We start from the raw sequence: 72089 nt of genomic DNA, 5'->3' as shown, positions 1-72089 counted from the left end.
TCCAGATCCTTCATGGAGAATTATGATAACAGCCACACTTTTATTCCCTATAATGCAGGGACATCATTCTCGATTAAAAAAATATCATCTACATACAAAATAAAAAATACAATCATGAAACCATTAGCCCACTTGTATATACAGAGTTCCTCTTCGTTCTTAATGAAGCCATACGTTCTGATTATCTTATCAAAATATATGTTCCAACTCTGAGATACTTTTTTTAATCCATAAATAGATCTCTAAAGCTTACATATCTTAGATTCATCCATGGATGTGAACCCTTCAGGTTGTATTATATACACCTCTTCATTTAGCTCTCCATTTAGAAAAGCTGTCTTCACATCCATTTGCCAGACTTCATAATCTAGGTATGCCGCTATTGCAAGCATGATCCGAATAGACTTGAGCATTGCCATAAGAAAAAAATATCTCGTCATAGTCAATACCACAATGCTTACGATATCCCTTGACAACCAGACATACTTTATAGATTTTACCCCTTCAGGTGGATCAACTAATGTCTACATATTGTTGACCTTCATAGACTTCATTTCAGACTTCATGGCTTCAAGCTATTTTTCAGAGTCAGACTTTTGCATCGCATCCATATAGGTGACCGGATCATTATTGTTCTCATCGAGCTCAACAGGATCACCATCCTGGATCAAAAAATCATAGTATCTGTCGGCTGATACGGTACTCTACTGGATCACCTTAAGGATGGTTTCACATTTGGCTCTGGGTTTGATCTAATAAAATTCGATTCAGATTTAGTCATTGGTGTCGGTTCTTCTACCTGTCGAACTTCATCAAGCTCGACATTAGAGGCACTTGTTCCTTTACTAAGGAACTCTTTTTTCAAAAAGTGTGCCTTACTGCTGATAAACACTTTTTGTTCAGCAGAGAGATAAAAGTAATATCTTTTTATTTTTTTAAGGTATCCTATAAAATAACACTTATCAGACCTAGGTCCGAGTTTGTTGGTCTGTAATCATTTGACATAAGTCGGACATCCCCAAACCTTAAGGTAAAAGAGGTTCGGCCTACGCCCTGATCATATTTCATATAATGTTTTACTAATTGATTTGCTCAAAATATTATTGAGCACAAAATAGACTATCTCAAGTGTATATCTCCAAAAAGAGATCGACAGACTTACAAATCCCATCATGGACTGAACTATATTCAATAGGATTTGATTTCTCCTTTTCAAGATGATATTATGTTGTGGTGTCCTTAGAGGGGTTCATTGTAAGAGAATTCTATTCTCTCATAGATATATGAAAAATTTATTAAAAAGATATTCACCCCCTCGATTAGATCGAAGAGTTTTAATACTCTTTCCTGTTTGTTTCTCTACTCTATTACGAAATCGTTTGAACATTTCAAATGATTCAGACTTATATTTTATCAAGTAGAATATCTATACCTAGATAGGTCATCTTTGTTGGGTTCCGGTGGCACAGTAGAAGGACTAGGTGTTTAAAATTTTTCATTTGAAACACCCGATGCACTGAAAACCCTAATGCCTAGAAGCCCTTGACTATAATAATCAAAGTATAATAAATGTAAATTTAGATAAGAAGCATACCTGTAGCACTAATCTTGATTTCCATGAGGTATCCAAATGTGCACCCTCCAACGATGATCCACATGAAAATTGAACCAAAGACAGCGCTCCTTCTTCTCCTTACTTCAAGAGTTCTAGTCCCTAGAACTCGACTAGCCCTGTACCGATCAGGTTTCTCCAAGAACCTGACTCGACTCTCTAAGATCCTCCTTTGAACTTCTGATTCTCCTTCTTTAGGACCCTCACAATCCTTGTTAGGACTAGATAAGGCTTTGTCTTAAATTTCAAAGCCTTATCCTAAAACTAAGATAGGTTGCAAGAAAGAAAGGAGAGCAACGGAGATAAAATTGAAAACTCGATCTGAATGCCTGGAACATCTAGCACCTAGGTCTTTTTATAGCCATCAAAGGGATGCCAAAAGGGAGGGACATGCCTTACAAAAAAGTCTTGTCTGATCTGATTATTAGAGATAAGAATTTCTTCAAGCAGAAGGACTCTTATCAATGATACATCGATCAACACCCTTTTCTGCGCATGCGACTAGAGAAGGGATGTTTTCACATCCCTTCTCAAATAAAAAAATTCATAAAAATCTATGTGGATAGGGGATTCAATCTTGATTCCAAAAAACCTAATAAAGTAATAAAATTCTTATGGAAGGATGCTATCCTTGCACCTCTTCACATGAGTTTTGATCACCATGCGTGCGCACATGAGGAAATTTTTAGCATCCATTTGGGCATCTGATAAGTCTGAAAAAATTTCAAAAAAATTACCAAAAATAGATTATCAAATTTAAAATATTATTAAAAAAATAGTTTCAATTTGAAAGTATTTAATCAGGAGAAGGACTCTCCAAAATGCAGAGAGATGCGATGCTTCTACGTGCGTGTGAGAGACCCTTCTCGTTTTCAATTTTTCTCTACCCCAAAAATTTAAGAAAAAATCCATCTCATACTTTAAGATGTGCACTAGAGGATGGAGGGTGATATGGGCTACCACAAGTATCTTAATCCCATGCCAGAAGGATTTTTCTTCTGCTCACACCAATATGCACGCACAAAAGCTGTTTTGCGCCAAGAGTCCACCACGACTTGGACTCTTCATTTTTGGTGTTAACATGGGATGTGGTGCCCCAATTTGGGGTGCTTCTAGGTGGCATGATCTGACTCAATTGCCCACCAAATTGGGATAGCTAATTAGCAAGAGATGAGATCAAACTAATCTCCAAAGGATCTAGGGTTTCCACATATGCTAGCATGCTTATCAGAACCCTGATTGAATCTAAAATTTCAATCAACCTCTTTCAAAAGGGTCCTTGACCAATTTTTATATATGTGTGACCCATTGGATTTCACATCTAGCTAGTAGTAGGTTTGAGTGCAAGTTGATCAAATTTGATTAGATTTTAATCTAACCGATTTAGGTCCAATTGAGCTAACTCGAGTTCAACAATTAGAATCCTTTCTAATTGATGATTGAATTAAACTCTTTAATTTCATCAAATCTACAAGTCAAGATTGACATCTAGCAATGTATCATGACTATCTAAAAGATATAAAATTTGATAAAAATATCAAATATACCCTTCAGTGGTAAGTTACCATGCAATTCAATCATTCGATCATCCCTGCACCCTGAATATGTTCATGAGTATGGAATCATATCAAACTCAAATACATATTCATATCAATTTTTAATTAACCAATGATGACTTCAATGAAGAAACATTAAAAACTCTTTCTAATCTCCTTCTTGCTTTTGGCCAAAAGACTTTTCTCGAGTCATCTAGGATTGAGAATACATAGGATGCGATCTCTTCTAACTAGGAGTGATCGATTTCATGTTGACCTACTCACAACCTTCATATATACTCCACCATATCCAGAACATCCTGTACATATCTTAATGCCATACCTAGGTATGAACCAAAATATGGATTCATGTGTACAAGATTTCATGGTGATCTCAGGTGTAAGGATCACTTGCACAACTCTCACTTAGAGAACCATCTTTGTGTTGGGAATAGTATCCCAAAGCCAATCATCAGCCTGTTGATGGTTGTGCTCTTTCTTGTATTAGTATATGAATTATAAATAAATAAAAATTATTTTGGTATTTTTCATCACAAATTATTTCATCTTCTAATGAACTCCTGTGTTGTGGTGAAGTCCTTATGACTATTTAGACTCGACAAAGGAGGATTTGTCGTTTAGTCCTTAAACCTGTTCGCGACTAAATGATACGTTGTTACTAAGGATGACAATGTTTATCAAGCATAGGTCATTGTGTGTCATATAGGTTGGTTGTTCTCTTAACCAAGGAGTGTGGAGATACTGGTATGGCATACAGGTGAGATGTAAGGGTACATCTGCACTGAACATGACCGACTCTGGAGCTTTTTCTGCTGTCAAGATTTGCTCTGATGGGATATGGGTATAACTGTCCCTCCGACCTGAGACCGCCACGGTGACTTGCAAGCAACTCACTGCACTTAGGCACTGGACTACCTGAATTTTTAATTCAGTGACGGAAGGTTGTTGGGTGTAGTTAAGTACTTGATTTGTCGGTGCGTGTGTCAAGATGGGATTGACCACTCCAGTTCAGGAGCTGTGTACAGTCATGTTTCAATTTAACAAAATCTTAGCCAGGATAGTCCTAGTGAGGAGTCACAGGACTGATTGAGTTGAGCATGATTCGGATGATCTGATCAGGGTTGACAGTTTAATCCTGAGTCGTCCTATACACAGGGGTCAAAAGGGATGAATTATACAGTAACCATATTCGCGTAGGTTCTGAATGTTGCGATTGCGACTATTCGACCTATCCGAACGTCAGATACCATTGTTAGATGGTCACTTCGATTAGTACAGGAATTGATTTCTGTGCTACCGACTTAGGTTTGAACCTGTGGAGTCACACATATTAGAGGTTCCTATCTGATCTGATGGTTGATGAAGAGTCCCACTGGACTGGGACTCTTCGACCAAGAGTCCTAATACTCGGGGACTCTGAGTTCTATATGTTTGAGACTCTGTGATCAAGAATTAAAATTCTCTGATCACGAGTTCCACACATTTTGGGTACCGGGGTCAAGAGTCCCACTGGTTTGGGACTCTTCGATCAGGATTTCATATTAATGGACTCTGATGCCCGATTACCCATCAAATTTGGACTCAGTATTTATGAGAGATTTAATTAGTGATTTGATCATTAATTAACTCAATTTAATTGAGTAATTATTTTTGGATTAAGTCCAATTGAATTGGATTCAGTTGGGTTTGACCCGATTAGGTTAAGAGTTGACCTAATCGCCAAGGTGGTTTGGTCCCTGATCTGATCAAGGGTTGGGCTTAGTTAATTCTTGATTTGATTAGAATTTTATTGAGCCTAATTAAATCTAATTGTGTTAGATTTAATTTAATCTAATTGTACCTAACCTATTTTGATAAATTTGGTTCAATTAGATTGGTTTAAAAATTGAAACCACCTTTGACTTATCTCCCTGCGCCATCTCACTTCACCTGTGCCTATTTGAATTCACGAGAAATGAGTTCTCATGAATTTTCTCTCACACAGAAGCCTTCCACACCCCTTCTTTGTGTGCCATTTTGAATGGATATAGATGGTTGGTTGGCCATTCAAATTCAAATGAAGTTTGAATTTGAATGGGCAACTAATCCCATGCGCCACCTCATCCCATGTGCGCCACTTGCTTTACATGAGAAAAGGTTTCTTGTGTAAACTCTCCACACACAAAGAATCCCACGCCCCTCCCTTCTCACGCCAAGAGTGGATAAAGATTGGTTGGTTGGTATTTGAATTCAAGTGAGCAACCACCTATCTTTATCCTCTCACGCGGTGAAAACACTGAAAAGATGCGTCTTGCACTGTTTTAAAAAGGAAGAGAAGATGGGGCATGCGTACATCTGATCCTAGAGAGTTAGGGTGGTATGAGAAGAGACTTCTTCATGAGAAAAGAAAAGAAAAGAAGAGAAAAGAAAAGAGAGAGTGGGTGCAAGTTTCTTCTATGAGTACCCTAGGGTTTCTGCTTAGGGTTCGGCAAGTGAGAAGGTGAGCTACGAGTGTCGTGAGCCCACCAAACTTCAGGGAGAGCTTCATCAACCTCTCTACTATATCTGTTGATGATTTGGAGTGTCCAAAGAGTCAACAAATCAAGATCGAAAGAGTTCGATCAGCATCGACCGTCGAAAGGGTTCTACAACGAACTAGCATTCGTGAGGAGCCGATCAGACTGAGAGCTTCGTGTGGATGATCCATAGAGGTCAGATATATTATGTGGCTGCATTGCAATGATTAGACCTTTTCGACGGTGATCAGACTGCAGCGATCGACTTCCTGCACGAAGGTGATGTGTTCTGAACACATAACAGTAAAACGTTTACTTTAGAAGTTTAAATTTCAAATTTAAATGCATACTATATATATCATATTTAGATCCTTGTATAGAGTTAATACATGTTAATTAATTAGATTAATTAATAATTTCTACTGTAAAATTATAATTTTGAAAAAATTTTAAAATTACTGTTTTACCCCTGCACTGAAATTCCCACAAATGGTATCAGAGCAAGGTTTGAAAATATGATATACATTTGTATGCATAGATTAAGTAGTAATCTAAATGTTTAAATTTGAAATTTGAATTTAAAATTTGAAATTCAAAATTCAAAATTTGAAATTTAAAATTCAAAATTCAAAATTCAAAAATTTAAAATTTAAAATTTAAAATTTAAAATTTAAAATTTGAAATTTAAAATTTATTTAAAATTTCAAATTTAAAATTCAAAATTTAAAATTCAAAATTTAAAATTCAAAAATTTAAAATTTAAAATTTATTTGAAATTTGAAATTCAAAATTCAAAATTCAAAATTTAAATTTTAAAATTGGTATATTTAGATATACATGATCCAAGTAGCAAGTAGTCTAATTGGGTTGGTTGCCATGATCATCCGATCATAGGAGAAAAGTAGGGTTTAAAGGCCCTCTCCTCCCATTTGATGGGGTTCTCCTATGGCGGTAGGGGTGCCGATGCGATTATATTCCATGCAGATGAAGTAGCGAAAGGACTTAATTGTAAAGGTTCAATTATAAAATTTATCATGAATGTGTTAGATTAGATCTAAAAAAATATTTATAATTTATTTTGATTGAGTTATTTTCTGTTATGTAATTAGCAATAGGATTGCTGTTTATGAAATATGCTGATCCATTTGTGAAATGAGTCAACACATTTGGTGAACAGAAAATAAAATCTTTCAAATTTGAAAATTATTTTCGAAATACCAAACCCTAACCCATCAGCCCAAATACTTAACTAAAAGAATTAAGTGTTGTCCAGTTGGTCTAGAATTGTGAATTAAGACCTAAGACAATTGCATAAATTTGTGGGTCAATGGGTTAGATGGATTAGGTCCATAATTGGGTAAGACCTAAGGTTAATTTAAAGAAATAGACTAAATTAGAGTAATTGTCAAATCTAATCAAAAGTTGAATTAGATTAGGTCAAGGATACTCTAGACTCAACTCCAATAGTTGTAGTTGAATGAGTCCATGTCTTTAACTAGACCAAGATGGACTTAATTCATGGCTACGTGGTGGAACCCTATTTACTAAGTTGATCAAATTAAAACTAATGAACCGGTTGGTGTCTAAGGTAAGTTCAGCAGTCTGACCAGTGGTTTTTAAGTGGGAGCTACTCGCATTGATTCGATCTCTGATGAGTTAATGGCATATCCTCACCACTGATCTCACTTACCTGGCCAACCTAGTGAGTTAGATTTTGATTAGATCACTTGGTGATTAGGGCTCACCCATGTCATTAGGTAAACCAGTGTGACTGATTTAGGTGCTTCTAATGTCAGTTTTAATTAAATCTTTTTTAATCTGACTTGGTGAAGTCAGTGGGAGGATTGAAATTGGCTGGTTAATTTATTCTCTTCTATCCTTTAATAAAATCCTTAAAAATTATTAGGTCCCTAAAAATGATTAAGTTATAGTGATAACTAAGTCATAGCCTCCAATTAAGTGAGTGATAATGAGTCTATTAGTTTAATAATCACTGGAGGCCCAAAGGCCTGGTGCTTATTGACTAATGGAATTATCATTCATAATATGATCATTTGGTTGAGTCTTTCTGATGGTGGTCAGGTTGGCCGGCCAAAGTCGGGCCTGATCATTTATTGGTCCGATTCACCAAATCAAGTCATGTTAATGGTTGGACCTAACTAGATCTTTTCAGTAGAGGCCAAAGCCTAATGATTAGGTTCTGGGGCAAAATAAATTACTAGAAGTTATTTAGAGAAACAACTGGTTATGAACCTACCTATAGATGCACATGGGTTGACCAACCAAAGTTGGGCTCGTGTGTGGTCTGTGTGGATTCTAGTACTTACTAAGGAATTAAAGTAATTCCTCAAATTGGAGATTGAGGCTACCAGTTCGTAAAAATACTGAAAAAAACTTTAGACTAAAGTCCAAATCTTTAGTATTAATAATTTATGTACTAATAAAGTTATGGTTTTCCTTTATGCAGCTATGGCCACTACCCTGTCGCTCCGATCATTATAAGATAATGACAAGCTTATGGGACCTATTTTTGATAGCTAGTATCGAAAATTGAAAATCGTCCTTGAGCATGAGCAGATCCTTTATGTAGTAACGGATCCGGCACCTGAGGAGCCAGCCCCGAACGCTAGAGGGATGGTCTGAGACACTTACTAGAAGTGACTCAATGATCGAACCACCATTCGATGCATAATGCTGGCGGCAATAAATGATGAGTTCAGCCGTAGGTTCGAGAATGCCCAGCCGCAGGAGATGCTTCAAATATTGAACGACTCCTTTGGCATGCCTGACGATGTTGAAAGGCATAAAACAAGTTGTGCCATTTTCAATGCTCGGATGAGGGATGGGGCCTTAGTCACCGATCATGTATTGTACATGATCGAAATGATTGAGCGCCTAAGTAAACTGGGCATTCTCTTGCACGAGCAGCTCGGTAAGGATGCAATCCTTAATTCTTTGCTCAAATCCTTCCTCCCCTTCCTTACTCATTTTTGGATGACAAAGCCTGCAGTGAACTACCACAGCTTGTTGGGGTTGCTGCAGAACTTTGAGAAGGATCACCAGCTCCATGAGGAGTCGGTGAATGTTGTGGGAGGGTCTTCTTCTGGTCGCGACCCTTTAAGAAAGGGAAGAAGAACAAGAAGAAGAAGAATAAGAAAGTGCAGCCGCATGTTGGGACGTCAGCACAGGATCAGACCAAGAAGCACAAGCTTGACCAGAGCCAGGCGGAGTGCTTTTTTTGCAAGAAGCAGAGGCACTAGAAGAGGAACTGTCCTCTATACATTGCCTCCCTGGACCCGGACAGGCCAAAGAAGAAGCAAGGTAATTATATGATAACACCTTGCAACTTTTTCATTTGTGATACTACTGCCTGGGTATTGGATACCGAAAGTCCTTATCATATCTGTAATTCGATGTAGGGTCTGCAGGTCAGTAGGAGATTTGATGAAGGCGAGAGGTTCCTGAATGTTGGAGATGGAAGCAAAGTTCCAGTTCTAGCTTTAGGAATCATGAACCTTGTAATCAACTCTCGTAATGTAATTCTGAGTGAATGTCACTATTGTCCAAATTTTTTTATTAAATATTATTTCTATAGGCCTTTTGGCCATGTATAGTTATGAATTTTTAATAAAAAGAAACGTTTGCAATATCATTTTGAATAGTGTTACAATATTTGTTGGATAACTAAATAATAAAATTTACTTACTATCACAGTCTGTTAATATGGTTCAAACCTCCGGTAAATACCCTAGAATGGATAATATGTCAGAAGTCTACCTTTGGCACTGTAGGCTAGGTCAATCAATAAGAACAAGATAAACAGGTTGGCTCAAGAAGAAATTCTTGAAGTTGGTGATTATGAATCACTTCCAACCTGTGAGTCCTGTCTTCTTGAGAAGATGACCAAATCACCTTTTACTAAAAAAGGTGAGCGAGCCAGTGAACTCTTGGGTCTGATACATTCTAATGTATGTGGACCCATGAGCTCAAGTGTAAGAGATGGATATTTCTACTTCATAACCTTCACAGATGACCTATCGAGGTATGGGTATGTCTACTTAATGAAGCATAAGTCGGAGTCGTTTGAAATGTTCAAACTATTCTAAAATGAGATAGAAAAATAAATTGAAAAGTGTATTAAAACTCTTCGATCTGATCGAGGAGGTGAATACCTTTCCAATGAGTTTCTGACATATCTTGGGGAGAATGAGATTCTCTCTCAGTGGACACCTCTTGGAACACCACAGCATAATGGTGTGTCTGAAAGGAGGAATCGGACCTTGTTGGACATGGTTCGATCCATGATGGGATTTGCTGGTCTGCCGATCTTTCTCTAGAGATATGTGCTCGAATCGGCTTGTTACCTTCTAAATAGGGTTCCGAGTAACACTCTTTGACTGTTATATCAAATCAGATATTCCAGCTCCTCAAAGCCTACTTCAATTCATAAATGGATCTCATTAGCTTACATACTTAATTTGCCCTCCCACTTGAGATAAATCTCTCTGGCTGAGTCATATAGACCTCTTCTCCTAGATTACAATTGAGGAATATGATCTTGATGTCCATCTGCTAGATCTCATAATCGTAGTATGCCGCTATAGCAAGCAAAATCCTAATAGACTTGAGTATAGCCATTGGTGAGAAGGTTTCATCATAGTCAATTCCTTGTCTTTGTCTAAAACCCTTCGCCACCAACCTAGCTTTGTAGGTTTTTACTTGGCCATCTGCTCCGATCTTCTTCTTGAAGATCCACTTGCACCCTATTGGGGTCACACCTTCAGGTGCATCAACCAAATCTACACTCGATTGGTGTACATCGAGTCCATCTCAGATTTTATGGCTTCCAGCCATCTATCTAAGTCTCTACTCATGACAGCTTTTGAATAGGTCAGTGGATCATCATCTTAAATGATGTTGATTGAATTGTCATTCTCAATAATAAACCATATCTTAGAGGTGCCTGACGTACTTTATCTGACCTTCAGAGAGGAGGTGTGTATTGTGGATGTATCTCATTCTTGGGTAATTCTAATTGAGGATCTTCTTGTGGTTCAACCATAGGTATTTCTAGATTGATTTGTAGATCCTGAACTTTCATAAGTTCAATATTTCTCCCACCACCTCCTTCTTGGATGAATTTATTTTTTAAGAAAATGGCGTGCCTACTAACAAATATTTTTTGTTTAGTAGGATGGTAGACATAGTATCCATTAGTTTTCTTAGGATACCCTACAAACCTACATTTATCTGATCTAGCACTAAGCTTACATCCAAAAATATTTTTGACATAAGCAGGACAGTCCCAAATCTTAAGATGTTTAAGATTAGGCCCCCTTTCCTTCCATATCTCATATGGTGTGTTTGCAACAGACTTTGAAGGCACCCTGTTTAATATATATATGGCAGTCTCTAGGGCATATCTCTAGAAAGATATTGGGAGATCGGTGAAGCACATCATGAACCGCATCATATCCATCAAAGTATGATTTCTTCTTTCTACTACATCATTTAACTGAGGTATATAAGGCGGGGTCCATTCAGAGAGAATACTTTTACTTTTAAGATGATCAAGAAATTTACTGGATAAGTATTCTCTTCCTCGATTAGATCGAAGAATCTTGATACTTTTTTCAAATTATTTCTCGACCATACTTTGATACTCCTTGAATTTATCAAAGCTTCGAATTTATGTTTCATAAGATACACATATCTGAACCTTGATGAATCATCTGTAAAGATAATAAAATAGGAAGATCCTTCTCTAACCTGAGTTATCATCGATCCACATATATCTATATGTACCAGGGCTAACAACTCATTTGCCCTCTCTTTATATCCAGAAAATGGAGTCTTGGTCATCTTACCCATGAGACAAGATTCACAAATTCCCAATGATTCATAATTATATAGGTCAAAGAATTCTTCTTTGTATAAATTATTTATCCTTGACTCACTAATATAACCAAGACGTCAATGCCAGAGATATGTGATATGCACATCTTCTTTCTTTCTTTTCATATTTCTTTTAATATGAAAAATATTTTCATTGAGTGTAAAAATTAAAAAGATTGTTATTAATATAACCACTGTCATAAAATTCATTAGAAAAGAAAATGAAACATCTATTTTCTATCAGCCTTATTTCATAACCATGTTTTAATAACAAAAGTATAGAAATAATATTTCTAATGACCTTTGACATATAATAATAGTCTTTCAATTCTAAAGACTTGCCCGAAGGCAAATCAAGCATACAGGTTCCCACAGCTTCTGCACTAATGGATTCTTCACTTGCATTATAAAGCTCAAGATCACCTCTTTTGAGATCTTTGATATTCTGTAGTCGCTGTAACGAACTATAAATATATAATCTACAGGTGATATCTAATTCCTAAGTATTAGATTCTGAGCCACTCAATAAAAAATAGGTCTGTATTATATACACACCTTTTGGTGCTGCACTTGCATCTTGCTTCAATCTTGCAAGATTATTCTAGTAATTATTCTCTCAATGTCCAAATTTATCACAAATAATATCCATGGGGACTTCTTTTGCCTTCTCATTTTTACTGACCAATCTAAGGTCAGAAATATCCAAAACATCAAAGTTCTTCTCTGATATGAACCTAATTTGTAAATTTCTCAACCAATCCACATAGTTGGGATCGATCAACATAAATTTCATATAGTGAAAATAAAAAAAGCCATAATGTAGACTTAAATCTATATAAATAAGAATAATAGTATAAGCAGACCACTTATGTTTGACATGCATAACTAGATAAGGTCTTTTAACTAGTTATGTCTTCCACTATTTTATTGGATACCATAGCCCTCTCCTATGATAAATGAGAAACCCTAATTTGGTTTCTTAATGGGGTTGAGATCCTAATCTTTCAATGAAGCTTTGTGGATATCACAACAAATCTTAATGAGTTTAAAGATAGAAAAATCTATTCAATTGCATATCATGTAACTCTCAACATAAATCATGTCTCTAAAAATACTCATAGCATTGTGGATATTACAACAAACTATAGTATTTTTAGTTAAGTCAGATCCTTCATTTTTATATAGCTATATTTGAAAAATACTGCTCTTGTGGATATCACAACAAAGCAACATATCTAAAATATTCTATAAAGCATCTAATATGTACCAAAACAAACCCACATCAATCTCTATAGCAAGCCTTGTGGATATCACAACAAACCTACTATGATTTTTGATAGGATATTGACTAGGCATGAAGGAAGGCATATGTAGTGTTCAAAATACTGAGCTACCTTCATTCAAGATTTGAACTAATCCAATTGATCAAAAAAATGTTAAATTGGTGGAGGTCCCCCTGTTGCTTTTCTTAGACACCAATAAAATTAGTCAGGCCAGTAACGAAACCAATTAAATAACTACTGTACTTGAAACACTCCTTAGACATCAATTGATTAATTGATTCAAAAAATATGTCAGCTACTGATTCATAATACTATGACTTAATATAATTTTTATAAAGATTTTAATGATCTCAAGCACATCCTAATTCAATCAATCACAATGATGCACTATTATAGTTGTATCTTAGCAATCATAACAACTAATCATAGCATCCAATCATATCTCTAAGATATAAAAATATAATCATATAATATGATTATAACTAAGCATCTCAAGCATATCATATATACATAAAGTTCTAATAATATGCATGAATACAAAAAACTCTTGTTGCGGTTCTTCTTCTTGGAACATCACAGTGGCACCCCAACACGCCATAAGAGTACCCTATGAAATAGGAAGAGAGGGTCTGTGAACCCTGCTTGCTCTTATGATTAGATGGCTTATTGATGAACCCCAATTAGAGTATTAAGCTACTAAAAAAAATTCTACACATGCATCATATATTTTATATTTAAAAAATATCTCTAAGACATACTAGGATTTTGATGTTCAATCGGGTTCAACCTTTGACCCAACTTGAACCAAACCAAAAATTCATGCTTGATCATAATTAAGATAATAATTTAACCTTTAATTATATAGATCAAGATAGGCTCTGATACCACTATTGAGTTTCAGTGGCACAGTGGAAGGACTAGGTGTTTAAAATTTTTCATTTGAAACACCCGATATACCGAAAACCCTAATGCCCAGAAACTCTTGACATAATAATCAAAGTACAATAAATATAAATTTAGATAAGAAGTATACTTGTAGTGCTAATCCCAATTTCTATGAGGCATCCAAATGTGTGCCCTCCAATAGTAATCCACACAAAAATTAAACCAAAGACAGCTCTCCTTCTTCTCCTTGCTTCAAGAGTTCTAGCCCTTAGAACTCGACTAGCCCTGTACCGGTCAGGTTTCTCCAAGAACCTGACTCAACCCTCTAAGATCCTCCTCTGAACTTTTGATTCTCCTTCTTTAGGACCCTCATAACCCTTGTTAGGACTAGATAAGGCTTTGTTTTAAATTTCAAATCCTTGTCCTAAAACTAAGATAGGTTGCAAGAAAGAAAGTGTTGCTCCTAGATTGATTTTGATGATTACAAAGCAGATTGAAGGGATACAAATAATTTTTAAAATGAAAAAGTCCTTATGCTCTTCAAGGGCAAAATCATAATTTCACTAAAATCCTAATTTGATAGTATCATTTGATAGAACAAATGATTTGTAAACTATTGGTGAAAATTTCATTATTTTTGGACTTATATTTTTGAAGTTATGAAAGTTTGAATTGCATGAGTCGACCCGTGAGTCAACTCATGGCACTATGAGCTGATTGGCACGCAAAAAAATTCCCATGGCACGCTGGATTTTTGGCTTGGCACGACCTGTGAGTCGACTCATGAGTCGACCCACAAGGCATGAGTCGACTCATGAGTCGACCTCTGCTGTTTTGGGCCAAAAAATCCAAAAAATCATGTTTCTGGTCTTTGCAACAGAAGTCGACTCATGAGTCGACTCCTGAAGCATGAGTCGACTCATGAGTCGACCCCTGCGACGGAAAATATCAGCAACGGCTATTTTTTTGTCCGTTTTAATTGCCTTTTATGCTTCCTAAAATTGCTCTAACGGCTCTTTTTCTACCTAAATTATTTTCTCTTATTTCTTATTGCTATAAAATGTTTCAAATAGTGAAAGAAATTGCAGATCAAAAAAAGGAGAGATCAAACCTATATACAAAAGGATCCAAAATCCACACGAAAAAGCCTGAGATCAACGAAATACCCAAAAGAAAAAGAGAGAGGATCCACAATATACAAGAGAGATTGTGAAAGAGATTCAAGAGCTTTCAAAGAGAGGATTTGTCACGCCTATTGTTTCAACCTTGATCAAAAGATCTTTCAAAGCCTTCAAGAAGTCTTCAATCAAAGATCATCTTCTTCTCAAGCATTCATTCAAGCGTTCATCCACCTTGAGAAAATCCAAAAAGGGTTTCTTCATTTGAGTAAAGTATTTTTATTGTTATATTTGCTCATTTAAGGAGCTGTTATTGTATTAATTTGTGTTCTAAATTTTTTTTTTACTCTTGTAAGTAATTGTTCTTGTTTTTGGAGGATTTTCAAAACAAGGAAAGGTTGATCCGAACCTGAAATCGGAGTGTTTTGGGTTTACTTGTACCCGAGAAATAAGTAGACTAACTTGGGATAGCTAGTGTCGGAGTTTCTGACATTTTGTATTCGGGTTGAATACAAGTATAGTGGATTGAAATTCCCAAGTAGGAGCTTGGGGAGTGGATGTAGGTGCAAGGTTGGCACCGAACCACTATAAATCCTTGTATTTGTGGTGTGCTTTATTGTTTCTCTTTATTTCTTTATTATATCCTTGCATTCCTGCTTTTGGTAATTAATATTGAATTAAAGTCTTTGTTTTGTTCATCATAAGTAATTAATTAAGCCTAAAATTTTTAGAAACCCAATTCACCCCCCCCTCTTGGGTTGCATAGCTGGGCAACAAGTGGTATCAGAGCTCGGTGCTCTAGCCCTTCTTTGATCTAACAATCAAAAAGCCAAAGATCTATGGCAACCCATGTCGGTACTTCTCTAGCCGAGGGGCAATCTACCAACCGACCTCTACTTTTCAATGGGTCTAATTACACCTATTGGAAAGCTCGGATGAAGATATTCATACAAGCACTCGACTATGATATGTGGAGTATCATAGTGAACGGTCCTCACACACCCACCAAGATTATAGATGGTGAGGAATCAACCAAACCCGAGAAAGAATGGGATGAGGTTGATAAGAAGTGGGCACAATTAAATGCCAAAGCTATGAATGTTCTTTATTGTGCACTAGATGCAAATGAATTTAATCGCATTTCTACTTGTGCATCTGCTAAAGAAATATGGGATAGGTTAGAAGTAACCCATGAGGGAACAAATCAAGTAAAAGAGACTAAAATAAACATGCTAGTGCATAAATATGAATTGTTCAAAATAGAACATGATGAGTCCATAACTGCTATGTTTACTCGTTTTACTGATATAATTAATGGTTTAAAGAGTCTTGGCAAATCTTATACTAACAGTGAACTTGTAAGGAAGATTCTCAGGTCACTGCCAAGAACTTGGGAAGCCAAGGTGACTGCCATCCAAGAAGCAAAGGACTTGAACACTCTACCTCTAGAAGAGCTTCTTGGATCCTTGATGACTCATGAACTTAGCATGAAGCAACATCAAGAGGATGAAGTCAAAAAGAAAAGAACCATTGCCCTCAAATCCACAACTTCACCTGATTATGAAATGGATGACTCTGAAGATGAAGAACAGGATGAAGAGATGGCACTCATCACCCAGAAATTTAAGAAGTTTCTAAGAAAAAGGAAACAAGGGATGAGAAAGAAATTCACAAAAGGGGAACAAAGCAAAGAAAAAGAGAAAGATCAACCCCTTATATGCTACGAGTGCAAGAAGTCGGGACATTTCAGATCCGAATGCCCACAACTGAAGAAAGGTCCCAAAAAGTTCAAAAAGAAAGCAATGATGGCGACTTGGAGTGCGAGTGATGACTCAAGCTCCGATGAGGAAACCTCAACAGAACAAGCCAACCTGTGCCTTATGGCACACGAAAATGAGGTAACTTCTGAATCCACTAGTGAATTTACTTTTGAAGAATTGCATGAAGCATTCTATGATTCAATTGATGAATTAAAGAAACTAGGGAAGAAAAACAAAGAACTGAAATTGGAAAATCAGTCCTTAGTGAAACAAGCTGAAAACCTTTCAATTGAAAAATTCACCTTGATTCAAGAAAATCAAAACTTTAAGGATGAAATTAACAAGCTGAAATCTATAGTAGATAAGTTCACCTTAAGTTCAAACAAACTAAATATGATCCTTGATAATCAGAAAGCTATATATGATAAGGCTGGACTTGGCTATAAACCCCTGAAGAAACAAAAATTTTTGAAGGATATTTATATAAATTATTCAAGTAACAAGTCTACAAATATTACTTGTTTCAAATGTGGAAGAATAGGACATAAATCATACACATGTCTTATTAACAAATATGCAAACACAAAGAAAATATGGGTTCCAAAAGGAACCATTTTGACTAACCTAAAAGGACCCAAGAAAGTTTGGGTACCTAAGACAGAAACTTGACCTTTGCTTGCAGGTGTGTCTAGCATCCCAAGAAGAAAACAGGAAATGGTATCTTGACAGTGGATGCTCGAGACACATGACTGGTGATGAATTACAATTCATCACGCTTGATGCTAAGGATGGAGGGATGGTCACCTTTGGAGATAATGGCAAAGGAAAGATCATCGGGATAGGTAACATTGGTATCACTCCCTCCAAATACATTGAGAATGTTTTATTAGTTAAAGATTTAAAGCATAACTTACTTAGCATTAGTCAATTCTGTGATAAAGGGTATAAAGTAGTTTTTGAATCATCTGTTTGCATTGTGACTAGTCCTATTAACGATGGCATTAAAGTTATAGGACATAGGCATGGCAATGTTTATATGGTAGATTTGAATGACTTAGCCAAATTGACATGCAATGCCTAGTATCCTTGAATGCTAAAATTAATGAGACTAGTTGGCTGTGGCATCGTAGACTTGCACATATTAGCATGCATTCTCTTTCAAAATTAATTAAAAAGGAATTAGTTCTCGGTTTGCCAAAATTGAATTTTGAAAAGGATAGAATTTGTAATGCATGCCAATTAGGTAAACAAACTAGAGTTTCATTTAAATCCAAAAATACTGTTTCAACTTCTAGACCTTTAGAGCTCTTACATATGGACTTATTTGGACCAACTAGAACCACTAGTCTAGGAGGAAAATGATATGGCTTTGTAATTATAGATGATTACTCTCGTTTTACTTGGGTTTTCTTTTTGGCACACAAAAATGAAACTTTTCATATTTTTACTAAATTTCATCGAAAAGTCTCTAATGAAAAAAGATTTTCAATTCAAAATATTAGAAGTGATCATGGAACTGAATTTGAAAATCAAGATTTTGAAAATTTTTGTGATGAAAATGGAATTGGCCATAACTTCTCTGCTCCTAGGACACCCCAACAGAATGGGATAGTTGAAAGGAAAAACAGAACCTTAAAAGAAATGGCCCGTACCATGCTTTGTGAAAGCAACCTTCCAAGATATTTTTGAGCGGAAGCTATTAACACAGCATGTTACATTTTAAATCGTGCTTTAATTAGATAATTTTTAAAGAAAACCCCCTATGAACTTTGGAAAGGAAGAAAACCAAATATTGCATATTTTTATGTTTTTGGTTGCCGATGTTTTGTATTAAATAATGGCAAAGAAAAACTTGGTAAATTTGATGCAAAATCAGATGAAGCAATCTTTCTAGGATACTCCTCCACTAGTAAAGCATTTAGAGTTTTCAACAAAAGAACTTTAATAGTTGAGGAGTCCATACATGTTGTTTTTGATGAATCTAACGATCTTCCTTCAAGGAAGAATGAGGGTGTTGATGATGCAGATCCACTAATAGAAGGTTTGAAGGAGATCACTCTAAAAGATTCAGCAACTCCAGAAGACAAGGATCAAGAAGACGAACAAAATGAGAGAGGTGAAGAAACTCAAGAACAACCTCAAGGTACAAATGACCTACCCTAGGAATGGAGGTATGTTCACAACCACCCTAAGGAGTTAATTATTGGTGATCCTATGCATGGGGTAAAAACCCGTTCTTCACTTAGAGATGTAGTTAATCATTGTGCTTTTGTATCTCAACTTGAACCTAAAACTTTTGAAGAAGCTGAAAATGATCATAACTGGATTAATGCTATGCAAGAGGAACTTAATCAATTTGAAAGAAATAATGTTTGGACCTTAGTATCAAGACCTAAAGATTATTTAATAATTGGCACAAAATGGGTCTTTAGAAACAAATTAGATGAGCATGGAAATGTAATTAGAAATAAAGCAAGACTGGTTGCTAAGGGATATAATCAAGAAGAAGGAATTGATTTTGATGAAACCTTTGCACCTGTTGCTAGATTAGAAGCTATTAGACTTCTACTTGCATATGCTTGCTTTATGAAATTCAAATTATTTCAAATGGATGTTAAAAGTGCATTTTTAAATGGATATATCTCTGAAGAAGTATATGTAGAACAACCCCCTGGTTTTGAAAATCATGCTTTTCCTAATCATGTCTTTAGATTAAATAAAGCTTTATATGGATTAAAACAAGCACCTAGAGCATGGTATGAAAGACTAAGCAAATTTCTACTAAATAATGGTTTTTCAAGAGGTAATGTAGATACAACCCTATTTATTAAAAGAAATCAAAATGATATGCTAGTTATACAAATTTATGTTGATGACATAATTTTTGGGTCTACTAATGAATCCCTTTGTCAAGACTTTGCTAAGCTTATGCAGGGGGAGTTCGAGATGAGCATGATGGGAGAACTCACCTTCTTCCTCGGACTCCAAATCAAACAATCAAAAGAGGGAATCTCCATCACCCAAAGCAAGTACACCAAGGAACTACTCAAAAGATTTGGAATGGAGAACTGCAAACCAATTGGCACACCAATGAGTCCCTCAAGTAAGCTTGACAAGGATGATGAAGGTAAATGTGTAGACTTAAAATACTATAGAGGTATGATTGGCTCATTATTATATTTAACTGCAAGTAGGCCTGATATCATGTTTAGTGTTTGCTTATGTGCTAGATATCAATCTAATCCTAAAGAATCTCATTTGAATGCTGTTAAAAGAATCCTTAGATACTTAAATGGTACACAAACTCTAGGGTTATGGTACTCTAAGGACTCACAAATTAATTTATTAGGATATTCAGATGCTGATTTTGCTGGATGTAAATTAGATAGAAAAAGCACAAGTGGAACTTGCCAATTTCTTGGAGTTAACCTAATCTCATGGTTTAGCAAGAAACAAAATTCGGTGGCACTGTCTACGGCTGAGGCCGAATACATTGCAGCCGGAAGTTGTTGTGCTCAAATCTTATGGATTAAGCAACAACTCGAAGACTTTGGAATCAAACTTAATGAAACACCAATAAGATGTGACAACACAAGTGCCATAAATCTATCTAAAAATCCAATTCAACACTCAAGATCCAAACATATTGAAATAAGACATCATTTTATAAGAGAACATGTTCAAAACAAAAATATAATTCTTGAATATGTTTGCACTGAAAATTAATTAGCTGATATCTTTACAAAGGCCCTTAGTGAGGATAGATTCTATGAAATTAGGAGAAATCTAGGAATTCTAGATCCATATGCCTAAATTTTTCTCAATTTCCAAGAACTGATGTCAAAAATTCTTAGAGCTCAATTTCCAACATCTATCCTGGTCCCAAAAGCTCAAAATTATCATTCTAAAAACTTATCTTTGAGCAAAACTACTTCTCCCAAAATTTCGAATTTTTCTAGAATTTATTCATATTTTTTCTGAATTTCTGAACTTCATGAGTCGACCCCCATGAGTCGACTCAATGGCAAATTTGTAAATCCCACCAACTTCCCACGGGATTCATTGTTTTTATACTGGATCCCTGTTCGTGAGACGACTCATCTTCTCTCGTCCTCCTTCCAAAAGCCGTCTTCTCCAACTCTTTCTGCTCCAAATCCAAGGATTTATTTCGAGGCAATTCTCCCTCCTCCTCTCCACCAAAAATCACCACCTTTGAAAGGAATTTGTTGTGCTTTCTCGCATTGCTTGGCGCGGTTGGAACGTGCCCTAGCACTTCACCGATCTTCCCAAATCTACTTCTTTTCTCCACCAAAATCCTTCTTCACTCTCTTGTGATTCCTCCTCCACTCAATTCAAGTCTCCTTGCCTGCTACTATATTGAATATGGCTCCGAAGATGAAACTTCCCCAAAGAAGAAAGTCAATCCGTGAGTCTGAAGAAATTGTCAGAAAGAAAAGATAAGCTGGTCAGTCCTCCAGTGCTCCCACTCCAGTTTCAGTACCTGCTCAAGGTCCCTCTCAATCCTTTCTAAGCCTCAGTAAGAATCCTCTTTCAGATAGAAAAGTCGAAACCGGGAAGAATATAGATTTTCGGTTCTTTGAGAAAGAGGGCTTTACTTTTGCAAGTAAGATTAAAAACCAAGGATGGGAACTCTACTGCTCCCTTAAGGAAGTCACCTATGTTGACCTAGTTAAAGAATTCTACCAGAATCTACATTATGGAGATGGGTCAGTGACTTCAACAGTCAAGAGAATTGATATCTGCTTGGATTCTAGGATATTGGGAGAAATACTTCAGTTGCCTAGTGAAGGTTACTCTTATATGGAACTCCCAGTAAAAGAAGAGGGGATCAGAATTATTTTAGGAGAAACTTATTCAGGGAGTTTAAACAAATTGGAAGCAAAGATTTTGTCCATTGAGATAAGGGTCCTGCATCAGATGGTAACAAAGCTCTTCTTTCCTAGGAGTGGTAGGCATGACTTACTTTCCAGCAGAGATGTATGTATCATGTTTCATGTCATCACTCAGACCCCCCTGAACCTCCCTGCACTTATGATAGAGGCCATGAGAGAAACTTTGAACAGATCCAAGGCACACTTGCCTTATGGTATGGCCCTTACTAGAGTATTTAGGAGGTTTGGAGTTAGCTGTGAGGGGGAGGCACCTACCAAGCTATCTCATGTGGACACTTTCAACCAACACAGCCTGCACCGAATGGGATTTACAAAAACTGATGGTGGTTGGATCAAGGGATCTGAGGAAAGAGCTGAAGAAAGAGTTGAAGAAAGAGATAGAGCTGAAGACAGAACTGAAGGCAGAGTAGAAGAAGAAGGTCCTTCATCTCCTGTTCATGACTTCAGGGCAGCATCACCAGTTATCCAGTTCATTCCTGATACTGAGGCTGGCCCTTCAGAGTTTACTAGGATGCCCACACCAATGTATCAGCCAGAGAGCAGAGCACCTCATTCAGAGTTCAGACTGGCTGACGATCAGATCGAGCATATTTCACAGCGTGTGGCTTCTTTGCTGTTTAGTCAGTGGGGTAGTACTTCTTTTGCATCAAGAGCCACCTCTTCTGATCAGACCATTACTCCCCACATCTCCACTGTGTTTCAAATGATATCAGATCAGTCCATCAGGATCCAGCAGCTTGAGGACACAGTCTGGAGACTGACAGGCAGAGTTCTTGACTTGCAGGGGCAAGTCCTTGCCTTGGCCCATCCCAAGCCACAGGAGTCAACTATTGAGGTCACAGACCTCACTGCAGAGGCTGGCAGGCTCAGAGGAGCACTAGAAGGTGGATATGAATTGCTGAGGAAAGAAATCCGAGGATCGAGTGAGCATGCTACCACTCAGTTCACTGCTCTACTACAGTCTGTTTTCAGAGCACTGAACGTACTTGATTCCATTAGACTCACCCTTTCTGTTCAGTCCTTAGCATCTCAGCGTACTCAGCCTCCCAGTTCATCTCGCTCTCCTGCTCGTGCCAGAGGCAGACGGGGTAGAGGACACACTTCTGATCCATCAGCTTCTCATACCATATCTGATGACTCCGATCCATGACTTCTCATGATCATTACTAGATCCTAGGTGTCAGTATCTTGTTCTAGGATCTGTACTTTGAGGCCATGTATTGACAATTAGCTGGTTGACTTTTATTTTAAGAACTATGTAATGAAACAATTATGGTTTTTAATGGAATCATCTTTTACTTATATTTCTATCTTTTGTAATGATATCGATCATATTTTGGTTATATATATTCTCCTTGTTGAAATATTGTCTTCTCTTTGTTGTTGTTTGCTGTTGATAATTGCTATATTAAGGGGGAGCAAACATCTGTGATAAACTCTAAAAGGGGAGAAATTAAAGAATGTTTCAGAAAAAGGAAGAGTTAACCATGTTTGATGATGTCAAAAAGGGGGAGAAATTAAACAAAAAATTTGAGAAATTAAACAAAAATTTGAAAAATTAATCAAAAAAGGAGAAAAATTAAACAAAAATTTGAGAAATTAAAATTAAATAAAAATTTGAGAAATTTGGTATCAGACAGAAATTAAACAAAAAGCCATCCATCAAAAGCAAAATCATAAAGAAAAAGCAATCAAAACTATAAATAATGGGAAATTAATGAATGAATTGAAAATTTAAAGCACAATATCAAAAATACAATGCTTTACATATGCTCACCTTGATACATCTTTTGAAATTTTATTTACCTTGATACATCTTAAGAAATTTAACTTACTCTGATACACCCTAAAATTTCTTTTAACTTGCTCTGATACATGATAAAATTTGCTCTGATATAGTGTGAAATTTTCTCTGATATATTATAAAATTTGCTCTGATATAGTGTGAAATTTTCTCTGATATATTATAAAATTTGCTCTGATACAGTGTGAAATTTTCTCTGATACATTGTAAAATCTTTTCTGATAACATTGTAAAAATTATTTTTTTTGCTCTGACACATTGCAAAATTTATTTCTTTTCTCTTGCTCTGATATATCTTAAACTCAAAATGAGCTAATACACTTTCAAAATCAACTCGTAAACATACTTTGGCACACATAATTTTTTTAAGCACATAAGTATTTTTTTTCTCTGATGCTAAAACTAAAATCAATTGAGAATGGAATTTTTCAAAATACAGCTCAATCTGATAACAAAAACAAGTTTTTTGCTCTAACACCAAAATCATATAATCAAATGAGCATATCTTCAAATCCTTAAGCAAATGGACAAATTATTTTTGTATATGACCATTTATATTACATGCCAAAAGAATCATACTCTTTTCAAGCATATACATCTATAATGCATTCTTTTGAAATTAGTGATTCACATAAATATTTTTATTCAAATATTTTGTCATCATCAAAAAGGGGGAGATTGTTGCTCCTAGATTGATTTTGATGATTACAAAGCAGATTGAAGGGATACAAATAATTTTTAAAATGAAAAAGTCCTTATGCTTTTCAAGGGCAAAATCATAATTTCACTAAAATCCTGATTTGATAGTATCATTTGATAGAACAAATGATTTGTAAACTATTGGTGAAAATTTCATTATTTTTGGACTTATATTTTTGAAGTTATGAAGGTTTGAATTGCATGAGTCGACCCGTGAGTCAACTCATGGCACTATGAGCTGATTGGCACGCAAAAAAATTCCCATGGCATACTGAATTTTTGGCTTGGCACGACCTGTGAATCGACTCATGAGTCGACCCACAAGGCATGAGTCGACTCATGAGTCGACCTCTGCTGTTTTGGGCCAAAAAATCCAGAAAATCATGTTTCTGGTCTTTGCAACAGAAGTCGACTCATGAGTCGACTCCTGAAGCATGAGTCGACTCATGAGTCGACCCCTGCGACGGAAAATATCAGCAACGGCTATTTTTTTGCCCGTTTTAATTGCCTTTTATGCTTCCTAAAATTGCTCTAACGGCTCTTTTTCTACCTAAATTATTTTCTCTTGTTTCTTATTGCTATAAAATATTTCAAATGGTGAAAGAAATTGCAGATCAAAAAAAGGAGAGATCAAACCTATATACAAAAGGATCCAAAATCCACACGAGAAAGCCTGAGATCAACGAAATACCCAAAAGAAAAAGAGAGAGGATCCACAATATACAAGAGAGATTGTGAAAGAGATTCAAGAGCTTTCAAAGAGAGGATTTGTCACGCCTATTGTTTCAACCTTGATCAAAAGATCTTTCAAAGCCTTCAAGAAGTCTTCAATCAAAGATCATCTTCTTCTCAAGCATTCATTCAAGCGTTCATCCACCTTGAGAAAATCCAAAAAGGGTTTCTTCATTTGAGTAAAGTATTTTTATTATTATATTTGCTCATTTAAGGAGCTGTTATTGTATTAATTTGTGCTCTAAATTTTTTTTTTACTCTTGTAAGTAATTGTTCTTATTTTTGGAGGATTTCCAAAACAAGGAAAGGTTGATCCGAACCTGAAATTGGAGTGTTTTGGGTTTACTTGTACCCGAAAAACAAGTAGACTAGCTTGGGATAGCTAGTGTCGGAGTTTCCGACGTTTTGTATTCGGGTTGAATACAAGTATAGTGGATTGAAATTCCCAAGTAGGAGCTTGGGGAGTGGATGTAGGTGCAAGGTTGGCACCGAACCACTATAAATCCTTGTGTTTGTGGTATGCTTTATTGTTTCTCTTTATTTCTTTATTATATCCTTGCATTCCTGCTTTTGGTAATTAATATTGAATTAAAGTCTTTGTTTTGTTCATCATAAGTAATTAATTAAGCCTAAAATTTTTAGAAACCCAATTCACCCCCCCCTCTTGGGTTGCATAGCTGGGCAACAGAAAGCAGAGCAACGGAGATAAAATTGAAAACTCAATCTGAATACCTCGGACACCCAGTGCTCAGACCTTTTTATAGTCATCAGAGGGATGCCAAAAGGGAGGGACACACCCCACAAAAAAGTTTTATCAGATCTGATTATCAGAGATAAGAGTTCCTTCAAGTAGGACTCTTATCAATGATACATCGATCAGCACCTTCTTCTGCATGTGCGACCAGAGAAGGGATGTTTTTACATCCTTTCTCAAATTAAAAAAATCCATAAAAATCTATGTGGATAGGAGATTCAATTTTGATTCCAAGAAAACTAATAAGGTGATAAAATTCTCATGGAAGGATGCTATCCTTGCACCTCTTCATGCGAGTTCTGATCACCATAGTTGCGTGCATGCGAGGATGTTTCCAGCATCCATTTGGCCATTTGATAAGCTTGAAAAAATTCTAAAAAAAGCACCAAAAATAGCTTATCAAATTTAAAACATTATTAAAAAAAATTTCTAATTTGAAAATATTTTATTAGGAGAACTCTCCAAAATGCAGAGAGACGCGATGCTTCTGCACATGCATGCGAGAGACCCTTCTTGTTTCTAATTTTTCTCTACCCCAAAAATTTAAAAAAAAATCCATCTCATGCTTTGAGATATGCATCAAAGTATAGAGGGTGATATGGGCTGCCACACATATCTTAGTCCCATGTCAGAAGAATTTTTCTTCTGCTCACACCAACATGCATGCGCAAAACTTGTTTTGCGCCAAGAGTCCACCACAACTTGGACTCTTCATTTTTGACATTAACATGGGATGTGGCACTCCAATTTGGGCTGCTTCTAGGTGGCACAATCTAACCCAATTTTTCATCAAATTGGGCTAGCTAATTAGCAAGGGATGAGATCAAATTGATCTCCAAAGGAACTAGGATTTTCACACGTGCTAGCATGCTTATCGAAACCTTGATTGAATCCAAAATTCTAATCAACCTTTTTCAAAAGGATCCTTGATCAATTTTTATATGTGTGTGATTTGATTTCACATCTAGCCAGCAGTAGGTCCCGGTGCAAGTTGACCAAATTTGATTAGATTTCAATCTAATCAATTTAGATCCAATCGAGCTAACCCGAGTTCAATAATTAGAATCCTTTCTAATTGATGATCGAATTAAACTCTTTATTTTGATCAATCCTATAAGTCAAGATTGATGTCTGACAATGCATTATGACTATCCAGAAGATATAAAATTTGATAAAAATATCAAATATACTCTTCAGTGGTAAGTTACCATGCAATTCAATCCTTCGATCATCTCTGCACCCTGAATATATTTATGAGTATGGAATCATGTCAAACTCAAACATATATTCATATCGATTCTCAGTTAACCAATGATGACTCTAATAAAGAAGCATTAGAAACTCTTTCTAATGTCCTTTCTGCTTTTAGCCAAAATATTTTTTTCGAGTCTTCTAGGATTGAGAATATATAGGATGCGATCTCCTCTTACTCGGAGTGATCGATTCCATGTTGACCTACTCACAACCTTCATACACACTCCACCATATCCAGAATACCCCGTACATGTCTTAATGCCATTCCTGAGTATGAATCAAAATATGGGTTCTTGTGCATAAGATTCCATGATGATCTCAGGTCTAAGGATCACTTGCACAACTCCCACTTAGAGAACTATCTTTAACATGTAAGTAAGGATTTCATAAGATGTTCTCTTTCATCAAGTCAATTCAGTGGACTCATTTCTAAAATAAGCACCCACATCCTTGTATTAGTGTCCAATACATAAGTGGCTAATGAGATCTACCACCTCTCTATCGAGCATACATAGGATGTGTCAGTCTATCCGAAATATTGATCCCCAACTTAATACTCCTACAATCAAAAATATTTAAGATTAAGATTTTAGGATTTTAGATCTCACTAGCATGACCCATTCATATCTCCTAAAATTGTTATCCTAATCTTTGAGATTCATCATTATCTTAATCATAATAAGATGCAGCTAAAATAATGAATTAATGCCTTAATATCATTACATGAGTTAGAAAATTATAAAGAAAAGTTCCATCATAACACACTTGTGATTGGCATATAGAGCACTATTCTTTTAGTCTATGAACATAATGAAATAGTTATACCCTCCTTTGGTATTAACATTCATAGGTCTATATATATCACTATATATTAGACCTAGAACTTCACTAGTTTGTTGATCTTTTTTAGTAAAAGGTGACTTAGTCATCTTTTTAAGAAGAAAAGACTCATAGGTTAGCAATGATTCATAATTATTAATGTTGGTGCAAAAATCCGCCTGCGTTAGAGAAGCTGGAGTCGAGGGAGTCGCGATCGCCATTGGGACCTGCAAAAGAAGTCTAAATCAGAGGTGGGGTTGCTCCGGCAAGACCCTCCGATGCTCAAGTCAGTTCTCTGCCTCAACAAGAATGGAGTGCTCGAACGAAAATTTTAGCAGAGTTTTTAGGTAAGAAATGAGAGATTAGAGAATAATGTATCTGGGGTCCCCCTTTTATAGGTGGAGGGGGCAACAGACTGATAGCGATGTTTGTAACTGTCTGGCAGTGGGCTGCCCAGGGTCAGGAGGAGTTTGTTGCAAAGAGTAGTGGAGTGGAATTGTGGCTATCACCGGGACATGCCACGTGGAGTGGAGCGGCGTCCGTTGTCGCGACTTGCCAGAGGATGGGAGAATCACGCGGTATTCATCGCAGGAAGTGGAGCAAGATCGTGGCCATTATTGTGGTCTGTCAGGGAGTAATGGAGCCACGCGGAATCCGTCGCAGGGAGTGGAGCAGAGTCGTGGCCGTTACTGCGGCCCGCCAGGGAGTGATGGAGCCACGTGGAATCCATCGCAGAAAATGGAGCAGAGTCGTGGCTATCGCTGTGGCCTGCCAGAGAGTGATGGAGCCACACGAAATTCGTCGCAAGAAATGGAGCAGAGTTGTGGCCGTCGCTGCGGCCTGCCAAAGGGTCCAGGCTCGTCGGCCGAAGTTCGGTTGGAGTCTGGTCTCCGTAAAAGCCCAGACAGGGATCATTTGTCAAGGAGTCTCGGCCAGGGCCGCTCGTGATAGGAACTTGAAGTAGATCATTTGCAGCGGTAACTCGGAGTAGGTTACTTGCAACAGGAGCTCGGAGTCTGACTCCCGTAGGAGTCCAGACGAAGTCTTCCGACAGTCGAAGCCGGGGATGAAGTCCGGCTCCTGTAGGAGTCCGGGCGAAGTCTACCTGCAATTGGAGTTGGGGACGAAGTCCGACTCCCGTAAGAGTCTGGACGAAGTCTGCCTGCAGCCGGAGTCAGGGATGAGGTCCGGCTCCCGTAGGAGTCCGGACGAAGTCTACCTGCAATTGAAGTCGTGGGCGGAGTCTGGCTCCTGTAGGAGTCCGGGCGAAGTCTACCTGCAATTGAAGTTGGGGGTGAAGTCTGGCTCCCGTAGGAGTCCGGATGAAGTCTGCCTGCAGCCGGAGTTGTGGGCGGAGTCTGGATCCCGTAGGAGTCCGGACGAAGTCTGCCTACAAGTGAAGTGGTGGGCGGAGTCCGACTCCCGTAGGAGTCCAGACGAAGTCTGCCTGCAGCTAGAGTAGGGGATGAGGTCCGGCTCCCGTAGGAGTCCGGACGAAGTCCAGAAGATGGTCGATCATCGTGGAAATTCGGGTGGAGTTCGTCCATCACGAAGAATCCGATTGACACTGGTGGGGGCTTATCCGTCCGCAAAACTTGGGAGTGTTGCGGAGGCTCGGCCACCTGGGAGGTTTGAAGAGATGTCGTTGGAGGTCGGAAGTCGGTTGGATCCCCGGAGGGTCACTCCTGTCACAAACTTCAGCTGGGGGGTACTTTATACCCAACACCAGTCCCCCTACTTCCACGTTTGAATTTCGAATGATGGAAGTATAGAGAAATTTTCGCAGCCGAAGTTGTCCCCTTGAATCCTATGCACGATCGCCCCCAGATATTTTGGCATTAAATGCGCACGTGCTGGAGACTTTTCAAATCGGGGCGATTCGAAGGGACCTTTCGAAATTCCCGCTGGTACGCTGGCACAGGTACGGTACAGTAATGGCTCTGTCAGCTGTCAGCCACTTTTAGCCGCTTGCCGTGGTGAGTGGGACACGTGGCGAGCGTGGGTCGATTTGGGGAGATCCGCGATCATTATAGCGTCGGATCCCAGGGTCTATTTAAACCTGTCTTTTCGCCTTTAGAGGCCTCATTCCGCCTGAAAGTTTCGTTGGTGTCTGCCTTCTCTCCGAGAGTTCTGACCCTTTTTGGCGTCCGCCTTGGCCCCAAGCGTTCTTCGAGTCGTCCCTATCCTCGCCCCTCTACATCCTTCAGAGCGATCTAGGTTAGTCCCGAAACTTTCGTTTTTCTTCTTGCCATTTAGGGGCATTTTCTCCTCCATTTTCTTCTGTCGCATTCCTCTGGTTTGGTCTTCCGGAACCCTTTCGCCCCTTGTCCCGCCTGATTTCCCCGGGATCTTTAGGGTCTTCGTTTAAAATATCTTCCGGCACCTCCGCCTCTAGTGGTTCCAGGAGTTCATCCGCGTCAGCCTCCCAGGACCCCCACACTATAGACAAACCCACATCTGGGGCTGGGCCTCGCCCGATTTTTGCGTCGGGTGCCATTCCCTGCTCTCTGACTCTGGATGAACTCCTACTGATAAGGGTTCAGTATGGAGTTCCTCCGGAGTATGATCTGGAGCTCCCCGATCCCGTCGACTGGGCTAGCACCCCCCCGCCTGGCCACTTCTGCCTATATCAGGAGGCCTTCCATGCCGGACTCCAGCTTTCGCTTCCGCCTTTCGTTGTCGCCCTCTTCCATTTCTTGGATATTTCTTTAGCTTCAGTAGCACCGAATTCCTTTAGGTTTTTGATAGGGTTCCTCTCCCTTTGCCATGTAGTCAAAGTTCAGCCATCTCTTTCTTTGTTTAGACACTTTTACACCTTCAAGCGTCACCCCTCGACAAAGGACTGGTGGTATTTCTCCCCCCAGTTTGGCAAGAAGGGGTTACTGAAAGGTGCTCCCTCTTCAATCCATAACTGGAAGGGGAAGTACCTCTTCGTCCATTGCCCGACCTTGAGGCTGGGATTGCCCCCTTAGGGCTCCCTAAGGGACTCTGTCCGTCAGGCTCCTAGCCTGGGGGAGGACGACCTTCAGGCTGCTCGGAGGCTTCTTGGTTATTCGGCTTCTTCCCTTCCCAACCTTCTGAAGGAGCAGTTTTTGTTCAACATCGGCCTGAGTCCCCTAGATCCTGCGAGTATCCCATCTTTCTTTTTCCCTTTTTTTTTTTTTGCATGCCACTTCTTCCTTTTTTACCCCGTCACTAATTTTTCTTCTTCTCTCATTTTTTTTTTTTAGGGATGGACGCTGAGGCAGCACGGATGCTCGCCAGGGGTCTCAAGGCCCACAAAAGAAAAGGCGCCGCAGCCTCCAGATCGACGAAGAAGGCTAGAACGGAGGAGACGAGCTCAGCCGCGCCTGCCCAGGCGGCCTTCGCAGTCAAAGTTCCTTCAGATGCCAAACCTCCGGCTCCCCGGGCTTCTTCCAGGAGTCCCCCCATTGAGGATCCCATTTCGGGAGTCTGTTCCGTGGAGGCGCCCGGGGTTGAGAGGGGGAAGAGAAGAAAGTCGGTGGCCCGCAGGGCGAGTGGCCGTTGGGCCGCCATCGAAGAGTCCCACAGTTTCGAAGAAGAGTCGGGGGAGAATCCCTTCAATGATAGGGACTTAATAAAGCGGCTGATTGATGGCTGCATCCTGCCTGAGGTCGTCCAGAGGATTGACCGCGCCGATCCCGAACAGCGGGTTTGGGACTTCCTTGGGTCCTTTCTCGAGGTAAACAGATTCACCTCCCTCCTTCCTTTCGCGTCTTTGTTTAATTAGTTCTCCAACTCTTCTTCTGACCTCCTGGCCGCCCTTGCAGATTGGGCACCAGCTCCTCACCAACATCAAGGCGACGAATCGGGCGAGAAGGGATGCCATCCAGGTGGAGGAGCATTGTCGGACCGAAGTCGCCTGCCTCCAAGAAAAGGTTGCTGAGGTAGCCAACCTCCGTGAGGCCCTGGAGAAAGAAAAGCAGGCCCTGGAGCAAGAGAAGCAGACCTCAGAGGAGACGGCGAGGAAGGCGGAGGCCGAGGTCGCCAATTTGGCAGAGCAAATCCCGGTCCTGGTTTCGGAGGCCAGGGTTCTGGCGGTGGAGGAGTTCAAGGCCTCTGCAGAGATGAGAGACCTGAATGTCAAGTTCGGCCAAGAGGCCTTCATTAAAGGATTTGAGCTCTACCAGGAGAAGGTGGTCCAGATATTTTTCGAGCTCGACCTCAGCTTCTTGGACGAGGTGTCTGAAGATGAAGCCGGTCCCTCTCCCACTGCTACTGCCACTGCAGCCCCTCTTCCGGGGACACCGACTCCCCAGCCCCTACTTAAGAGGTCTGAGACCTCTGACCTTGTATTTTTCCTTTATTGTAATTTTTTTCTTTTCCCTCTTGTCCTTAAGAAATATTTATTCAATAAAATCGAGTTTCTCCTTTTGGAGGGCTTCTCCACTCTGCTCCCCCTCTCTTTTTTTTCTTGCAATGAGATGCACCTTGACGCTTTTGCCTCCCGATGGCAGTGTCCTGCCGAAGTGCTTCCCCTGCCACAGGAAATTCTGTTGAAGTCCATTATCCAACGTCTGAAGAAGGAAGTTCATCATTTGACAAAGAGGTCGAAGAAGATGGAGGGCGAGCTTCACAGGTTGAGGGAGAGCCACTCTGAAGCCACCGCGGAGGCCACCCGCTTTCGAAACCTCCACGTGAAGGGGATCATGGAGTACAGCCGGAGGAAGGCGAACTTTGAGAAGGAGCTTGAGGAACACAAGAAGCACGCCAGTGATCGAATTTGGGCTCAAGCTGTCAAGATCAGTTCCCTCAGAGTGGAGCTGTCGGCTGCACAGGAGAGGATTAGCCAGTTGGAAGGAAGCTCGTCCCGACTTCCCACTCGGGCCGACAGCGACCGGGAGTGGTCGAAGAAAGTCTCCGACCTCCAACAGCAGCTCCAAGATGCCGAGGCAAGCTATGATGCGTACCGGGCTAGCTGGCGCAAGCAGGTGGATGAATACAAGGGGAGGCTCAGGATGGCGACCGACGAGGTTGCCCACCTGCAAGGGCAGCTAGCTGGAGGGGCTCAGCTTGCTTCCGCTCGAGATTCCAGTGAACTCCAATCCCTGAGAAGAACCACAGAAGAGCTATCTATCACCCTTGGGGAGGGGAAGGCCGAGCTACAGCAATTGAAGATCCAGCTGGTATGCGAGCAGCAGGCCGTTAAGGATGTGGAGGCAGAATCCGAGGTCCTGAAAAAAAAATGTCAAGAGGCGGAGAACGAAAGCCTACGATTTCACCGAAGATATATGGAGATATTAATGAGAGAGAGAGAATTGGAAGCAGAGGTCGAAAGTTTAAGGTGTTCCCTAGCGAGGGTCGAAGCCGAAGGTTTGAGGTCGGAGGAAGCCGGGCCCCCTTAGGGCTCTTTTGTCCTTTGTTCCTCTAAGTGTTTTCTTTTGTCGCTTGTTTGTTTGTCGTCGTCATTGTCGCTGTCGTTGTTGTTTTTGTTATTTTTTTTCTTCGGGCTTCCAGGCTCTGTAACGCATGTTTTGCTAATGAAATGAAAAGGTCTTTGCCATCTTACCCATATGTCGTGTTGAACTGTCGTGTGCCGGACTTCTTTCATTTTTGTCCCACGTGATGTCGATGCTGTTCGAGGATTTCTTGTTCATCTGTGTATTAGGTCATCATTGCCGAGTTTTCGATTCGGCATCGATGCCGCTTGGAGGTTCCTGGTCATCGCCGTGTCGGTTTGCCTTTCATTTGTGACCGTAGATCTTGCTCTCTCTTCCTCCCTCTTCATAGAGATGAGGTCTTTTGTGCTTTTAATGTAGTTCGGCCTTCATTTTTCGTTGGGGTAGAGGGTCGCGGTGGCGTAGAGGGGTCGTTGCGAAAGTTTTCTTTTTCTTGTCGGGTCTCGAACGGTCGGACCTTAGTCGGCGTCGCGATGAGGTTCTTCCCCTATTTCTGATGTGGTCGATTTCAGCTCAGGTTAGGACGAGGTTCTCCTTTTGTTCCTAACGGGGCTGTTGGGGGCACATATGGGCGCTGTATGGCCTCTCCTTCCACCCGATCTGAGTGTAACCGGGCCTTCGACTTTGCTCATGTTAGAGCAAGGTTCTCCTCCTATCCCTAACATGACTGTGGGGGTACATGTGGGTGCTGTTTGGCCTCTCCCCCCATCCGGTCTAAGAGGAATCGGGCCTTCGACTTTGCTCATGTTAGGATGAGGTTCTCCTCCTATCCCTAACATGGCTGTGGGGGCGCATATGGGCATTGTTTGGCCTCTTCCCCCATCCGGTCTAAGAGGAATCGGGCCTTCAACTTTGCTCATGTTAGGGCGAGGTTCTCCTCCTGTCCCTAACATGGCTGTGGGGGTGCATATGGGCGCTGTTTGGCCTCTCCCCCCATCCAGTCTAAGAGGAACCGGGCCTTCGACTTTGCTCATGTTAGGGCGAGGTTCTCCTCCTGTCCCTAACATGGCTGTGGGGGTGCATGTGGGCGTTGCAGGGCCTCTCCCCCCATCCGATCTAAGGAGAACCGGGCCTTCGACTTTGCCCACATTAGGGTTTATTTTTGTTGCCCGAAGGGGTCGTCCCCTGTCGTTACAAGTCCATGCCAAAAAGAAAAAGATGCGTAGATCTGAAAGGAATCCCGATTTAAAATAGAGTCGTTCGTTATACATTTACAAGTTTTCAAATCCTAGCGCTGTGGAAGGTCTGCTCCCTGTCGGGGTCCTCCAGAGATGGAGTTGATGATTCCGATTGGAGGCCGATCTCCGGGCTGCTCTTCCCTCCTTAGCGGCTCAGGCTGCGGCAGGGCCCTTGGCCGATCTTCTCTACCCTCAGGCCGACGTCGAATGAATCTATCGAGCCGACCTCGTCAGATGAGCTCCTCGATCTCATCTCGAAGCTGGATGCATTCCTCCGTGTCGTGGCCGTGGTCACGATGGTAGAGGCAGAACTTGTTTGGATTGCGCTTCTTGGGGTGCATGCGCATCCTCTCTGGCCTAGGGAGCTGCTCTCTGACCTCCATCAGCACCTGGGTTTTTGATGCGTTGAGGGGGGCATAGTTGCGAAATCTTCCTGGGGGAGAACCCCACCGAGCCCGATGATCCGGGCTTCCCTGCCTGCGTGCTTGAGGAGGAGTCTAGATGCGCTTGTGCCTGGGAGGAGTTCGAGAACGTGGTTGAGCTTCTCTCGGTCCTTTTTTGACTGCGGGCTTACTCGAGTCTCCCGCTTGCCACTCTCTCACGGTTTCCTCATCCTTCATTTTAAAGGCTTCTTTCGCTTGGACGTACCCTTTGGCCCAAGCCAACAGGTCAGCAAAATCCCTGGGGTACTTCTTCTCTAGGGAGAACAAAAGGTCGTTCTTCTGAAGGCCGCCCTTCAGAGCGGCCATCGCTACTGACTGGTCCAAGTTTCGGACCTCCAGTGCGGCGACATTAAAACGGTTGATGTAGGCCCGAATGGACTCCCCCTCCCTCTGCTTGATGTTGATGAGGGACTCCGAGCTCTTCCGGGGATGCCGGCTGCTGACAAAATGGGCCACAAATTGGTGGCTCATCTGATCAAAGGAAAAGATGGTACCCGGCTTTAGCGTCGAGTACCAGTTTCTCACCACGCCCTTCAAGATTGATGGGAAGGCTCGGCACAGGATGGCATCAGACGTGCCATGAAGCAGCATCATTGTCCGAAAGGCCTCCAGGTGGTCAACCGGATCCGAAGTTTCGTCGTAGCTTTCGAATTGAGGGAGTTTGAAGTTCGGCGGGATCGGTTCCTGCATGATCATTTGAGAAAAGGGAGGGTCAGTACAAATATCCTCACCATAAGCGGGGGGAGCGTGGCGGAGTTCTTCGATCCATCGGTTCATCTCCTGGAGTCTTCGGTCCAGAAAATCCTCTTGACTACGGGTCTCGAGGGTCCTCTGGTAGAATGGAGGTAGAGATCTTCCAGGGGTGGAATCATGATCCGACTGAGGGCTCTCCACCCTCGAATTCATCTTTCTGGGAAAGATGAGGTGGCTGGCCCAAGTGGCCCATCCTACCATCGGATTCTGGTGTTCCGATGATGCTCTTTCCGATCGCACTGATGCCTGTGGCTGCTGCTGCTGTTGCATGGCCTGCACAGCTTCAGTGAGGCCTCTGACCTGCTGCACCAGTAGGTCGAATTGGTCCGTGCCAACCACCATTGCCGGAGGAGGAGGAGGAGGCTGGGAAACTGGAGGTGAGGCCAGAGCCTGAGATCTGGCCGCGAAGGCTGTGGATCGTCGCATGGATGCTTTGCGGGGAGGCATCGGGCAAAGACCTAGTGGGGGAAGGAGGAGTGGATGTCGGAAAAGATGATCGGAGGTGGTCCTGTTGAGCGCTCCTTTAAGAACAAGGGTATTGCGAAGACATACCCCTTCCTCTAGCGCCAATCCTGTTGGTGCAAAAATCCTCCTGCATCGGAGAAGCTGGAGTCGAGGGAGTCGCGGTCGCCGTCGGGACCTGCAAAAGAAGTCTAAATCAGAGGTGGGGTTGCTCCGGCAAGACCCTCCGACGCTCAAGTCAGTTCTCTGCCTCAACAAGAATGGAGTGCTCGAACGAAAATTTTAGCAGAGTTTTTAGGTAAGAAATGAGAGCTTAGAGAATAACGTATCTGGGGTCCCCCTTTTATAGGTGGGGGGGGCAACAGATTGATAGCGATGTTTGTAACCATCTAGCAGTGGGCTGCCCAAGGTCAGGAGGAGTTTGTTGCGAAGAGTAGTGGAGTGGAATCATGGTTATCACCGGGACATGCCACGTGGAGTCTGTTGCGGGGAGTGGAGCGGCGTCCGTTGTCGCGACTTGCCAGAGGATGGGAGAATAGTGCGGTATCTGTCGCAGAAAGTGGAGCAGAATCATGGCCATTATTGTGGTCTGCCAGAGAGTGATGGAGCCGCACGAAATCCATCGCAGGGAGTGGAGCAGAGTCGTGGCCATTACTGCGGCCTGCCAGGGAGTGATGGAGCCGCATGGAATCCATCGCAGGAAATGGAGCAGAGTCGTGGCCGTCGCTGCGGCCTACCAGAGAGTGATGGAGCCATGCAAAATCCATCGTAGGAAATGGAGCAGAGTCGTGGCCGTCGCTGCGGCCTGCCAGAGGGTCCAGGCTCGTCGGCTGAAGTTCGGTTGGAGTCCGGTCTCCGTAGAAGCTCGGATGGGGATCATTTGTCAAGGAGTCTCAGTCAGGGCCGCTCGTGATAGGAACTTGAAGTAGATCGTTTGCAGCGGTAACTCAGAGTAGGTCGCTTGCAACAGGAGCTCAGAGTCCGACTCCCGTAGGAGTCCGGATGAAGTCTTTCGGCAGTCGAAGCCAGGGATGAAGTCCGGCTCCCGTAGGAGTCCGGGCGAAGTCTACTTGCAATTGGAGTTGGGGATGAAGTCCGGCTCCCGTAAGAGTCTGGATGAAGTCTGCCTACAGCTGGAGTCGGGGATGAGGTCCGGCTCCCGTAGGAGTCCAGACGAGGTCTACCTGCAATTGAAGTTGGGGGCGAAGTCCGGCTCCCGTAGGAGTTCGGGCGAAGTCTACCTGTAATTGAAGTCATGGGCGGAGTCCGGCTCCCGTAGGAGTCCGGATGAAGTCTGCCTGCAGCCGGAGTCGGGGATGAGGTCCGGCTCTCGTAGGAATCCGGGCGAAGTCTACCTGCAATTGAAGTTGGGGGTGAAGTCCGGCTCCCGTAGGAGTCCAGGCGAAGTCTACCTACAATTGAAGTCATGGGTGGAGTCTGGCTCCCGTAGGAGCCGGACGAAGTCTGCCTGCAGCCGGAGTTGGGGACGAGGTCCGGCTCCCGTAGGAGTCCGGACGAGGCCTTCCTGCAGCTGGAGTCGGGGATGAGATCCGGCTCCCGTAGGAGTCCGGACGAAGTCTACCTGCAATTGAAGTTGGGAATGAGGTCCGACTCCTGTAGCAGTCCGAACAAAGTCTACCTGTAATTGAAGTCATGGGCGGAGTCTGGCTCCCGTAGGAGTCCGGACGATGTCTGCCTGCAGTCGGAGTCGGGGATGAGGTTCGGCTCCTGTAGGAGTCTGGACGAGGCCTTCCTGCAGCTGGAGTCAGGGACGAGGTCCGGCTCCCGTAGGAGTCCGGGCGAAGTCTACCTGCAATTGAAGTTGGGGGCGAACTCCAGCTCCTGTAGGAGTCCGGACGAAGTCTGCCTGCAGTCGGAGTCGTGGGCGGAGTCCGACTCCCGTAGGAGTCCGGACGAAGTCTGCCTGCAAGTGAAGTGGTGGGCGGAGTCCGGCTCCCGTAGGAGTCCGGACGAAGTCTGCCTGCAGTCGGAGTCGGGAACGAGGTCCGACTCCCGTAGGAGTCCGGACGAAGTCCAGAAGATGGTCGATCATCGTGGAAATTCGGGTGGAGTCCGTCCGTCGTGAAGAAACCGGTCGACACTGGTGGGGGCTTATCTGTCCACAAAACTTGGGAGTGTTGCGGAGGCTCGGCCGCCTGGAAGGTTTGAAGAGACGTCGTTGGAGGTCGGAAGTCGGTTGGATCTCCGGAGGGTTACTCCTGTCACGAACTTCGGTTGGGGGGTACTTTATACCCAACAATTAATGTTCAAGATACCCTCATGAGCTAACCTGTTTATCCTATTCTTATTAATGTGATCGAGCTTACAATGCCAAAGGTAGGCATCCATGACATTATCTAACTTAGGCCATTTATTTGGAGTGTACATTACACTCATAGGCTGTGACAAAATATCGATGCCATTTCTTAATTATCCTCATATTATTATAACATCATTCATAATGATATCATAATAAACATTCTTTATTGATAAACTATAACCATCTTTGGCTAAAAGACCAATAGAGATTATATTCATCAAGAAAGATAGACAATAGTGATAATCACTCAGAATGACACTATTGGATTTGAAAACAAGCTCGACGACTTGTAAAGCCAAGATTGGAACTTGGCTTCCATGTCCTTCATTCAGGAATCTCTTATCGTTCTCAAATTTTCTACTAACTTGAAGTTCTTACAATAAATTACAAATGTGAACTAGACTTTCGGTATCCAATACCCAGGTAGTAGTGCTACATATAGAAAAATTACAAGATGTTATCATATAAGCATCTTGACAAATAACTAATTGCTCATTTCTCTTTAGTCTATTTGGGTCATAGTCTGTCTAACTCGGCTCAACTTTAGACTTCTCAGCTTGATTGGGCTCAAGACTAATATTCAACTTCTGATACTGGCTATCGAAGTTGGGTTCAATAAACCCATCATTGTCAAACAGTGAGTGGAGCAATATGGTACTGGCCATTTTTGAAAAGAAAGAAAAAATATAGACCTAATTAGTATATGAATTAATTAAGCCTAAAGATATGAACTTTAGTCTAAAGGTTCTCTCACTATTTTATACGAATTGATAGTCTCTACCTCCAATTTGAGGAATTACTTTAATTCCTTAGTGGGAACTAGAATCTACACAGACTGTATACGGGTCTGAGTATGGCTCGACGAATCCATGTACATTTATAGGTAGGTTCTCTACCAATTATTTCTCTAATAATTTTTAGTAATATGTTTCACCTTAGATTTCATTTCAGTAGGCTAAGAGCCTCCACTGAAGGTCCCGATTAGGTTCAATCATTAACATGAACCTACTCAGTGATTCTAACTAATGAATGATCAGATCCGAGTATGGCTCGATCAATCCAACTATTCATCAAATAGTACAGCAGAGTCATCATATAATGAATGACAATTCCATCATTCAGAGAAGCACCAGATGTAAAGGACTTGCAATGTCAATCTGAAATAATGGATCTATTACCATTCACCTTAATGGGAGGCTATGATCTAGTTATCCCTATAACCAGCTCATTTTGTAGACATAATAATTAAAAAAATTTGGTTAATATAATTTAAAAAAATTAAAGACACAGATCAGCTAATTATAATCCTCCCACTGACTTCACCAAGTCAGATCAAGGTGAACTAGAAACAAGTTGATCAAACTGACAAGTCATCAATCCTTCCACTGACTTCACTAAGTCAGGGATGAGGATAAAGACAAGTCAAACTAGGGGTACCTAAATTAGTCACAATTGATTTCCTAGTAAGCATGGTTCAACCTTAATCATTAAGTGATCTGATCAAAATATAATTCACCATGTTGGTCAGATAAGTGAGATCAGTGGGAGGGATATGTCATTAACTCATTATAGACTCAATCTATATGAGTAGCTCCTAATTAATGACCATCGATCAAAACTGTCAAACTTATCTTAGATACCAACTAGTTAATCAGTTTCAACTCGATCAACTTATAGACTTGGATTCGACTGCTGAGCTAGACTCAAAGTCCATTTGGGTCTAATCAAAGATATAGACTCGACTAACTACAACTATTGTACTGGCTCTAGAGAAATTCTAATTTAATCTAATTCAACTTTTGGTTAGAATTAATCAATTTCTCTATTTAGTTCATTTAGTTCTTTGATTCTTACCCTAGGATCTAACTCAATTAGGAGGATCTGATTCAGCTAACCTATAAATCCATCAATCCATATTTTATGCGAATGATATTAGATCTTTAATTCATAATTCTAGATCTAATAGGTTCAACTTAATTCTCAATTAAGTTTGAGGCTGATATGGGTTAGGATTCGGTATTTGAAAATAATTTTAAATTTTATAAAATATTTTTATAAATAAATTTATGCACAAAATAATAGTTCTGAATGACTGAATCAGCTCATCCCTAGATTGAGCAGACTCACCAAAGTGGGTCAATCAAGTTTTGAAACTTAGTCGGCTTACTATGGTGATATATAAATTAGGATTTCTGATACAAAAATTGGATCGACTCAGTAAGAAACTAAGCCAACCCATCAGGATACTGGGTCGACCCAAACAAGGACTAGATCGATAAAATCTTGAATTGAGTTGACTCAATGAAGATTGAGTTGGCTCAATTTGACAGAACAATGATAGATTGCTAAATTTTTTTCAAAATTATTTTGCACATCAATGATTAAAATAATTTTAATCATTAGATTAGATGTCACTTCCTTTCGCTGTTCATCTTTATGGATAAAAAGGGCACCCCTACACACCATAGGAGAACCCCATCGAATGGGAGGAGAGGGCCATGAAATCTGACTTTCTCCTATGATCGGATAGCCATAGCAATCTACCCAATCTGACTACGACAGTACTCAAATCATCTAATCTAATTAATTTAGATCTAATCTAAATTATTTCAAATCTGATTATTACATTTTGATCATATCAAAATTAGATAATAAACATCATAAATAAACATCACATGCTTCAATTTAAAATTAAATTTTAAACTATATGCTTAGATATATATGTCATAAGAATCTAGTACTTTGATACCACTGTTGAGAAAGCACCGGGGTTTCATGCATGTATTTCAAAAATTTTACAGCAGAATAAAGTTAGATTAAATATTTTAATCTACAAATACATGCATATCAGATCTTAAAATATCTACAGAAGAATCTATGATATGATATAGTATGTATAAAAAATTTGAATTTAAAATCAGCAAGCATGTGAAAAAATCTGCACAAGGAGTAGATCATATCTACAGCTACTAAGGTTCTGAACCCTATCCCTTAGCATGGGTAGATGAACATCACCATTGAAACTCATGAATTTGAGGCTCTGTTGGTTGCTCATAGATGCACAAAGTGTCTAGCCTCTACAGATCATCCACACAAAGTCTTCGAACCGATCAGTCTTCCACAGGAGTGCTAACTCGCGTAGTCAGTTTCAGATGGTAGATCTGATTTGATCCTCTTCTTTGATCGTCTCAGATCCTTCCAATATTGAAGAAAGATCAGAGGAGGGGATGGATGGTAGAAGAAAAATTAATGTAGAACTCTCTTCTCTCTTGTATTTTTTCTCATCCGAAAATTCTAGAATAATTCTTGGTCTCTCACCTAAAGAGGAGTTGGATCTCCTCCAATGCTCATGCCAAAACAATTCCGCCCACCCTAGGTCCTCACACCCCTATGAGAGGTTCGGCTCCTCTCTTTCTCAGTCCTCTCACCATGAAAAATTAGAGTATTATTGGTGCACAAAAGATCATATTTTTTATGTGTTGGGAAATATATCTCAAAAGCCAATCGTCAACCTGTTGATGGTTGAGCAACCTTGTATTGTAATTGATTTGTTAATAAATAAAATATATTTTTGATATTTTCATCACAAGTTTTTATTTTCTAATGAACTCTGTTATTGTGATGAAATTCTTAGGACTATTTAGGTTCGATAAAGAGAGGATTTATTGATTAGTCCTTAAAATTATTCATGACCAAATGATAGGCTGTTAATAAGGATGACAGCTTCTATCGAGTATAAGTCGCTGTAGGCCATATGGGTTGGTTGTCTTCTTAACCAAGGAGTGTGGAGACACTGGTATGGCATACAGATATAAGGGTACATCATCATTGAACGTGACCAACTTCAGAGCATTCTGCTGTCGAGAATATCTCTGATGGGATATAGGTATAAGTGTCCCTTAGACCTGACTTGCAAGCAACTCACTGTGCCTTGGTTCTGGGCTAATTGAATTTTTAATTCAGTGATGGAAGGCTTCTAGGCACAGTCAAGTACTTGCAAAATCAGAGTGTGATCAAGATGAGATTGACCACTTCAAGAGTTGGAGAAGAATGAGTCACTGTATTTTAATTTAGCAAAACCTTGGCTAGGATAATCCATTAGATGGATTTGATATTTTAAAATACAATGTGGACAACCTGATCAGAGTTGACAGTTAAACTCTGAGGTGTCCTATGAGCATTTTGGTCATGGGGATGAATTATATAGAAACTATATCCATATGGGTTTTAAGGATGTTGTTCTACACATTCGACCTATCCAACCGTCGGATACCATTGCTAGATGGTCACTTTGATTGGTACAAAAATTTATTTTTGTGCTACTGGCTTAGGTTCGGACCTATGAGGAAACATACATTAGAGTTCACCATCCAATTGGATGGTTGATCAATGATTAAGAATTATTCTAGGGTTAAATGATCAATATAATTGATATTTAACCTAGTGCAAGTGTTGCAGGAGGATCGATTAGCAATTTGATTGCTAATTGACTTAATTTGATTAAGCCAATGGGATGAAATTAAGTATAATTGAATATGATTTAATTAAATTTGATTTAGGCTTGATTGGATCAAGTCCAATTGGTTTATTGGATAAGCCAAGTGCAAGGAAAAACTAGTCCTAGTTCAATTAGGACTTGGGTTAACCTAATTTTTAATTCGATTAAAAAATTAAATCAAATTTAAATCTAATTTAATCTGATTAAATTAGATTCTTAATTAGGTTAAGATCTATTTAAATTAGATTGATTTAATTTTAATTTGATTTGGTTTGAGAAACCAAATTTGAACAAGTCATAGATTGAATCCTAGTAAGACTAGGATTCCACCTTGCGCCACCTTAGCCCCCCACACCCACTCTCTCTTATTTTATGTGACAAAACCTTCTCTCCTAGGCCTTCATGCATTCCCAAAGCTTTCCACACTTTCTCTCTTACATGAAATGTGGTTGTGGACCAAGTCAAAGTAGGAATTAGTTTGGATTTCAAATTCTATGAGAGAATTTTAGGAAACCAAAACTCTTTCCTTATGGCACTGATTTTATCCTAATTTTTTTTGAGATTTTCATGGTTTTTATGTAACATATTGTACACCCTTTTTTGATAGTCCATGGTAGAAAAATGAGGGGGCACCCAAGAGTTGGGCACCACTTATCTTGCCCTGTTTGGATTTTCTTTGACTAAGTATTTGACCTAGACAAGGATTCTTCATATCTCATTATTTAAGATGAATTTATTCTTGATATTTTTGTAGATTATAGAGAATTGAGAGACCTTTTATGCATATAAAAATTAGGAAGAAATAATATTGGGACATGGAGATATAATAGACACAAAACTAAGTATCTAGATGAGAGCAAAGAGAAGAAGAAGAGGGTCTTCTTCTAGGGTTGCTGTGTTCACCTCTTTCTTTCCTCCATCTGTGAGTTTTCTAAGAGTGTCTCACATCTAAAACTCTTTCTCCTACTTCTCATCTTTGTAAAATTTTAAATCAAGAAGAAGGAGGTATCTGATCGATCATCGAAGAAGGATCAGCACAGTACTAGCATACTGTTCTGATTTCCTGGATCAGGACTTCTGATCGTGATTCGTGAGCTCGTGTGGATGATTCCTAGAGATCGGATGTATGTGCGGCTCACTATATCATCCTCAAGTCCAGATCAAAAAAGTTAGAATATCTAACTTGCAAGGTAATAGATCTGATCTATTATATTTTACATACATTAGATGTAGTATAGAAACATGTTGATATGATCAACAAGTAGTTCTTGCTCTTTATATTTTAATTTTTGATTTAATACCATTTAATAATCATATCATAGGATCTTAGATCTAGAGATTCTCTAATTTTATAAGATAAATTTTGATTTATTTTAGTCTTCCACTGCCTGATAGTGAAAAAGTTTCAAGATCTAACCTTGAAACCCTAGATCTGGTTTCTTCAATTTGTATCAGAGCCAGGTTGTTTATTACATGATTATTTATACATGCTTAGATTATTTTTTAGATTAGATTTAATTTATAATTTGATTGTTAAATCTAAAATTAAAATTTTTAGATCAATCACGAACTGTAGGTTGTCCTGCTGTAAGGTTTACCCCTTACAGTGCAAAGGTTGTCCTAGTTCGTGTAGATCTATCTTTAATCATAAATTTGTTAGATGTGATCTAAATTAAATTTATGATTTATTAGATTTAGAAAGTATTTAAATCTAAAATAAAATCTTTTTGTTAATAATTTTCATGCAAAGAACCATCATATATTTGTCTGGAAAAATTACGCAGTTTAAAGTTAAAATTATTTCAATTATATGAACCTGTTTAGATTAGATCTAAAGTAGTTTCATGCTTATTTTACTTGAATTTTGATTATGAATCAAACATGCAACTTAGTTGATAGAACTATGTTGTAAAAATATTTTACAAACATGAAAATTATTTTCAAAAAGCCGAACCCCAACCCTCAGCCCTAAAGTTAATTGAGAATTAAGAAATTATTTGATTAGGTTCTAGGATTGTGAATTGAAGAACCTAAGACACAAACCATAACACATTGGGTTAATGGGTTAGTGAGAATTAGGTCCATTAATTAGGTTAGACCTAAGATTAGATTAAAGATGGACTTAATTAGAGAATTGACTAAATCTAATCAATTGTTGTCTTAGATTAGGTCAAGAATTCTCTACATCAATTACAATAGTTGTAGTTGGTCAAGTCCATGTCTTTAACAAGAACCAAGTGGACTTGATTCTTGGCTAAGCGGTCTAGCACGAACTATTAGGTTGATCTAATTAAAACTAATTAAACCAGTTGGTGTCTAAGGTAAGTTAGACCGGTGGTTTTTAATTGGTAGCCCGCTTACCTGGCCATTTCTGATAGTGTCTAAGGCAAGCTTTGGCAGACCCTCCCATTGATCGAACATATTCGACCTCTTGGTGAAATTATATTTTGATCGGATCACTTGACTATTCGACCTGACCCATGTCAGCTAGGTAAATCAGTATGACTGATTTAGGTGCTCCTAGACTAGCCCTTTTAATGGTCTCCCTTAAGCTGACTTGGTGAAGCCAATGGGAGGATCATGATAAGCTGGTTCATCTGACCTCCTCCTCTAAATCAATTAAATTCTCTAAAATTATTAAAATTTTAAAATAAAATAGTTATGGTGATAACTAGATCATAGCCTCCCATTAAGTGGATGATAATGGGTCCATCAGTTGGATAATCATTGGAGGCCCAAAGGCCTGGTGCTTATCGGCTGATGGAATTGTTATTCATAATATAATTTTTTGACTGCATCTTTTCAAATGATGGTTTGGTTAGCCAACCAAAGTTGGGCCTAATCATTCATTAGCTAGATGGGCCAAGTATGGTCATGTTAATGGTTGGACCTAACCAGACCTTTTCAGTGGAGGTCAAAGCCTACTGATTAGGGACTGACGCAAAATTAAAATTACTAAAAATTATTTAGAGAAATAATTGGTTATGAACCTACCCTTAGATGTACATGGGTTGGCCAACCAAAGTTGGGCTTGTGTGCAGTCTAAGTGGATTCTAGTACCCACTAAGGAATTAGGGTAATTCTTCGAATTGGAAGTAGAGGCTATCAATTCGAATAAAATAATGGGAGAAACCTTTTGATTAAAGTCCAAATCTTTTAATTTAATGAATCAATTACTAGTTAGGTTATGATTTTTCTTTATGCAGATATGGCCACTTCTCTATCGCTCCGATCATTGTTGGACAATGATAAATTGGTGGGATCCAACTTCGATAGCTGGTACCGAAAGCTGAAGATAGTCCTGGAGCATGAACGGATCCTATATGTGATAACGGATCCTGCACCTGAGGAGCCAGCTGCAAATGCACATAAAACAGTCAGAGATACTTACCAAAAGTGGCTCAATGATCGGACCACGATGCACTGCATCATGCTGGCTGCCATGAGCGACGAGTTCAGTCGCAGATTTGAGACGACTCAGCCAAAGGACATGCTTCAAGTGTTGGAGGATGCCTTTGGCACACCCGATGACGTGAAGAGGCACAAGACTAGTTGTGCCATCTTCGATGTTAAAATACGGGATGGTGCCTCTGTCACTGATCATGTATTGTACATGATCGAGCTGATGGAGCATTTGGGCAAGCTCGGCTTTCCCTTGCATGAGCAGCTTGGGAAAGATGCAATACTGAACTCGCTGCCCAAGTCTTATCTCCCATTCCTCACTTATTATAGAATGACAAAGCCTGAAGTAAACTACCGTGGGTTACTGGGATTGCTTCAGAACTTTGAGAAGGTTCACCAACTCTACAAGGAGTCGATGAATTTAGTGGGAGGTTCGTCTTCTGGTTCTCGACCCTTTAAGAAAGGGAAGAAGAACAAGAAGAAGAAAGTGAAGAAGATGCAAGTTCAGGCTAGGACATCAGTATAGGGCTAGACCAGAAAGATCATGCCCGATAAGCATCAAACTGAATGCTTCTTTTGCAAGAAGCAGGGGCACTGGAAAAGAAACTGTCCTCAGTACATTGCCTCCTTGGATCCGAACAGGAAGAGAAAGAAGCAAGCTGTTGTTGGGCAAGGTATTTATATGATAACTCCTTGCAATTTTTTTATTTGTGATATAACTGACTGGGTATTAGATACTGATAGCCCTTACCATATTTGCAATTCGTTGCAGGGGTTGCAGGTCAGTAGAAGATTCGAACAAGGCGAGAGGTTCTTGAATGTTGGAGATAGAAGACCAGTTTCAGTTTTAGCTTTAGAAATCTTGAAAATTGTATTTGAATCTCATACCGTTGTTCTTAATGATTGTCATTTCTATCCTAGTTTCTTTTTAAATATTATTTCTATAGGCCTTCTGGCCAAAAATGATTATGAAATTTTAATAAAGAAACAAGTTTGTAATATCATTATGAATGGTGTTATTATTTTTTGTGGATATTTGAACAACGGTGTATATATGTTATCACAACCTGTTAACGTAGTCTATTCTACTGGCAAGCATCCTAGATTAGATAGTGTATCAGATATCTACTTATGGCACTATAGGCTAGGTCATATAAACAAAAACAGGATAAACAGGTTGACTCAAGAGAGAATCCTCGAAGTCAGTGATTGTAAATCACTTCCAACTTGTGAGTTCTGTCTTCTTGGTAAAATGACCAAGTCACCTTTTACTGAAAAAGATGAGAAAGTTACTGAGCTCTTGGGCCTAGTACATACTGATGTATGCAGACCCATGAGCATAAGTGCTAGAGGTGGATATTTCTACTTCATCACTTTCACGGATGATCTATCCAGATATAGATATGTCTATCTGATGAAACATAAGGCAGATTCATTTGAAATGTTCAAACGATTCCGAAGTGAAGTAGAAAAATAAACTGAGAAGAGTATTAAAACTCTTCAATCTGACCGAGGAGGGGAATACCTTTCTGATGAATTTCTCATATATCTAGCAGAGAATGAGATTCTCTCCCAATGGACTCCTCCAGGAACACCACAGCATAATGGTGTGTCTGAAAGGAGAAATCAGACTCGGTTAGACATGGTCTGATCCATGATGGGTTTTGCCAGCTTGTCGATATCCTTCTGGGGATATGTACTCGAATTGGTCTGTTATCTGTTAAATAGAGTTTCAAGTAAGTCTGTAATTAAGACTCCATATGTGATATGGACAGGGCATAAGCCAGCACTTTCACACCTTAGGGTCTGGGGGTGCTCGGCCTATGTCAAACGGTTAGTTACAGATAAACTTGGACCTAGGTCTGACAAATGCACATTCATAGGGTATCCCAAAGAGACCAAAGGATATTTTTTCTACCATGCTGATGAGCAAAAGGTGTTCGTCAACCTTAAGGCAATTTTTTTAGAAAAGGAGTTCCTTGGTGAAGGAATCGTTGTCTCTAAGGTTGAACTTGATGAAGTTCAACAGGTAGAAGGACCGACACCAATAGCTGAACCTGAGTTGGATTTGATTAGATCAGATCCGGAGCCCAATGTACCTACACCATTAAGGCGATCTGATAGAGTACTGCATCAACTGGACAGATACTACGATTTCTTGATTCGGGACAGTGATCCCATCGAACTCGATGAGAATGATGAGGATCCGATCACCTATATGGATGCAATGTAGAGACTTGATTCTGAGAAATGGCTTGAAGCCATGAAATCCGAAATGGAGTCCATGAAGGTCAACGATGTATGGACATTGGTTGACCCACCTGAAGGGGTTAAACCCATTGGGTGTAAATAGGTCTTCAAAAGGAAGAGGGGCGCAGACAGAAAGGTGGAGACCTATAAAGCCCGTCTGGTTGCCAAGGGGTATTGTCAACATTATGGTATTGACTATAACGAGACGTTCTCCCCTGTGACAATGCTCAAATCCATTCGGATAATGCTTGCAATAGCTGCCCATCTGGACTATGAGATCTGGTAGATGGATGTAAAGACAGCTTTCTTGAATGGAGATATTGCTCCTTGAATTGATTTTGATGATTACAAAGCATTTGAAGGGGTTACTAATAATTTTGGCTTGGAAAAAGATTTATTGTATTTTAGAGGCAAAATCATAATTTTACCAAGTTCTGATTCGGAAGCCTCAAGAGCAAGAGCAGAAGATTTGTAATCTATTGAAGATAATTTCAATATTTTTGGATGTGTATTTTAAAAAAAAATTATGTTTATAAATTTGAGTCGACCCCATGAGTCGACTCATGTCAAAAGAAGCTGAATGTCACGTTATTTTTAGCTGGCACACCCAATTGAGTCGACCCCATGAGTCGACTCCTGTGCATGAGTTGATCCTATGAGTCGACCTCTGTTGCTGTGCAAGCCAAAGATATAGAACTGTCAATTTCTGTTCTGTGCCATATAAGCTGATCCCCTGAGTCGACCCCTATACATGAGTCGACCCCATGAGTCGACCCCTGTGCATGAGTCGACTCTATGAGTCGACCCCTACGACAGAAAAACTCCGCAATGACTAATTTTTAGCTCATTTTGGCTGCATTTAATACCCATTTAATGTGTTCCAACTGCTCTATTTCAGCCCAGATTACTCTGCACCATCATTTAAAGTTATAAAAGGCACTTAAAGGAGGGAATCAATAAGATTTTGAAAAGGTTCTTCAAGCATTCATTTCAACCCTAAGCAAGAGCCCTCTTAAAAGTTTAAGAAGCTTTTATTTCAAGTTCACCAACCCCTCAAGAGCTCATTCAAATCTTCAACCACCTTGAAAAAAATCAGAAGAGCTTCGTTCTTATTGTGTAAAGTGTATTTAAAGCTTTATTTGCTCATTAAAAGAGCTACATCTATATTTCTGTGTGATTAACTGTTATACTCTATTTTTGAGTTGATTTTTTTATTTTGGAAAGATTTCAAAACATGGAAAGATTGATCCGAACCTTGAATCAGATTGTATTGGGTTGGTTTTACCTAAAAAATAAGTGTTCTAGCTTGGAATAGCTAGAGTCGGAGGTTCTGACATTGTATTTGGATTGAATACGATTTAGTGGATTTGAATTCCCAAGTAGGAGCTTGGAGAGTGGATGTAGGTGTAAGGTTGGCACCAAACCACTATAAATCTTTTTGTTTGTATTGTACTTACTTGCTCTCCTTTTAAATTTTCTTATCTTCTTGCATTCTTGCATCTAACTTCTACACCTTGCATAAATTTCATTCTCCATATTTATCCTGCTCATTGTTAAATAATTCTCATAGTTGTAAGTTAATTTTTAAATTTTTAAAAACCCAATTCACTCCCTCCTCATAGGTTGCATAGCTAGGCAACAAGTGGTATCAGAGCTCGGTGCTCTAGCCCTACTTTGATTTAACCATCAAAGAGCTAAAGATCTATGGCAACTCAAGTTGGTGCTTCACTAGCCGAGGGGCAGTTCACCAACTGACCTCCACTTTTTAATGGATCAAACTATACCTATTGGAAAGCTTAGATAAAAATCTTTATTCAAGCATTTGACTATGATATGTAGAGTATCATAGTAAATGGACCACACATACCCACTAGAATAATTGATGGTGTGGAATCAACCAAACTCGAAAAAGAATGGAATGAGGTTGATAAGAAAATGGCTCAACTAAATGCTAAAGCCATGAATATTTTGTATTGTACTCTAGATGCTAATGAATTCAATTGTATTTCAACATGCATGTCAGCTAAAAAAATATGGGATAGATTAGAACTAACTCATGAAGGAACTAATCAAGTGAAGGAATCAAAAATTAACATGCTTGTGCATAAATATGAACTTTTTAAAATGGAGCATGATGAATCAATAACTGAAATATTTACTTATTTTACTGATATTATTAATGGTCTAAAAAGTCTTGGTAAGTCTTATTCTAACAATAATCTCGTGAGAAAGATTCTTAGATCTTTACCAAGGACTTGGGAGGCCAAAGTGACCGTAATCCAAGAAGCCAAAGATCTGAATATCCTACCCTTGGAGGAGCTTCTAGGATCGCTGATGACACATGAGCTAAGCATGAAACAACACCAAGAAGAAGATGTCAAAAAGAGGAGGATAATCACCCTCAAATCCACTGCTCAACCTGATGAAGAATCCGATGATATAAAAAATGAAGAGCAGGATAAAGAAATGGCCCTCATTACTAGAAGGTTTAAGAAGTTTTTGAAGAAAAAAAAATAAAGAATGAGGAAGAGGCCACCTACAAAAGGAGAACATAGCAAAGAGAAGAATAAGGAGCAACTCCTTATTTGTTATGAATGCAAGAAATTAGGATACTTTAAGTCTGAATGCCCACAACTGAAGAAGGGTCCCAAGAAGTACAAGAAGATCATGATGGCTACATGGAGCAAAAATGATGAGTCAAGCTTCGAAGAAGAAGACTCAAATGAACAAGCCAACTTGTGCCTTATGGCATATGAAAATGAGGTAAATACTGAAATTCCTATTGACTTTACCTTTGAAGAACTTTATGAAGCATTTTATGATCTAATTGATGAACTAAAGAAGCTAGGGGTAAAGAATAAAGAATTAAAATCAAAGAATCAATTTTTACTAAAAAAAATGAGAATATTTCAAATAAAAAATCAATCCTGTCTCAAAAAAATTTGAACTTAAAAATTGAGATTGCCAAGTTAAAATTTATGGTTGAGAAGTTCACTTTAAGTTCAAATAAGCTTCACATGATAATTGACAATCAAAAGGCTATTTATGATAAAGTCGGTCTTGGATATAATCCTTTAAAGAAATAAAAATTTTTAAAAAATATCTTTGTAAACTCATCGTACAATAAGTTTTCAAATATAACTTGCTTTAAATGTGGTAAAGTAGGATATAAATCCTATTCATATTTTTCTAACAAATCTAAAAATTTTAATGTAAAGAAAATATAGGTTCCAAAAGGAACCATCATGACTAACCTAAAAAGATCCAAAAAAACTTGGGTACCTAAAGTCAAAACTTGATTCTTCGATATAGGTGTGTCTTGCATCCCAAGGAGCAAACCGAAGATGGTATCTTGATAGCGGGTGCTTAAGACATATGACTGGTGATGAATCCCAATTCATCACACTTGATGCTAAAAATGAAGGGATGGTCACCTTTGGAGACAATGACAAAGGAAAGATCATCGGTATAGGTAACATTGATATCATTCCCTCCAAGTATATTAAAAATATTTTATTAGTAGATGGTTTAAAACATAATTTATTAAGCATCAGTCAATTTTATGATAAAAGATACAAAGTCATTTTTGAATCTTCAGTTTGCATAGTAACTAGTCCTATTAATGAAGGCATTAAATTTGTTGGGCATAGACATGGTAATGTTTATATGGTAGATTTGAATGATCTTTCCAAAATAAACATGCAATACCTAGTAGCCTTGAATGCCAAGATTAATGAGACTAGTTGGCTTTGGCATCGTAGGCTTGCACATATTAGCATGCATTCACTCTCAAAACTTATTAAAAAGGAATTGGTTATCGGCTTACCCAAATTGAATTTTGAAAATGATAGAATTTGTGATACATGCCAAATGGGTAAACAAACACGAGTCTCATTCAAATCTAAAAATATTGTTTCAACTTCTAGGCCATTAGAACTATTGCACATGGATTTATTTGGACCCACTAGAACTACTAGTCTAGGTGGAAAACGGTATGGTTTTGTGATTATTGATGATTTCTCTCATTTTACATGGATCTTCTTCTTAGCACATAAGGATGAAACTTTTCATTTTTTCTCAAAATTTTATCAAAAAATTATAAATAAAAAAGATTTTTCAGTTCAAAATATTCGAAGTCATCATGGAATCAAATTTGAAAATCAAGATTTTGAAAAGTTTTGTGATGAAAAAGGTATTGACCATAACTTTTTAGCACCTAGGATACCCCAACAAAATAGGATAGTAGAAAGAAAAAATAGAACTCTTGAAGAAATGGCCCATACCATGCTATGTAAAAGCAACATTTTAAGATATTTTTGGGCGGAAGCAATTAACACGGTATGTTACATATTAAATCGTGCTTTAATTAGACTAATTTTAAAGAAAACCCCTTATGAGCTTTGGAAAGAAAGAAAATCAAATATTGCATATTTTCATATTTTTGATTGTCGATGTTTTGTTTTGAACAATGATAAAGAAAGACTAGAAAAATTTGATGCTAAATCTGATGAAGCGATTTTTCTTAGTTACTCCTCTTCTAGCAAAGCTTTTAGAGTTATCAACAAAAGAACTTTAATAGTAGAGGAGTCAATACATGTTGCTTTGATGAAACTAACGATCTTCCTTCAAGAAAGAATGAAGGTATTGATGATGCAGATCTTCTTATAAAAGGGATGAAGGAGATCACTTTAAAAGACTCAACCATTCAAGATGATGAAGAACATGAAGACAAACAGGATGAGAAAGGTGAAGAACAACAAGAACAACCTTTAGGTACAAATGATCTACCCAAAGAATGGAGGTATGATCATAATCACCTCAAGAAACTAATCATTGGTGATCCTACACGTGGTGTAAGAACTCGCTCTTTACTTAGAGATGTATTCAATCATCTTGCTTTTATCTCTCATCTTGAACCTAAAACCATAGATGAAGCTGAAAAAAATTATAATTAGATAAATGCAATGCAAGAAGAATTTAATCAATTTGAAATAAATAATGTATGGACTTTAGTTTCAAGACCTAAAAATTATTCAATAATTGATACAAAATGGGTATATAGGAATAAATTAGATGAACATGAAAATGTGATAAGAAATAAAGCGAGATTAGTTGCAAAAGGTTATAATCAAGAAGAAGAAATTGATTTTGATGAGACCTTTGCACTTGTTGCTAGATTAGAAGCAATTAGATTTCTACTTGCATATGCTTGCTTTATGAATTTTAAGTTATTCCAAATGTAGGTCAAAAGTACTTTTCTAAATAGATATATTGCTGAAGAAGTTTATGTAGAACAATCTTCAGATTTTGAAAATCATGCTTTTCCTAATCATATTTTTAAATTAAACAAAGTATTATATGGTTTGAAATAAGCACCTAGGGCTTGGTATGAAAGGCTAAGCAAATTTTTGCTTAATAATGATTTTTCAAGAAGAAATATAGACACAACCCTTTTCATTAAAAGAAATCAAAATGATATATTAGTTATACAAATATATGTTGATAACATTATTTTTGGGTCTACTAATGAAACTCTTTGTCAAGATTTTGCTAAGCTCATGCAGGGGGAGTTCGAGATGAGCATGATAGAAGAACTTACATTCTTCTTCGGACTCCAAATCAAACAAACAAAAGAAGGAATCTCAATCACTCAAAGCAAGTATACAAGAGAACTACTCAAAAGATTTAGAATGTAGAACTCCAAAGCAATTGGTACACCCATGAGCCCATCATGTAAGCTTGACAAGGATGAAGGAGGTAAAAATGTAGACTTAAAATTTTATAGAGGCATGATTGGTTCTCTATTGTATTTAACTGCTAGTAGATCAGATATTATGTTTAGTGTTTGTCTTTGTGCTTGATTTCAATCAAATCCGAAAGAATCTCACTTGAATGCAGTTAAAAGAATCCTTAGATATTTAAATGGTACACAAACTCTAGGACTATGGTATTCTAAGGACTCATCAATTGACTTGATAGGATATTCAGATGTCGATGTTGCTGGATGTAGATTAGATAGAAAAAATACTAGTGGAACTTGCCAATTTTTTGGAGTAAACTTAATCTCTTGGTTTAGCAAGAAGTAAAACTCGATAGCATTGTCTACGGTCTAGGCCGAATACATTGCAGTCGAAAATTATTGTGCTCAAATCTTGTGGATTAAGCAACAACTTGAAGATTTTGGCATCAAACTCAATGAAAGTCTCATAAGATGTTGTTGGGTATAAAATACCCTCAGCCGAAGTTCTCAACGGGATTGACCCTTGCAGGTCCCCTTCGACTTTCGACTACTGGTGGACTCCGCCCGGATTCCTACGGGAGCCGGGCTTCGTCCTCGACTCCGACAGCTGCAGACAGACTCCGCCCGGACTCCTACGGGAGCTGGGCTCTGTCCACAACTTCAACTGCAAGTAGACTCCGCCCGGACTCCTACGGGAGCCGGGCTCTGTCCCCGACTTCAACTGCAAGTAGACTCCGCCCGGACTCCTACGGGAGCTGGGCTCCGTCTACAGCTTCAACTACAAGTAGACTTCGCCCGGACTCCTACGGGAGCCGGGCTCCATCCCCGACTTCAACTGCAAGCAGACTCTGCCCGGACTCCTACGGGAGCTGGGCTCCGTCCACAACTTCAACTGCAAGTAGACTCCGCCCGGACTCCTACGGGAGCCAGGCTCCGTCCCCGACTTCAACTGCAAGTAGACTCCGCCCAGACTCCTAAGGGAGCTGGGCTCCATCCACAGCTTCAACTGCAAGTAGACTCCGCCCGAACTCCTACGGGAGCCGGGCTCCATCCCCGACTTCAACTGTAAGGAAGACTCCGCCCAGACTCCTACAGGAGCCGGGCTCCATCCCCGACTTCAACCGCAAGGAAGACTTCGCCCGGACTCCTACGGGAGCCGGGCTCCGTCACCAACTTCAACTGCTGGTAAGCTCCGTCCGGACTCCTACGGGAGCTGGACTTCGCACCTGACTTTAATTGCAGGAAGACTCTGCCCGGACTCCTACGGGAGCCGAGCTCCGTCACCAACTTCAACTGCTGGTAAGCTCCGTCCGGACTCCTACTCCTACGGGAGCTGGACTTCGCACCTGACTTTAATTGCAAGAAGACTCTGCCCGGACTCCTACGGGAACCAAGCTCTGTTCACAACTCCAACTGCTGGTAAGCTCCGCCCGGACTCCTACGGGAGCCGGGCTTCATCCCCAACTTCAACCGCAAGGAAGACTCCGCCCGGACTCCTACGGGAGCCGAGCTCCGTCACCAACTTCAACTGCTGGTAAGCTCTGTCCGGACTCCTACGGGAGCTGGACTTCGCACGTGACTTTAATTGCAGGAAGACTCCATCCAGACTCCTACGGGAGCCAGGCTCCGTCACCAACTTCAACTGCTGGTAAGCTCCGTCCGGACTCCTACGGGAGCTGGACTTCGCACCTGACTTTAATTGCAGGAAGACTCCGCCCGGACTCCTATGGGAGCCGGGTTCTGTCCACAACTCCAACTGCTGGTAAGCTCCGCCCGGACTCCTATGGGAGCCGAGCTCCGTCCCCAACTTCAACCGTAAGGAAGTGTTGGGAAATATGTCCCATAAAGCCAATCGTCAAGCTGTTGACGGTTGAGCAACCAAGTATTGTAATTGATTTGTTAATAAATAAAATATATTTGGCATCTTCATCATAAGCTTTCATCTTCTAATGAACTCCGTTGTTATGATGAAGTCCTTAGGACTATTTAAGTTCGATAAAGAGAGGATTTATCGATTAGTCCTTAAAACTGTTCTGACCAAATGATAGGCTGTTAATAAGGACGACAGCTTCTATCGAGCATAGGTCGCTGTAGGCCATATGGGTTGGTTGTCCTCTTAACCAAGGAGTGTGGAGACACTGGTATGGCATACAGGTGAGATATAAGGGTACATCATCATTGAACGTGACCAACTCCAGAGCATTCTGCTGTCGAGAATGTCTCTGATGGGATATAGGTATAAGTGCCCTTAGACTTGAGATCGCCTCAGTGACTTGCAAGCAACTCACTGTGCTTTGGTACTGGACTAACTGAATTTCTAATTCAGAGATGGAAGGCTTCTGGGCACAGTCAAGTACTTGTGAAGTCAGAGTGTGATCGAGATGGGATTGACCACTCCAAGAGTTGGAGAAGAATGAGTCGCTGTATTTTAATTTAGCAAAATCTTGGCCAGGGTAATCCATCAGATGGATTTGATATTTTGAAATACAATGTGGACAACCTGATCAGAGTTGACAGTTGAACTCTGGGGTGTCCTATGATCATTTTGGTCAAGGGGATGAATTATATGAAAACTATATCCGCATGGGTTCTAAAGATGTTGTTCTACACATTCGACCTATCCGGTCGTCGGGTACCATTGCTAGATGGTCACTTCGATTGGTATAGGAATTTATTTCTATACTACCGGCTTAGGTTCGGACCTATGAGGTCACACACATTAGAGTTCATGATCCGATCGGATGGTTGATCAACGATTAAGAATCGTTCTAGGGTTAAATGATCAATACGATTGACATTTAACCCAGTGCAAGTTTTGCAGGAGGATCTATTAGCAATTTGATTGTTGATTGGCTTAATTTGATTAAGCCAATGGGCTGAGATTAAGTCTAATTAAATATGATTTAATTAGATTTAGTTTGGGCTTGATTGGATCAAGTCCAATTGGTTTATTGGATAAGCCAAGTGCAAGGAAAAACTAGTCCTAGTTCAACTAGGACTTGGGTCAATCTAATTTCTAATTTGATTAAAAAATTAAATCAGATTTAAATCTAATTTAATCTGATTAAATTAGGTTCTTAATTAGGTTAAGACCTATTTTAATTGGGTTGATCTAATTTTGATTTGATTTGATTTGAGAAACCAAATTAAAACAAGTCATAAGACAGAATCCTAGTAAGACTAGGATTCACCTTGCGCCACATAAGCCTTCTCCACGCCCTCTCTCTTATTCAACGCCAATCTCCACTTATTTTGTGTGACAAAAGCCCTCTCTCAGATCTCTCCCACGTTCACAAAAGGTCTCCTCTCTTCTTTCTTACATGGAAGGTGGTTTGGATCAAATCTAAAAGGAATAAGTTTGGATTTCGAATTCTATGAGATAGAGTTTTAGAAATCCAAAACTCTTTCAATTTTACACCGAATTTATCCAAATTCTTTTTGAAATTTTTGTGGCTTTTAGGGTATACATTGTGCACCTTTTTCTGATAATCCATGCATGAAAATATGAAGGAGGTGCTCAAGAGTTGGGCGTCCCTTAACTTGCCATGTTTGGATAAGCCTTGACTAGGTGTTTGACCTAGACAAGACTCTATCATATCTCTCTATATAAGATGAGTTTATTCATAAAATTTTAGGAAAAGTTAGAGATTTGAGATACCTTTGTGTCATCCAAAAATCAGAGAGAAATACCTTTGGGTCATGGAGATATAAAAGATGCAAGTTTGGGTGTCTAGAGAGAAAAACGTGAAGAAGAAGAGGGTCTTCTTCTAGGGTTTTTGTTTTCATATCTTTCCTCCCTCCATCTTGAGTTTCCTGAGAGTATCTCAGATCTGAAACTCCTCCTTCTACTTTCCATCTTTGGAAGAGTCCAAATCAAGAAGAAGGAGGCACCTGATCAACCATCAAAGAAGGATCAGCGTAGTACTAGCATACTGTGCTGATTTCCTGAAGCAGGACTTCTGATCGAGATTCATGGGCTCGTGTGGATGACTCCTAGAGGCCGGATGCGTATGCGGCTTGCAACATCATCCTCAAGCCCAGATCAATAAGGTTAGAACATCTAACTTGCAAGGTAATAGATCTGATTTATTGTTTAATACATACATTAGATGTAGTATAGAAACATGTTGATATGATCAACATGTAGTTCATGCTATATTTATATATTTTAATTTTTGATTTAATTCTATGTAATAATAATATAATAGGATCTTAGATCTAGGAATTTTTTGATTTTAGAAAATAAATTTTGATTTATTTTAGTCTTCCGCTGTATGATCTTGAAAAAGTTTCAAGATCTAACCCTGAAACCCTAGATAAGGTTCCTACAATTGGTATCAGAGCCTAGGTTCTTTATTACATGATTATTTATACATACTTAGATTATTTTTTAGATTAGATCTAATTTATAATCTGATTATTAAATCTGAAATTAAAATTTTAGATCAATCACAAACTGCAAGGTTGTCCTGCTGTAAGGTTTACCCCTTACAGTGCAAAGGTTGTCCTAGTTTGTGTAGATCTATCTTTAATCATAAATTTGTTAGATATGATCTAGATTAAATTTATGATTTATTAGATTTAAAAGATGTTTAAATCTAAAATAAAATCTCTTTGTTAATAATTTTTGTGCAAAGAAATTGTTTAAAGTTGAAATTGTTTCAATTACATGAACCTGTTTAGATTAGATCTAAAGTAGTTTCATGTTTATTTCACTTGCATCTTGATTATGAATCAAACATGCAATATGGTTGGTAGAATTATATTGTAAAATTATTTTACAAATATAAAAATTATTTTTTGAAAAGTCAAACCCAACCCTCAGCCCAAAACTTAATTAAGAATTAAGAAGTTGTTTGAATAGGTTCTAGGATTGTGAATTGAAGAACCTAAGACACAAACCATAACACATTGGGTTAATGGGTTAGCGAGAATTAGGTCTATTAATTGGGTTAGACCTATGGTTAGATTGAAGATGGACTTAATTAGAGAATTGACTAAATCTAATCAATTGTTGTCTTAGATTAGGTCAAGGATTCTCTAGATCAATTACAATAGTTGTAGTTGGTCAAGTCCATGTCTTTAACGAGAACCAAATGGACTTGATTCTTGGCTAAGCGATCTAGCACGAACTGTTAGGTTGATCTAATCGAAACTAATTAAACCAGTTGGTGTCTAAGGTAAATCAGACCGGTGGTTTTTAATTGGGAGCCCGCTTACCTGGCTATTTCTGATGGTATCTAAGGCAAGCTTTGGCAGACCCTCCCACTGATCGAACTTACCTAGCCTCTTGGTAAAATTATATTTTGATCGGATCACTTGACTATTCGAGCTGACCCATGTCAGCTAGGTAAATCAGTGTGACTGATTTAGGTGCTCCTAGACCAGCCCTGATCTCCCTTAAGCTGACTTGGTGAAGCCAGTGGGAGGATCATGATAAGCTGGTTCATCTGACTTCATCCTCTATATTATTTAAATCCTCTAAAATTATTAGGTCCTTAAAATGATAAAGTTATGGAGATAACTGAATCATAGCCTTCCATTAAGGTGTTTGATAATGAGTCCATTAACTCAATAATCATTGCAGACCCAAAGGCCTGGTGCTTGTTGACTAATGGAATTATCACTCATCATATGACGACTTGGAAGTGTCTCTCTAATGGTGGTTAGGTGAGCCAACCAAAGTTGGGCTTAATCATTCATTGGTTAGATACACCATGTATGATCATGTTAATGGTTGGACCTAACTGGATCCTTACAGTGGAGGCCAAAGCCTACTGATTAGGTTTCTGGGGCAAAATTAAAATTACTAGAAATTATTTAGAGAAACAATTGGTTATGAACCTACCCTTAGATGTACATGGGTTGACCAACCAAAGTTGGGCTTGTGTGCAGTCTAAGTGGATTCTAGTACCCGCTAAGGAATTAGGGTAATTCCTCGAGTTGGAGGTAGAGGCTACCAATTCAAATAAAATAGTGGGAGAAACCTTTTGATTAAAGTCCAAATCTTTAGGTTTAATGAATCAATTACTAATTAGGTTATGGTTCTCCTTTGTGCAAATATGGCCACTTCCCTATCGCTCCGATCATTGTTGGACAATGATAAGTTGGTGGGACCCAACTTCGATAGGTGGTACCGAAAGTTGAAGATAGTCCTGGAGCATGAACGGATCCTATATGTGATAATGGATCCTGCACCTGAGGAGCCAGCCGTCAATGCATGTGGAACAGTCAGAGACACTTACCAGAAGTGGCTTAGTGACCGGACCATGGTGCGCTGTATCATGCTGGCTGCTATAAGCAATGAGTTCAGTCGCAGATTCGAGACGGCTCAGCCAAAGGACATGCTTCAAGTGTTGGAGGATGTCTTTGGCACACCCGATGATGTGGAGAGGCACAAGACTAGTTGTGCCATCTTCAACGCCAAAATGCGGGATGGTGCCTCTGTCATTGATCATGTATTGTACATGATCGAGCTGATGGAACGATTGAGCAAGCTCGACTTTCCCTTGCATGAGCAGCTTGGGAAAGATGCAATACTGAACTCACTGTCCAAGTCTTATCTCCCATTCCTCACTCATTATAGAATGACAAAGCCTGAAGTAAACTACCACGGATTACTGGGGTTGCTTCAGAACTTTGAGAAGGATCACTAACTTCACAAGGAGTCGGTGAACTTAGTAGGAGGGTCGTCTTCTGGTTCTCGACCCTTTAAGAAAGGGAAGAAGAACAAGAAGAAGAAAGTGAAGAAGGTGCAAGTTCAGGCTGAGACATCAGTGCAGAGCCAGACCAAAAAGATCAAGCCTGATAAGAGTTTATTCTACTGGCAAGCACCCTAGATCAGATAGTGTGTCAGATATCTACTTATGGCACTGTAGGCTAGGTCATATAAACAAGAACAGAATAAACAGGTTGACTCAAGAGGAAATCTTCGAAGTCAGTGATTGTGAATCACTTCCAACCTGTGAGTCTTGTCTTCTTGGTAAAATGAACAAGTCACCTTTTACTGGAAAAGGTGAGAGAGCTACTGAGCTCTTGGGCCTAGTACATACTGATGTATGCGGGCCCATGAGCACCAGTGCTAGAGGTGGATATTTCTACTTCATAACTTTCACGGATGACCTATCCCGATATGGATATGTCTATCTGATGAAACATAAGTCGAATTCATTTGAAATGTTCAAACGATTCCGAAGTGAAGTAGAAAAACAAGCTGGAAAGAGTATTAAAACTCTTCGATCTGATCGAGGAGGAGAATACCTTTCTAGTGAATTTCTCACATATCTAAGAGAGAATGGGATTCTCTCCCAATGGACTCCTCCAGGAACATCACAGCATAATGGTGTGTCTAAAAGGAGGAATCGGACTCTGTTAGACATGGTCCGATCCATGATGGGTTTTGCTAGCTTGCCGATATCCTTCTGGGGATATGCACTCGAATCGGCCTGTTATCTGTTAAATAGGGTTCCAAGTAAGTCTGTAATTAAGACTCCATATGAGATATGGACGGGACGTAAGCCAACACTTTCACACCTTAGGGTCTGGGGGTGCCCGGCCTATGTCAAATGATTAGTCACAGACAAACTTGGACCTAGGTCTGACAAATGCTCATTCATAGGGTACCCCAAAGAGACAAAAGGATATTTTTTCTACCATGCTGATGAACAAAAGGTGTTCGTCAGCCTTAAGGCAATCTTTTTAGAAAAGGAGTTCCTTGGTGAAGGAACCGTTGCCTCTAAGATTGAACTTGATGAAGTTCAACAGGTAGAAGGACTGACACCAATAGCTGAACCTGAGTCGGATATGATTAGATCAGATCTGGAGCCCAATATACCTGCACCATTAAGGCGATCCGATAGAGTACCGCATCAGCCGGATAGGTACTACGGTTTCTTGATCCGGGACGGTGATCCCATCGAACTTGATGAGAATAATGAGGATCCGATCACCTATATGGATGCAATGCAGAGACCTGATTCTGAAAAATGGCTTGAAGCCATAAAATCCGAAATGGAGTCCATGAAGGTCAACGATGTATGGTCATTGGTTGACCCACCTGAAGGGGTTAAACCCATTGGGTGTAAATGGGTCTTCAAAAGGAAGAGGGGCGCAGACGGAAAGGTGGAGACCTATAAAGCCCGTCTGGTAGCCAAGGGATATCGTCAACGTTATGGTATTGACTATGATGAGACATTTTCCCCTGTGGCAATGCTCAAATCCATTCGGATAATGCTTGCAATAGCTGCCCATCTGGATTATGAGATTTGGCAGATGGATGTAAAGACAACTTTCCTGAATGGAGAGTTGACCAAAGAGGTGTATATGATACAACCTGAGGGGTTTACATCCACAGATGAGTCCAAGGTGTGCAAGCTTCAGAGATCCATTTATGGATTGAAGCAAGCTTCTCAGAGTTGGAACATGCATTTTGATAAGGTGATCAAAACGTATGGCTTCATTAAGAATGGAGAAGAGCCCTGCATCTATAAATGGGCAAATGGTCCAGTTGTGGTATTCTTTGTCTGGTACATGGATGATATTCTCTTAATCGGGAATGATATCCCCGCACTATAGGGAATAAAAGTTTGGTTGTCATCACAGTTCTCCATGAAGGATTTGGGTGAAGCATCCTACATCCTAGGGATGAAGATCTATAGGGATAGATCTAAAATGATGCTTGGGTTATCCCAGTCCATGTACATAGACACTGTGCTGAAGAGGTTTAGCATGGAGAATTCTAAAAAGGGCTATCTACCGATAGGCCAAAAAATTTCTCTCTCTAAGAAGGATTGTCCGACAACTCCTGAAGAGAGAGAGCGTATGAGTAGAGTCCCATATGCTTCAGCCGTGGGATCTATCATGTACGCCATGACATGTACAAGATCAGATGTGGCATACTCACTAGGAGTAGTCAGTAGATACCAATCTGATCCTGGAGAAAACCACTGGAAAGTGGTTAAAGCCATCCTTAGGTATTTGAGAAATACTAAGGACCAATGGTTGGTTTATGGCGAGTCAGATCTGAAACTTGTGGGGTTCACAGACTCCAGCTTCCAATCTGACCATGATGACAGTAGGAGTGTGTCGGGTTATATCTTTACTCTGAATGGTGGAGCCATCTGCTGGAAGAGTTCCAAGCAACATACTGTGGCAGACTCTGTTTGAGAAGCGGAGTACATCGCAGCATCAGATGCCGCAAAGGAAGCTGTGTGGCTGAGGAAATCTATCACTGAGCTCGAAGTAGCACCCTCCCTCGATGGTCCGGTCCTGCTCTACTGCGACAGCACTGGTGCCATAGCTCAGACGAAGGAACCCAAGCACATCAGCGGACGAAGCACATCTTGCACTGCTTCCACCTGGTCTGAGAGATCGTGGATCGAGGTGACGTTGACCTTCAAAAGATCGACGGAAAGGAGAACCTGGCCGACCCCTTCACTAAAGCCCTGGCGATAAAGGAGTTCGACAACCACAAGTTGAAGATGGGTATTAGATACTGTGCCGAGTGACTTTAGGATAAGTTGGAGTTGTTGGGAAATGTATCCCATAAAGCCAATCATCAAGCTATTGACGGTTGAGCAACCAAGTATTGTAATTGATTTGTTAATAAATAAAATATATTTGGCATCTTCATCATAAGCTTTCATCTTCTAATGAACTCCGTTGTTATGATGAAGTCTTTAGGACTATTTAAGTTCGATAAAGAGAGGATTTATCGATTAGTCCTTAAAACTGTTCATGATCAAATGATAAGCTGTTAATAAGGACGACAGCTTCTATCGAGCATAGATCGCTGTAGGCCATATGGGTTGGTTGTCCTCTTAACCAAGGAGTGTGGAGACACTGGTATGGCATACAGGTGAGATGTAAGGGTACATCATCATTGAACGTGACCAACTCCAGAGCATTCTGCTATCGAGAATGTCTCTGATGGGATATAGGTATAAGTGTCCCTTAGACTTGAGATCGCCTCAGTGACTTGCAAGCAACTCACTGTGCTTTGGTACTGGACTAACTGAATTTCTAATTCAGGGATGGAAGGCTTCTAGGCACAGTCAAGTACTTATGAAGTCAGAGTGTGATCGAGATGGGATTGACCACTCCAAGAGTTGGAGAAGAATGAGTCGCTGTATTTCAATTTAGCAAAACCTTGGCCAGGGTAATCCATCAGATGGATTTGATATTTTGATATTTTGATGGCCAGGGTAACCCCTCAATGCCTCGAAGACCCAGGTACTGATGGAGGTCAGGGAGCAGCTCCCTAGGCCAGAGAGGATGCACACACACCCCGGGAAGCACAACCCCAACAAGTTCTGTCTCTACCACCGCGACCACGGCCACGACACGGAGGAATGCATCCAGCTTCGAGACGAGATCGAGGAGCTCATCCAGCGAGGTCGACTCGACAGGTTCATCCGACGCCGGCTTGAGGGTAGAGAAGATCGGCCAAGGGCCCTGCCGCAACCTGAACCGCCAAGGAGGGAGGAGCAGCCCGAAGATCGGCCTCCAATTGGGACCATCGACTCCATCACCGGAGGGCCTCAAGGAGGAGCAGACCTTCCACGACTATGGAACTCGAAAAACCTGTAAATGTATCGCTTACGACCTTGCCCTGAATCTAAATTCCTTTCGACTTTGCATGTTCCTCCCATTTGGCATGGATTTGTTACGACTGGGGATAACCCCTTCAAACAATTAAAACAAGATTATGTTAGGAACGAGAGGAGAACCTCATCCTAACATAAATAAAATGAAAGTCCGATTATCTTGAGATCGGATTGGGGGAGAGGCCTTACAACGCTTGAATGCACCCCCACAACCATATCAGGAACAGGAGGAGAACCTCGTCCTGGCATGAGCAAGGTCGAAGGCCCGATTCTTTTAGACCAGATGGGGGGAGAGGCCTTACAATGTCCTAATGCGCCCCCACAGCCATGTCAGAAATAGGAGGAGAATCTCATCCTGGCATGAGCAAAGTCAAAGGCCCGGTTCTTTTAGATCGGATGGGGGGAGAGGCCTTACAACGCCCGAATGTGCCCCCACAGCCATGTCAGGAACAAGAGGAGAACCTCGTCCTGACATGAGCAAAGTCAAAGGCCCGATTCTTTTAGATCGGATGGGGGGAGAGGCCTTACAATGCCCTAATGCGCCCCCACAGCCATGTCAGGAACAAGAGGAGAACCTCGTCCTGACATGAGCAAAGTCGAAGGCCCGATTCTTTTAGATCGGATGGGGGGAGAGACCCTTGCGATGGCCCTTATGTGCCCCCGCGGCCCCGTTGGGAACAGGAGGAGAACCTCATCCTAACCTGAGCTGAAATCGACTACATCAGGAATGGGAGGAGAACCTCATCCTGACGGTGATGAAACCCGACCGCCCAACAAGATCGGATGAAGGGGAAAGGTCCCTCAGCGGCACCTTCACACTTCTACGCAACCCCGCAAAAAGCAAGGGGAGGGCCCTCACTCCGAAAAGAGGAGAGAAATTAAAAAGAAAAAGTGACGAACTACATCGGAAACAGATGAAGGATAAACCACACCAAAGACCTAAGGAACCTCGTCTCAACAAAGATGGGAAGTTCCTACCAAACACCCCCGGCCTCTAAGAAGGCTCTCGACACAGGTCAAGAAAACAGCAATGCCTCCGAGGTAACGCAGAGTTCGGACCACCAAGCTCGAGCCTACGACCATGAACGATGAGGAAAGCAAACCAGCGTATCGACGACTGGGCATCTCCAAACAACGTCAACGTCGGACAAGTCGAACGACAAGAAAAGTTCGGCGGACGATAATTTAATACAATATGCAGACGAGGTAACACAAAATCTTCTTTTCATTCCATTTGTGAAATATACATCATGAAGCCCAGAAGGCCAAAGGAAGAAAAGCAAAACGACAAAAGCGAGACAAAACAATAAAAGAGAAAATGTATACATGAAAAGACAGAAGGCCAAGAAGAGCCCTAGGGAAGCTCTGCTCCTTCCAACCTAGAATTATCTACTCCACCCCTTATCCAGGACTGCCTCAGATTCTCAACTTCTTCTTCTAGCTCTCTCTTTTTCAGCAGCGCATCCTGGAGCACCCGATGAAGTCGCTGGCTTTCGGTCTCCGCCTCTCGATGCCTCTTTCTCAGGACCTCAGATTCTGCCTCCGCATCGGTGACGGCCTGCTGCTCGTATGCCAGTTGGATCTTCAATTACTACAGCTCAGCCGTCCTTTCTTCGAGGGTGACAGAAAGTCCTTCGACGGTTCCTCTTAGGGACTGGAGTTCATTAGAATCCCGAGCAGAAGTAAGCTGAGCCCTGTCAGCCAGCTACCTCTGAAGATGGGCGACTTCGTCGGCCGCCACCCTGAGTCCCCTTTATATTCATCCACCTGCCTGCGCCAACCGGCCCGATGCACGTCGTAGCTCACCTCGGCATCCTGAAGCTGCTGCTGAAGGTCGGAGACCTTCTTCGACCACTCCCGGTCGCCGTCGGCCCGAGCCAAGAGCCAGGATGAACTCCCTTCCAGCTGGCCAATCCTCTCCTGCGCAGCTGACAGTTCCACCCTGAGAGAGCTGATCTTGGCAGCTTGAGCCCAAATTCGATCGCTGGCACTCTTCTTGTATTCCTCAAGCTCTTTCACGAAGTCCATCTTCCTCCGGCTATACTCCATGATCCCCTTCACGTGGAGATTTCGAAAGTGGGTGGCCTCCGAGGTGGCTTCAGAGTAACCCTCTCCTAACCTATGAAGATCGCCTTCCATCTTCTTCGACCTTTTCATCGCATGAAGAACCTCCTTCTTCAGCCGCTGGATCATGGACTTCAGCGGGATCCCTTGGGGCAGGGGAAGTGCCTTGGCAGGACACTGCCATCAAGAGACAGAAGCGTCAAGGTGCGTCTCATTGCAGAAAGAAAAATAAAAAGGGGGGAAGGGGGAGAAGAGAAGCCATCCACGGTGAGAAATTCAACTTTATTGATTGAATGATTCTTGAAGACAAAAATAAAGGGAAAAATTACAGTAAAAGAAAGCTACAAGGTCGGAGGTCTCAGACCTCAGAAGCAGGAGTTATGGAGCTCGGTGTCCCTGGAAGGGGGGCTGCGGCAGCAGTAGCAGTAGGAGAAGGCCCAGCCTCATCTTCAGACTCCTCGCCCAAGAAGCTGAGATCGAGCTCGGGAAATTTCCTGGCCACCTTCTCCTGGCAGAGCTCGAACCCCTTGATGAAGGCTTCCTGGCCAAACCGGATGTTCAGGTCTCTCATCTCTGCGGAGGCCTTGAACTCCTCACCGCAATACCCCTGACCTCCGAGACCAAGACTGGAATCTGCTCCGTCAAATTGGCGACCCCGGCCTCTGCCGTTCTCACCGTCTCCTCCAAGGTCTGTTTCTCCTCCTCTCGGGCCTGCTTCTCTTTCTCCAGGGCCTCTTGGAGGGCAACTACTTCAGTGGCCTTTTCCTTGAGGTGGGCGACTTCGGCCCGGCGATGCTCCTCCGCTTGGATGGCATCCCTCCTCGCCCGGTTCGTCACCTCGATGTTGGCGAGGAGTTGGTGCCCAATCTATAAGGACGGCTAGGGGATCAGAACAGGGGTCGAAAAACTAGTTAAACGAAGCTTTGTTTACCTCGAGAAAGGACCCCAGGGAGTTCCAAACCCACTGCTCGGGATCGGCGCGATCGATCCTCTCGACGACCTCAGGCAGAATGCAACCGTCGATCAACCGCTTGATCAGGTCCCTGTCATTGAAGGGGTTCTTCGGCTCTTCTTCGGAGCCGAGGGACTCATCAGTGGCGGCCCGACGGCCGCTCACCCTATGGGCCACCGACTTCCTTCTCCTTCCCCTCTCGACTACGGGTGCCTCCGTGGAGCGGACCCCCAGAATGGGGGCCCCAGTCGGTGGACTCCTTGAAGAGGCTCGGGGGGCCGTTGGTTCGGCGTCCGAAGGAACGTCGATCGCTGGAGCTGCCTGGACAGGCGCGGCCAAACTCGTCTCCTCCGCCCTGGCCCTCTTTGCTGATCCGGAGGCCGCGACACCCTTTCTTTTGTGGGCCTTGAGGCCCTTGGCAAGCATCCGTGCTGCTTCGGCATCCATTCCTTAAAAAAAAAAAATCAATCAATCAAAAATCAGAAGTCAATAATGGGGTGAAAAAGGAAGGAGTAGCATGCAAAAAAAAAAAAAAAAGAGAGAAAAGAAAAAAGAAAGAGAAGAAAAAGAAAGAAAAAGAAGAAGGACGGAAGAAGAGAAGAGAAAGGAAAAGATGGAGTACTCGCAGGATCCTGGGGGCTCAGGCCGATGTTGAACAAAAATTACTCCCTCAGAAGGTTGGGAAGGGAAGGAGCGGAGTAGTCAAGAAGATTTTGGGCAGCCTGAAGGTCGTCCTCCCCCAGGCTAGTAGCCCGACGGACAGAATCCCTCAGAGAGCCCCAAGGGGGCAGGCCCAGCCTCAGGGTCGGGCAGTGGACGAAGAGGTATTTCCTCTTCAAGTTGTGGATTGAAGAGGGGGCACCTTTCAACAATCCCTTCTTGCCGAATTGAGGGAAGAAATACCATCAGTCCTTCGTCGAAGGATGACGCTTGAAAGTATAGAAATGCCTAAACAGAGAGAGGGACGGCTGGACCTCGACTATGTGGCAAAGGGAGAGAAACCCTATCAAAAACCTAAAAGAATTCGGAGCAACTAATGCCAAAGAGATATCTAAGAAGCGGAAGAGGGCGATAACAAAGGACGGAAGCGGAAGCCGGAGCCCGACACGGAACGCCTCCTGATACAGGCAAAAATGATCGGGTGGGGGAGTGCTGGCCCGGTCGGAGGGGCCAGACAGCTCCAGGTCGTACTCCGGAGGAATTCCATACTGAACCCTTATCAGAAGGAGTTCATCCAGAGTCAGAGAGCATGGAATGGCGCCCGATGCAAAAATCGGGTGAAGCCCAGCCCCAGATGCGGGTTCATCTACAGAACGAGGAACCTGGGTGTTGAGGCGGAAGAACTCCCAGAACCGCTGGAAGCGGAAGAGCCGGAAGACATTTCAAATAACTTCGAATGAAGACTCTAAAGATCCCAAAGAAACCAGACAGGACAAAGGATGAGAGGTCACAGGAGACCAACTCAGAGGAAGGTGACAGAAGAAAATGGTGAAGAAAAGGCCCCTAAGCGGCAGAGAGAAGAGCGAAGATTCTGGGACTAACCTAGATCGCTCTGAAGGACGCGGAGGGGCGAGGACAGGGATGACTCGAAGGATGCCTATGGCCCAAGAAGACGCCAAGAGAATTGGGACTCTCGAAGCAAGGGCGGATACTGATAGAACTCTCGAGCGGAATGGAGCCCCTAAAGGCGGAGGGACGGGTTTAAATAGACCCTGAGATCCGGCGCCATAATGATCGCGAATCCCCCCAGACCGGCCCGTGCTCGACACGTGTCCCACTCGCCATGACAGACGGCTAAAAGCGACTGACGGCTGATAGAGCCATTACTACGCCGTACCTGGGCCAGCATACCAACAGGAATTTCAAAGGATCCCTTTGTATCACCCCGATTCGAAAAGACTCCAGCACGCGTGCATTTAATGCCAAAATATCTGGGGGCGGTCATGCACAGGATTCGAGGGGACAACTTTGGCTATGTCAATCTCTTTGTACTTCATTCAAAATTCAAACTCGAAAGTAGGGGGACTGGTGTTGGGTATAAAATACCCTCAGCCGAAGTTCTTAGCGGGATTGACCCTTGCAGGTCCCCTCTGACTTTCGACTACTGGTGGACTCCGCCCGGATTCCTACGGGAGCCGGGCTTCATCCTCGACTCCGACAGCTGCAGACAGACTCCGCCCGGACTCCTACGGGAGCTGGGTTCCGTCCACAACTTCAACTGCAAGTAGACTCCGCCCGGACTCCTACGGGAGCTGGGCTCCATCCCTGACTTCAACTGCAAGTAGACTCCGCCCGGACTCCTACGGGAGCTGGGCTCCGTCCACAGCTTCAACTGCAAGTAGACTCTGCCCGGACTCCTACGGGAGCCAAGCTCCATCCCCGACTTCAACTACAAGCAGACTCCACCCGGACTCCTATGGGAGCTGGGCTCCGTCCACAACTTCAACTGCAAGTAGACTCCACCTGGACTCCTACGGGAGCCGGGCTCCATCCCCGACTTCAACTGCAAGTAGACTCCGCCCGGACTCCTACGGGAGCTGGGCTCCGTCCACAGCTTCAACTGCAAGTAGACTCCGCCCGGACTCCTATGGGAGCTGGGCTCCATCCCCGACTTCAACTGCAAGTAGACTCCGCCCGGACTCCTACGGGAGCCGGGCTCCATCCCCGACTTCAACCGCAAGGAAGACTCCGCCCGGACCCCTATGGGAGCCGGGCTCCGTCCAACCACAAGGAAGACTCTGCCCGGACTCCTACGGGAGCCGGGCTCCGTCACCAACTTCAACTGTTGGTAAGCTCCGTCCGGACTCCTACAGGAGCTGGACATCACACCTGACTTTAATTGCAGGAAGACTCCGCCCGGACTCCTACGGGAGTCGGGCTCCATCACCAACTTCAACTGCTGGTAAGCTCCGTCTGGACTCCTACGGGAGCTGGACTTCGCACCTGACTTTAATTGCAGGAAGACTCCGCCCGGACTCCTACGGGAGCCGGGCTCTGTCCACAACTCCAACTGCTGGTAAGCTCCGCCCGGACTCCTACAGGAGCCGGGTTCCATCCCTAACTTCAACCACAAGGAAGACTCTGCCCGGACTCCTATGGGAGTCGGGCTCCGTCACCAACTTCAACTGCTGGTAAGCTCCGTCCGAACTCCTATGGGAGCTGGACTTCGCACCTGACTTTAATTGCAGGAAGACTCCGCCCGGACTCCTACGGGAGCCGGACTCCGTCACCAACTTCAACTGCTGGTAAGCTCCGTCCGGACTCCTACGGGAGCTGGACTTCGCACCTGACTTTAATTGTAGGAAGACTCTGCCTGGACTCCTACGGGAGCCAGGCTCTGTCCACAACTTCAACTGCTGATAAGCTCCGCCCGGACTCCTACGGGAGCCAGGCTCCATCCCCAACTTCAACCGCAAGGAAGACTCCACCCGGACTCCTACGGGAGCCAGGCTCCGTCACCAACTTCAACTGCTGGTAAGCTCCGTCCGGACTCCTACGGGAGCTGGACTTCGCACCTGACTTTAATTGCAGGAAGACTCCGCCCGGACTCCTACGGGAGCTGGGCTCTGTCCACAACTCCAACTGTTGGTAAGCTCCGCCCGGACTCCTACGGGAGCCGGGCTCCGTCCCCAACTTCAACTGCTGGTAAGCTCCGTCCGGACTCCTACGGGAGCCGGACTTCGCCCTTGACTTTAATTGCAGGAAGACTCCGCCCGAATTTCTACGGGAGCCGGGCTCCGTCCTCAACTCCAACGGCTGCAGGCAGACTTCGCCCGAACTCCTACGGGAGCCAGACTCCGCCCGCGACTCCGACTGCAAGTAGGCTCCGCCCGGACTCCTACGGGAGCCTAGCCTCATCCTCGATTTCAACTACCGGTGAGCTGCGTCCGGACTCCTAAGGGAGCCAGACTCTGCCCATGACTCCAACAGCAAGGAAACTCCGCCCAGACCCCTACGAGAGCCGGACTCCATCCCCGGCTGTGACTGAAGGAAGACTCCATCCGAACTCCTGCGAAAGCCAGATTCTGAGCTCCTCTCGGATAGATGGCTAACTACCTCTCTCCGCCAGACACTCCAGTCGGACTTCAATCGGCAGACCTTCACCCCCTGGCGCACCGCAGTAACACCGCGATTCTGCTCCATTCCCTACGACAGATTCCACGTGGCTCCATCACTCCACGACCCTACTCCACCTCCTGCGATGGATTCCACGCGGCTCCATCACTCCCTGGCAGGCCATAATAATGGCCACGGTCCTGCTCCACTTCCTGCGACGGATACCGCGTGATTCTTCTATCCTCTGGCAAGTCGCGACAACGGACGCCGCTTCGCTCCTCGTGGCAGACTCCACGTGGCACGCCCCGGTAATAGCCATGGGTCCACCCCACTACTCTCCGCAACAAACTTTTTCTGACTATGGGCGG

Source organism: Elaeis guineensis, chromosome 1, assembly GCF_000442705.2.
Source record: "Elaeis guineensis isolate ETL-2024a chromosome 1, EG11, whole genome shotgun sequence".
Lineage (NCBI taxonomy): Eukaryota > Viridiplantae > Streptophyta > Magnoliopsida > Arecales > Arecaceae > Elaeis > Elaeis guineensis.
Note: the sequence above shows the minus strand (reverse complement) of the source record.